The sequence below is a fragment of the Desmodus rotundus genome, chromosome 9 (genome assembly GCF_022682495.2).
Source record: "Desmodus rotundus isolate HL8 chromosome 9, HLdesRot8A.1, whole genome shotgun sequence".
NCBI lineage: Eukaryota > Metazoa > Chordata > Mammalia > Chiroptera > Phyllostomidae > Desmodus > Desmodus rotundus.
Window position 1 is genome coordinate 46,579,554 of NC_071395.1, and position 72,089 is coordinate 46,651,642.

At 41.0% G+C, this 72,089-nt stretch overlaps 3 protein-coding genes and 1 pseudogene across 3 annotated transcripts; 3 read left to right on the top strand and 1 right to left on the bottom strand.

Annotated features, from left to right (window-relative positions):
• Positions 1–4,060: 4,060 nt before the first annotated feature.
• LOC112317013 (olfactory receptor 7A10-like) lies at positions 4,061–14,190 on the top strand (annotated as a pseudogene).
• An 8,409-nt stretch (positions 14,191–22,599) lies between these two features.
• Positions 22,600–26,824, top strand: LOC112317012 (olfactory receptor 7A10). Its single transcript, XM_024573973.3, has 2 exons — positions 22,600–22,785; positions 25,648–26,824. The coding sequence occupies exon 2, from the start codon at positions 25,661–25,663 to the stop codon at positions 26,621–26,623; it is 963 nt and encodes a 320-aa protein (XP_024429741.1). The 5' UTR covers positions 22,600–22,785; positions 25,648–25,660; the 3' UTR covers positions 26,624–26,824.
• A 10,620-nt stretch (positions 26,825–37,444) lies between these two features.
• On the top strand, positions 37,445–38,293 carry LOC112317011 (olfactory receptor 7D4-like). The gene is made up of 2 exons (XM_053911239.1): positions 37,445–37,799; positions 38,085–38,293. Exons 1-2 carry the CDS (start codon positions 37,445–37,447, stop codon positions 38,291–38,293), a joined length of 564 nt encoding a protein of 187 aa, XP_053767214.1.
• Positions 38,294–45,454: 7,161 nt separating this feature from the next.
• LOC112317010 (putative olfactory receptor 7A2) lies at positions 45,455–59,261 on the bottom strand. Its single transcript, XM_053911240.2, has 4 exons — positions 59,071–59,261; positions 54,110–54,578; positions 53,660–53,824; positions 45,455–45,630 (listed from the first exon to the last, which is right to left on the bottom strand). Exons 1-4 carry the CDS (start codon positions 59,224–59,226, stop codon positions 45,455–45,457), a joined length of 966 nt encoding a protein of 321 aa, XP_053767215.2. The 5' UTR covers positions 59,227–59,261.
• Positions 59,262–72,089: the final 12,828 nt, after the last annotated feature.

Consider the following 72,089-nt stretch of genomic DNA (forward strand, 5'->3'; position numbering starts at 1 on the left):
TGCTTACAGGAGGGAAAGGAACTGTGGGAGGGAGAAGAAGTTAAAATAGGGATAAATGTGACAAGAGAGTTGACTTTGGGTGGTGAACACACACTACAATATACAGATGACATATTGTAGAATCATATACCTGATGCCTATAATATTTTATTAAACAATGTTACCCCACTAAGTCAATAAAAAATTTAAATGAATAAAGCTGTCCTAATATGTATATTTTTAAAATATGTGTATTTGACATTAAAAAAGAAAGTGCTCAAAACCTATTACTGCTTTCACCCTGACCTCCATTTCCTTGCTGCTGACCGTGATGTGGCAAGACAGACCTAATTCCCGTTGGTATCAGTAGAAATAAATGAAATGCTTAGGAAACACTCTGTTACATCCAAGAACTGTATTTACAAGTAAAGGTTGTATTTACGTATATGCATGTGTACACTTGTACATGATTTTCTTTCACATAAGCACACTAACACACATACATGAATACAGACTTGTTATAAACCCATCTTTTATATTGGAAGGAAATTTGTGACAAGTTTTGTCAGGATAGAAATTAAAAGAATGACTGCTTGTGTTAATCTGAAATTAAAGGAATGTAGGAATTCTGACACAAAGACACAATGGGGAGTTTAATATATCAGCTATGCCCTGGAATCTCCAAATTGGTGAGTTTTTGCATTTTTTATTTTTATTTTTCAATTAAAATTTACTTTTAATATTATTTTGTATTGATTTCAAGTGTACAATGTAGTGGTTAGACAGTGATATACTTTACAAAGTGTTCCCCTGATATTTCCAGTACCCACCTGGCACCATACTTAGTTATCATAATATTATCAACTATATTCCTTATGCTGTACTTTACATACCTGTGACTATTTTGTAACTACCAATATTTACTTTTTAATCCTTTCATTGCTTTTACTCAGAACCCCAACACTCATCCCCTCTGGCAACCACCATTTCTCTATCAATCTATTTTAATATTTCTTCCTTTATTTTGTTCTTTAGATGCCACCTATTAGTGAAATCATATGGTGTTTGTTTTTCTCTGACTACCTATTTTACTGAGCATAATACCCTGTAGTCTATCCATGCTGTCACAAATGGTAAGATTACATATTTTTTATGACTAATAGTCCATTTATGTATGTGCCACATGTTCTTTATCTGATTGTCTATTTATTGGCACTTGGGTTGCTTTCATGTCTCTGTTATTATAAATAATGCTGCAATGAACATTGGGGTGCACATATTCTTCCTTATTAATGTTTTGGGTTTCTTCAAGTAAATACCCACAGTAGAATCACTGGGTCATAAAACTTCTAGAAGAAAACATAAGCAGGAAAGTCTTTGACATTTCTCTTAACAGTATTTTTTATGAAATATCTCCTTAGGTAAGGGAAAAATAAAAAAATGGGGCTACATCAAACTAAATATTTTCCAGAGCAAAGAAATCATCAACAAAATGAAAAGATAACCTACTAAATAGAAGATATTGTCAATGATATATCCAATAAGGGGTTAATATCCAAAATTAGAAAGAACTCATACTACTCAACACCAAAAATATATATATAACCCCAAACAACCCAATTTAGGAATGAGCCAAGGATCTGATAGATACTTTTCCAAAGAGTACATACAGATGTCCAGTAGACGTATGAAAAGATGCTTGATGTCACTAATCGTTCAAGTTGATTTACTTTTTGTTTCTACTTAAGGTAAAATTCAACACAAAATGCCCTTACCCAAGGAAAGCTAAATGAATAAGTTGAAAAGCTAAAATTCCATTTCCCTGTCTAAAATTTAAAAAATAACATCTGTATTCCATTCCTGTTCCTGCTGTCACAAATTACAACAGTACAGTGTAAAAGAGACAAATTTAAGCCTTTTCTATTTTGGGCCTGAAACTAGTCTCAGTGGACTAAAATCAAGTTGTCTGCAGGACCATGTCCTTCTGGAGGTGCAGGGAAGTTCTTATTTCTGTCCTAACGCAGGTTCTTGTGGCCACATGCATTCCTTGGCTCATGGCCCTTTCTCCATCTTCAGAGCAACTGGTGTAGCATCTTCAAATCTCCCTTTGATTCCAACTATTCTTCCTTCCTCTCCCACATTCAGAGCACCATGGTGGCTTTGTTAGTAGCACCTGCATAATTATGCCAATCTCTTTCTCTTTTTCTAAATTAAAAAAAAATTTAATTACTGTTGACATTCAATGTTATGCTAGTTTGAGGTGTACAGCATAGTGGTTAGACATTTACACAACCTACAGTGTGATAGCCCAATAAGCCTTGCACCCACCTGACACTGAATGAAGTTACTATAATATTATTGACTATATTCCCTATGCTGTACTCTAATCCTCATGACTATACTGTAACCACCAATATGTACTTCTTAATCCCTTCACCTTTTTCACTCATTCCCCAGGACACCTTGCATCTGGCAACCATCCATTTGTTTCCTGTACCTATGAGTCTGTTTCTGTTTTGTTTGTTCATGTTTTTGTTTTTTAGATTCCACATATAAGTGTAATTATATGGTAATTTTTGTTCTCAGTCTGACTTATTCCCCTTAGCTTCATACCCACTAAGTCCATCCATGTTGTCACAATGGCAAGATCACATACTTTTGGGAGCTGAGTAATATTCTATAGTATATATTTATCATGTCTTTTTATCCATTTCTTATATCATTGGGACATTTAATCCATTTCTATTCAAAGTAATTGTTAATAGGTATGTAGTCATTGCCATTTAATTATTGGTTTTCAGGTTGTTTTGTAGTTCTCTATTCAAGAAACATCAAATGAATGCATCAAAAAGTGGAAAACCAGATCGGTATTTCTCTCTCTCTCTCACCACCCCCTCCTCTTGTTCTCTCTCTCCATCTTCCTCATTACATCTAAATTAATAAATAAATTTTTTAAAAGAAATATTTTAATCAAGACTTTGGCCTTTGGACTTGAACAGACACTTCTCCAAGGAAGACATACAGAGGGCCCAGAGACATATGAAAAGATGCTCAGCATCACTAGCCATCAGAGAGATGCAAATTAAAACCACAATGAGGTACCATCTCACACCAGTCAGAGTGGCCAACATAAACAAATCCACAAACAAATGTTGGAGAGGATGTGGAGAAAAGGGAACCCTAGTGCACTGTTGGTGGGAATGCAGACTGGTGAGGCCACTGTGGAAAACAATATGGAATTTCCTCAGAAAACTAAAAATGGAACTGCCCTTTGACCCAGCAATTCCGCTGCTGGGATTATACCCTAAGAACCCTGAAACACCAATCCAAAAGAACCTGTGCACCCCAATGTTCATAGCAGCACAATTTACAATAGACAAGTACTGGAAGCAACCTAAGTGCCCATCAGCAAACGAGTGGATCCAAAAACTATGGTATATTTACACAATGGAATTCTACGCAGCAGAGAGAAAGAAGGAGCTTATACCCTTTGCAACAGCATGGATGGAACTGGAGAGCATTATGCTAAGTGAAATAAGCCAGGCGGTGAGGGACAAATACCATATGATCTCACCTTTAACTGGAACATAATCAATAGAAGAAAAAAGCAAACAAAATATAACCAGAGACATTGAAGTTAAGAACAATCTAACAATAGCCAGGGCGGGGGGGCGTGGGGACAGTGGGAAGAGGGGATTACAGGAACTACTATAAAGGACACATGGACAAAACCAAGGGGGAGGGTGGAGGTGGGGGAGGGAGGTGGGTTCACCTGGGGTGGGGTGGAGGGATGGGGAGAAAAGGCATACAACTGTAATTGAGTAACAATAAAAATTAATAAAAAAAAAAAAAGACTTTGGCCTTTGGCTTTTCTCCCTGAACAACATGAGCTTCAGAACCTGTTTCAGATTCTCCAAAAACTACCAGACCCTGGGCTTCCTCAGTTGCACAGCCACCAGCCTGGCCAGCCAGCAGCTCAACCAGTGTCTGTTCAGGATCTGGGGACTCGGGATCCCAGATATCCATCTCCCACACCACCAGCGTGTGGGTCAACTGTGGACTAGGGGTCCTGGCTGCAGGGATGCCTGGGGGTCTGGCAGGCATAGAGGACATCCAGAGCCTGAAAGAGACTATGCAATATCTGTATGACCACCTGGCCTCCTACCTGGAGAGGGTGAGAAGCTTGGAGGCTGATAATTGGAGATGGGAGAGAAAATTCTACAAACACCTGGAGAGGAAGGGACCCCAGTACAGAGACTAGGGACATCATTTCAAGACCATCAAGGATCCGAGGGCTCAGGTCTTTGCAACTTCTGTGGACAATGCTTACATTGCTCTGCAGGTTGGTGCTGAAGACTTCAGAGTCAAGTACAAGACGGAGCTGGCCATGTGCCACTCTTGGAGAGGGACATCAATGGGCTCAGAAAGTTTAATATGTCTCTTATACATATTTACTAGAATTTCCACTTATTTGAATTCAACTTCTCTAAAAATAGAAGTACTTCAGTTTATCATGCTTTCTGCTCTAATATATAGACTTTGCCTCTTTTGTCTGTTATCTCACTTTCACAAAGTTTTTCCCAAATTTGAATTAAAAATATTTGGAGATTCTCATTTATTTCCTAAGGCCATATGGACTTCCTAAGAATAATTTCTTCTCAAATGGCACATAGGATCTCTGAAATTTTCTTTCCTGTTACTGAAAGAATATTCATAAGTTGTATTACCCACATGAAATAAACTCCATTTGTTAACTAAGTCCTTTTGTGTGATGTTTTCACAGAGAAATGTGAAATACAGTTTCCACTTTGGTCTGTCCTTCTAGTCTACTTCACTCCCTTAACTAATCTTCCTGATAACATGGGCTTTCACATTCTGCTGATTTTTTTCTTCTGGTGAAATAGATTTTTAAAATGATTTTCCTTTTTTGTTGTTGTTTTTCAAGTACAATTGTCTCCATTTTCCCCCCATCACTTTCTCCCACCCCACCTACCTCACCTCCCACCTCCAATTCTTTCCCCCTTTGGCTTTGTCCATGGGTCCTTTATACATGTTCCTTGATGACCCTCCCCATATTTCCCCCGTTCTCCTCCCACCTCCCCTCTGGTTACTGTCAGTTTTTTTTTTTTAATTTATTGTTGTTCAAATACAATTTTCTGCATTTACCCCCTCACCACTCCCTCCCCACCCCACCCCATCCTTACCTCCCTCCCCTGCCTCCACCCTACCTTAGTTTTGTCCATATGTCCTTTATAGTTGTTCCTGAAAACCCCTCCCCACTTACCTCCCATTATCCCCTCCAACCTCCCCTCTGGTTACTGTCAGATTGTTCTTAATTTCAATGTCTCAGGTTATATTTTGCTTGCTTATTTGTTTGTTGATTAGGTTCCACTTATAGGTGAGATCATATGGTATTTGTCTTTCACCACCTGCTTATTTTTAACTGGATGCCTGCTTCTATTCTCTCATTCAGTTTGGTGTCCTCGATGCCTGCCATTGTCCCTGGCAAACATTGATTATCAAATACGTATCTCCAAGCAGGGTCCACATGCAAAGGTAAATTTGTTAAACAGATTGACCTAATATGATCTTCAGACAAAATTAAACTTAAAGGTGGGTAAGCATTATTTATTTGATTACTCTGCAAAATATTTTTTTCATGCTGTAATCTACTCCAGTTGTGTATAAAATGGGTTCTATGTTTTCTTTGAGGCAAAGCCTGTTTTCTTTGGGGTAAAAGATGGTTAGTATATTTTAAATTTTATTACTTAGTTATTTTCCTGTTTGTTCTCCAAAATTATAGTGCTGTGTACAAATATGATTCCTCTATAGCTCTAAACAAAATATCTCTACTCTTCTAAAATTTGGCCTAATTATGAAATAGACAGTGAATGAACTACATCAATATCATTTATTCATATCTCCTCATGGTCTGGAATCTCTTCCATCTCCATCACCAGAAGGCGATTCACAAGAGAGCTTGAACTGCTACCCAGGCCTGTGATGTAGGGTCACCAGTTTTATGCTAAATATGCACATCCTTCCAACCTGTCCATGTTACCTGGAAGGGAACCTAAATAAAGTCATTTGTTAATCCAGTTATCCAAAATAAACTCCAATAATTGAATGATCACAAGTACTGTCTCCAAATCTCAGAACATATATCAAAAATTAAGAAATGAAGGGTTATAATAATTGCTCTCAGTTTTGTTTGCCTGGATTATTGTACCAATTAGCTAATGCTGTATAACAACCTGTCCTAAATGCTGTATTATTATAATGCCTATTTTCTCAAATTGGATTATGTGGTGGGAGTTGTTCTGATCTCTGCCCTGAATCTCCTGAGTCTGCATCAGCTGTGAGTCTCTGCACTGAACATCTATAGCTCATCCATGAAGTTATGTAAGGCTCACGTGCACCCTGCCTTGAACCAATTCACATCAGTTTACTCTCTTTATATATATAAACTAATCTTTTAGTTTACAAAAAAAAATGTGAGTTGCCTTAAATTAATGCTACTTTTTTGTATCTATTTAAGACACATTGCTCCCTACCCAGTGACATTTCTCCTTCCCCTGTTACAGTGTGACTCAGCCACCTGTGCTCTCCATCTTACCTTGAGCCATACATCACTAGATTTTTTCCTGCTCATATGTAAAGTGTACAGCTTGCTGAAATAAAGGGACCTTACAAAATTAAGAATACATATTGCATGGATCCATGTTTATATAATTCAAGGATATGTATGTACAAAGGTTTTAAGCACATTGTTATATTTTTCTGAAAAATTGAATCTCCCTGAGCCCATTTTCTTCTTTCTGATGGTAATGCAGGATAATAATAAATCTAATGAATGTAGTGCAGAATAAATGGAATGTGTGGAAATACTTTGTTGAGTCCAGGACTCTCTTATGGATTAGTAGTGTGTTTATGTGTACATGTATATGTGTGTGTGTGTATAATATTTATATATATAAATATAATGATTTAATAAATAAACATTCAATTGCACAAGTGGATATAAGTGGACTCAATAATCCCATCTTTGATGTTGAAAGGAAATTTGAGAGAAAACTGGAGAGGGTAGAAAAGAAAATTATGAGAGGTTGAAGTAAAATGAAGATTTAAAAATGGATGGAACTTGAGAGCATTATGCTAAGTGAAATAAGCCAGACAGTGAGGGACAAATACCTTATGATCTCACCTTTAACTGGAACATAATCAACAAAAGAAAAAAGCAAACAAAATATAACCAGAGACATTGAAATTAAGAACATTGTAACAATAGCCAGTGAGGAGGGGATAGTGGGGAGAGGGGTCTATAGGAGCTACTATAAAGGACACAAGGACCAAATCAAGGGGGAGGGTAGAGGTGGGGGAGGGAGGTGGGACTGGCTGGGGTGGGGTGGAGGGATGGGGAAAAATGCAGACAATTGTAACTGAATAAAAATAAATTAATTAATTTAAAAAAGCGAAAATCACTGTGAAATAAGAACTTCAAAAAATACAAATAAAAATGTGGAAACTTACATACAAAGATTTTAAGTAGTATGGTTGTCTGTAATTTTTTTTTCTCCTCACCTTGGGACATGTTTCCATTGATTTAAGAGAGAGAGGGAGGGGGAGAGAGAGAGAGAGAGAGAGAGAGACTCAAATGAGAAAGATTGATCCATTGCCACCCACACATGCCCCAACAGAGGATCAAACCCCCAATCCATGCAAGTGCCCTTACAGGAATCCAACCCACAACCTTTTGATACACAGAACGATGCTCCAACTAACTGAGCCTCATGGCCAGTTGTCTTTAATTATTTTCCTCTCTCAGTGTCCAAAGACTTCAAAGTCAGAACCACATTTTCTTTTATACAATGGGGTCTCTGTATCAGCTAATGGGGCAGAATCTCCAAATTGACTTTAGATTTGTTTCTTCTACTTATTGGGTGTTTCAACAGAAAGCGTCCTTACCCAAGGGATGCACGTAAATGAGCTGAGGTCCCTAAAGTCATTTTCCCCTAAAATGATTGAATAAATGTCTAACATTGATATTGCTGCTGTAACAAATCACCACACTAAGGGTTTAAAAGAAACAAGTTAATACACCTGTAGCTCTAGGGGTTAGAAGCCTGATGAGTGAATGGGCTGAAAGCAAGATATCTGCAGAGCCGGCTTCCTTCTGGAGGCTTCAGGGAGGGTCTCGTTTTCTGTCGTATCCCAGTTTCTCCTGCCACTAGGCCCCTCCTCCATCTTCAAAGCCAGCCATGTAGCATCTTCCAGTTTCCTTCTGATTCCACCTATTCCTCCCTCCTGTTCCAATGCTAGGACCACAGTGAGTACATTAGTCCCACCTACATGATCACTGCATCTTATCTTAAAATTAGCTGATTAGCCACACTATTCCATTTGCTACTATAATTCTCCCTTACAATGAAAAATAACATATTACACATTTCTAGAAATGATGGTGTGGATATCTTTGGAGGCTCTTCTTTTACTTACTGCAAATTTTTTTTCAATTATTTCCATGGTGTTACACAAGGACCCTTATGCAAACAAATCAAATTAGATACGTTTCAGAAGCATATCATATGATGTCATTCATGAATCCTTATATAAAATAATTGAACAATGAATTTATAACAGCTTCTGGAATGAGTGAGTGTACACTATCCATTAAAAGTTACGTACAAATGATTTTTGGTTCTGAAGACCTAAAAGTACCTACACCCAACTCTAACATAGACACAGCCATACTACTCAAAGTGTGGTCCAGAGACCAGCAGCACCAGCAGCATCGACATTGCCTGGGAACTCATTTGATTCTAAGAAACTTTGGGCCCACCAGGGCCTGCATTTGAACAGTAATCCTGGGTGACTTATATGCACCTTGAAGTTGGAGAAGTGCTGGTCTAGAGTAGGCTTTGTCACCTCCTCATGTTGACAATAGGGGTAGGATAATTATTTGTTATGGATACTGTAGGTGGTTAGTAGCCTCTCTCCACATGTTTCAGGGGCAAAATCATCTCAGGAGGAGAACCGTAGTCCCAGAGTTTGAAAACTGGAAGCAACCTGACAGATTTCTGATGCGGATCCTGGCCCACAGGATCCTGTCTTGTGGCAGCAATAGACAAATACACAAGGACTACAGAAATCCTGTGGAGAAAAAGGGACGGCATGGCCACTCTCTAAGTGAGAGAGGGCGAGAGGGCTAGATAGAGCCCAAGAGAGAGAGCCAACCCCTGCCTGGACAGGCTTTTATTGCTTTTCTGGGCACATTACATTGAGGATGGTCCTCATTTACTAAGCACAGGTTCACCACAGGTGATTACCTTTTAAGGACGACAAAGGACAGAACACTGCTAATTATTTCAAAGAGAAGGATGTTACAGCTCAAAGGGGAAACTAGTCACACTCCATACTTGGGTGGTTTAGCACAGACTTTAGGAAGTTAAAGATACTCAGTAAACATTTGCTGCCTCAAATCAGGGTGAGGGAGTTTTAGCAAAAGTAAGTCTCATAGCAGTCTAGGTACAATGCAGGCCTGATTCCCCACTGGTGAACCTATCTGTGGGTGTGGGTCCTGCCCTCCGACCTCACTCCCTACTAGCTTTTCTGAGTGGGGGCTGGGCCACATTTCCCACTCTTGGGATCGTTCCCCATAGATTTCAATCAAGGTCCATCCCTCACTTAGTTCATAACTTTGAGCAAATCACTAAAGCCCTTCCAGCTCCATTTCTGCAAAAGGAAATGCAGTTCATAATATTAATACCCAATAGAATGGACTTTTCAAAAATTATATCAGAAAAGTCTGTCAAGTACTAAGTTCAGATTATATAGCATAAAACTATCAGAGGGTATCTCTCATAATTAACACATATTTTATAATGAGGCACTAAATGACAGCTCATAACCTGTGTTATTATTAAGAAATTTATATTTATTTTGACAAATGCATCAGGAAGCCAAGCAGTGTGGTAGCCTGGATTGCATATCAAAGGAACACAGTTCTCCCCCCATTGAAGAGGGGGTAGCAATGCTCTGGAGACATCAGGGTGGTGTCACTACCACAAATAAGTTCTTGGGTATCAAAGGGACTACCTGGTTCTGATGGGTTTCATAGTCTCAGACTTTGGAGAAAATGTTAACTCAGTGTTGGAAAAAGGTACTAGGAGGTGAGAACTCTGGGAAGCAGATGATATCCAAGACAAGGAGCCATAAAATCTAAATTCACCTGACTTCTAAGATGGTCTTTTGAGATCTGAGAATCATTAGGAAAAATTTTCTTCCTGTTAATTACAGGGGCCCGGGGGGAAATCATATACTCAGATGTAGGAATAATAAGAGGGAAACGTGTCTGATGAGCCAATACACAGAGTTGTGAATATCTCCCCATGCAGTACCTGGGTGTACTGCACTGGGTGTACAATGATGGTGGACAGGACATGGTTGTTCCTGGTGATTCCTAAGTCTTGCTCAAGAACTGATGCTTCACTCCTTCCTACTGTCTTTGTAGGATAGAGCTTCAGTCTCCACCATTAACACTACAGGGAGCAATTCTGACTTACACATGAAAAACTTCCTTTCAGAAAACCCATCCAGGGAAGCCTGAGAGCCTGGTAGGTACATCAGGAAAGGGTCAGAGAGGCTGGAACCTGAGAACTGTTACTGAATCACTAGGACCCTAATCATCCCAGCCCTGAGACCAGATTTGTATTCTTGGTTAAGTAACTAATTTATACTTAATTTACTTAATATGTTAATACGGAAGTGTCTGTTTGAATCTGCACTCCAGGGCCATGTAATGGGCCTGGGAGCCCAGTCGGATGATGCTGTACAATGAGTGAGATGCATGAAATGGCTACAGGTAAGTGAAAACAATTGTGAGTGGATTTCCTGTTCAGGGAGAAGGAAATGGAGCATTGGGTGTGGAGAGCAGTGCAGTGAAGTGAGCATGTTTGTACTAAATTTTAAGATGGGGTGTATTTCAGCATGTTTTGTATTCATTGAAAGACCCAACCAGTAGAAGTAGACAGCACCTTGCAGTAGCAGTTAGCGAGGCAGACATTGCAGCATCTTCTCCCATGCTGCATATTCACATAAGAAAATATTTAATAAGTCTAAAATGGAATACTAAGTAGTTTTACTTCATTACTGTTGAGGCTCATATATTTTGGGATTTTGTGTCCTATTATTTCTATATTCAAATAGTTAGTAGAAATTCCTTTCCCACGCTCAGCCTTTCCACACAGTGCACATTTTTCTATGCATTGAATGAAACATTCTGTCATGCTCTTGGGAATATAAATTGAGGACTCACCCACTTCTAGCCAAAGAGTGTAGTGTGCTGAGAAACAATAGTTTTGAAAATTCAGGAATGAAAACATTAAGGTCACATATTGTACCTTCAATCATAACAACACTAAGACATCCTAGTTCACATTTATATTTATGCCATGATGACTTCACTGTCCCAGCTAACGCGGTGGAAATCTCCAAATATTTTAAAATTTCTGTTCCATTTCCCATGGATTTTCAAAGTAAAATGCCTACCCAAGGAAGCTAATGAATGCAGAAACTTAAGCTCAGTCCCTCCATCTCATGTCACTGGATGACTGACTGTATTAGACTGCCGAGACTGCTGGGAAGCACTCACACACCAGTCATTCACAGTGAGCACACATATGCGTGTACAGTTCTTGGTGTCAGAGCCTGACAAGAGTCTCACTGGCTAGTCTCAAGGTGTTTGCAGGGTTGGGTCCTCCTAGAGGCTCAGGGGAGAACCTGTTTTCTCCTTAATTGCAGTTTGTGTTCTGACCACCTGCATTCCTTGGCTCAGGGCCCTCCCTCCTTCATCAAATACAGCAGTGTTGCATTTTCTCCTGGTCTCCCTCTCTGCATCTAGGGGAGCACTGTGCTGACCTCAGTCCCCCTGGATGGTCCTGTTCAGCTTCTACCTTAAAGTCAGCCGATTAGCAGCCCTGTTCCTTCTGCTACCTCATCCTCTAGTTGATATAAAAAACATCATATTCAAAAGTACTGGGGACTAGGATGTGGACACCTTACAGAGGTCAGAATTCTGCCTGCTAAAAATAGTTTTTCAGAATACTATAATTATGTGTCACTCAAGGGCCCTTATACAAAGGATACAGATTTAACCATCGCCTCTGGAATGAATGAATACACTCTTCCCCCAAAACTGTACACAAAGATGATATATGGATCACAGGAACTGAAATGTCCCATAATTGAGTATAACAGAACCATAGCTTTTCTTCTCAGAGAGCAGTCCCCAGACCAGGACCTGCAGTGTCAACACCACCTGGGAGCTTGTCAGATACACAGCTTCTCTGAGCTGAAATATCTGCTGAGTCAGATTCTGCATTTGAACTAGAATCCTGGGTACATGCATTTGAAACTTAAGAAGTGCCAGTCTAAACTAGATTTTGTTACCTTTTACAATTTACATTTGAGGATGGATAATAAATACAGGGGTTTTTATTTGTGTGAGCATGAATTGTAGGTGTTTAGTGGTATCCCTTCAGATATTGCTAGGTATAAAATCATTTTGGGTTGAGACCCACTGACTGGATGAAACCAGAAAAAATCACAACCAAAGCCCACTCTACACTCTGATATTACCTTTGAGCAAATTGCTAAACCCCTTCAACTCCTCCGTAAAGCTTTGATACTGACTATCCCCACTGCCAGGTACACATTTGCTTATACAACCTTGATCTCCCTCCCTTTCTCTCTTGAGTTGAGCTCTCAAATGTCACTTGTTGGCAGGTCTTGCCTAAAAATCCATGAAATATAGAACGGCCTAGACACTTTCCCTTTTAGACCTGCTTTTGTTTTCTTCATAGGATTTGTCACCATGTGTAATGTTATATTTATTTCTATTTTTTGCTTCTATATTCTTTCCCCAATATTGGCTTGTAGGGACTTATGTTCTTCAGCACCATCTACTCACAGCTTAGCCAGTACCAATAACATGGTCAGCACTCAATTTCTATTCCTGAAATATGTGAATAATTTCTCCTAAATAGTGTAATTAGGCTAACACCTTAGGGAAAAAAAGATTGGGACAAAAATTTGTGCTCTGATTAACACAGAAAACTCCTAGAGGGAAACATATCCATCTCAAATTACTGAAATTAGTATCTTAACTACAACAAATAAATTGTAGCATTACAACTATGTGAGTAATACTGCTTTGTGTGAAAATTACTCCTCTTCTTTTTCTCCTTCCTGAAAGTCAGCTCCACCTCGTGGATTCAGGGAACCTCACGAGAGTGTCAGAATTTCTTCTCCTGGGACTATCAGAAAAACCAGAACTGCAGCCCCTCTTGTTTGGGCTGTTCCTCTCCACATACCTGATCACAGTGTTGGGAAACCTGCTCATCATCCTGGCTGTCAGCTCAGACTCCCACCTCCACACGCCCATGTACTTCTTCCTCTCCAACCTGTCCCTGGTAGACATCTGTTTCACCTCCACCACCATCCCAAAGATGCTGCTGAACATCCAGACACAGAGCAAAGCCATCACCTATGCAGGATGTATCACTTGCATGTGTTTTTCTTTATGTTTTGTATTCTTGGACAACTTCCTCCTGACTGTGTTGGCCTATGATTGGTTTGTGGCCATATGTCACCCCCTGCACTACATAGTTATCATGAACCCCCGGCTCTGTGGACTGCTGCTTCTGGTGTCCTGGATCATAAGTGCCCTGAATTCCCTGTTACAATGCTTGATGGTGTTGAAGGTGTCCTCCTGCCCAGACTTGGAAATCCCCCACTTTTCCTGTGAACTCAATCAGATGACCCAACTTGCCTGTTCTGACACATTTTCTAATAAAATTGTGATTTATTTTGTATCTGTGCTGCTGGCTGGTGGTCCCCTTACAGGGATCCTTTACTCTTACTCTAAGATCATGTCCTCCATACAAGCAATCCCATCAGCTAAGGGGAAGTATAAAGCATTTTCCACCTGTGTGTCTCACCTCTTGGTTGTCTCCTTATTTTATTATATGAGCCTAGGGGTGTATCTCAGCTCTGCAAATACCCACAGCTCAGTCAAGTGCAATTACCTCAGTGATGTACACCATGGTCACACCCATGCTGAACCCCTTCATCTACAGTCTCAGGAACAGAGACATAAAGGGGTCTCTGAAAAGATTCCTTCTGGTGGCAGATACACAAGGGACAATCACCTGAGGCCGAAAAATTATCTTGCCTTCTTTGCCCTAAGATACAAAACCAGAAATTTTGATTTTTTAATCAGATTTTGGGTTTTGAACTTCCTCGTTTCATTTCTGTACTGGAATTTCATTGGTTCGTTTCAAGTTCTCTATACAGTTTAAGCCACCATTTTATTAAACTTTTTACTTTGTGTATTACATATACAGAATTTCTCTTTCTCCTTTTTCCTAAAATCAAAAAGTTTTTTCCAACCTTTAAGATATTTTTTGGAAGTGTTTCTTTACTTCTGTGGCAACATTGATGTCTTTAGAATAATTTCTTCTCAAATGACATACAGATGACGGCAGAAGTAAGGCTTCCTTCAGTGTGGTTGGTAGGGTACGTGAATGCCTCACACGGAATTGACAGCAAATTCGACATTTCACCTAAAATGTTGTATGGTATGTTTGACTGTGATACTGTTATGTTACAGAATTACATGCTTATGACTTTGTAATAAAAATGGAGCTTTATTAGTGCCAGACCCTATATATCATTGTAAGTAACTTCTTCTTGTTTTGTAGATAGACTAGTAAAGGATTTTCAAAAAGGGAATTTTATAACATGTTAATTCTTGTACAAAATTTACAAAAATTTTATGTATATTCTTGTGTGTAATTCCAAATTAATTTTAATCCCTGGATATATCCATTGTCTAACTTACTCCTTTTGATCTTATTGAAATTGCTTCTAATTAAAAATAAAAATACATATCTTTCAAGTTCCAAAACAAAATGAATACATTAAATTATAAATGAAAAGGACCTCCATTGTTGGGGACAACACGAGTGTTTATGCAGCAACCATGACACATATCTGGCACTGTGATTACAAAAAAGATCAGGAACAGGAGAAGGTTGTCCACTTTCACCACTTCTATTCAACATAGTGTTGGAAGTCCTAGCCACAGCAATCAGACAAGAAGAAGAAATAAAAGGCATCCAAATTGGAAAGGAGGAATCAAAACTATCATTGTTTGCAGATGACATGATAGTGTACATAGAAAACCCTATAGACTCCACTGAAAAACCACTTGACCTAATCAGTGAATTTAGCAAAAGAGTAGGATACAAAGTCAATGTTCAGAAATCGAAGGCATTTTTGTACACCAGTAATGAAATATCAAAAACAGAAATCAGGAGGAAAAATCCCATTTGATATAGCAACAAGACAAAGTACCTAGAAATGAACCTTCCCAAGGAGATAAAAGACTTGTACTCAAAAAACTACACAACACTGAAGAAAGAAATTAAGGAAGACACAAACAAATGGAAGCATGTACCATGCTCATGGATTGGAAGAATTAACATTATCAAAATATCCATAGTACCCAAAGCAATTTATAGATTCAATGCAATCCTTATTAAAATACCAATGACATATTTCACAGATACAGAACAAACATTTCAAAAATTTATATGGAACCATAAATGACCCTGAATAGCTGCAGCAGTTTTGAGAAAGAAGAGCAAAGCAGGAGGGATCACAATACCTGATATCAAACTGTGTTACAAGGTCACTGCAATCAAAACAGCCTGGTACTGGCATAAAAACAGGCACATAGACAAATGGAACAGAACAGAGAGCCCACAAATAAACCCAAGTCTTTATGGTCAATTAATATTTGGCAAAGGGAGCAGAAGCATAAAATGGAGTAAAAATAGCCTCTTCAACAAATGGTTTTGGGAGATTTGGACAGTTATATGCAAAAAAAATGAAACTTGATTACCAACTTATACCATGTATAAAAATAATTCAAGGTGGATAAAAGACTTAAATATAAGTTTTGACACCATAAACATCCTAGAGGAAAACATAGGCAGGAAAATTCAGACATTCTACACACTCATATTTTTACTGATATGTCCCCTAGAGCAAGGGACATAAAGGAAAGAATAAACAAATGGAACCTCATCAAATTAAAAAGCTTCAGCATGGCTAAAGAAAACAGCATTAAGATGAAAAGTGAACCAACTACATGGGAAAACATATTTGCCAATGATACCTTGGACAAGGGATTGATCTCCCAAATATATAAAGACCTCACACGCCTCCACTCCAGGAAGAAAAAAAAAAAACCCATTAAAAAATGGGCAAAAGACTTGAACAGACACTTCTCTGAGGAGGACATAGAGAGGGCCCAGAGACACATGAAAAGATGCTCAGCATCACTAGCCATCAGAGAGATGCAAATTAAAACCACAATGAGGTGCTACTTCACACCAGTGAGAGTGGCCATCATAAACAAATCAACAAACAACAAGTGCTGGAGAGGATGTGGAGAAAAGGGAACCCTAGTGCACTGTTGGTGGGAATGCAGACTGTTGCAGCCACTGTGGAAAACAGTATGGAATTTCCTCAGAAAACAAAAAATGGAACTACCTTTTGACCCGGCAATTCCACTGGTGGGATTATATCCTAAGAATCCTGAAACACCAATCCAAAAGAACTTATGCATCCCAATGTTCATAGCAGCACAATTTACAATAGCCAAGTGCTGGAAGCAACCTAAGTGCCCATCAGTAAATGAATGGATCAAAACACCATGGTACATTTACACAATGGAATACTACACAGCAGAAAGAAAGAAGGAGCTCCTATCCTTTGTGACAGCATGGATGGAACTGGAGAGCATTATGCTAAGTGAAATAAGCCAGGCAGTGAGGGACAAATACCATTAATCTCACATTTAACTGGAACCTAATCAACAAAACAAACAAGAAAAATATAACCAGAAACATTGAAATTAAGAAGAATCTGACAGTACCAGAGGGGAGGTAGGAGGGGATAATGGTGGGAAAATGTGGAAGCGTTTTCAGGAACAACTATAAAGGACACAAGGACAAAACCAAGGGGGTGGGAATCAGGGGAAGGAGGCAGGGATGGCTGGATGGGAGGGAGTGGATGGGGGGAAACTACTGTACTTAAACAATAATAAAAACTGCATTATATATCAAAAATGTGTTAAATATCTAAATTCAGGGATGCTTGCATATTAAATAGAATTTTAAATAGCACTTACCAATGCTATATTATAAGATAATAGTCATTTGGATAATGAAATTCCCACTCAGCAAGCCATGAGAAAGCAGATAATACAATATTCTGGGTGATTTAAGAGCATTAATGTGATTGATTAAATAAAGTATTTTCATACAGACAATAAAAAAGAATATTGAAATCATATCAAGCATATTCTCTGACCATAATGCTATGAAATTAGAAATCAGAAGAGAACATGAAAAAACACACAAAGACATGGAAGCTTAATAACATGTTACTAGATAATTAATGAGTGATCAACAAGGTCCAAAAGAAATCAAAGATACCAGGAAACAAATGAAAATGAGGACACAAGAATTCAAAATTTGTGGGACACTGGGAAAGCAATACTAAGAAAGAAATTCATAGCATTGAGGCCTATCTCAAAAAACAGAAATAAACAATCTAACTTTACAATTAAAGGAACTGGGGGGGGGGAACACATCAAAGCCACCCCAAAGTGAGTAGAAGGAAGGAAATAATAAAGATCAGAGCAGAAATAAATGAAATAGAGTCTACAAAAATGATACAAAAGATTAATGAATCCAAGAGCTGATTCTCTGAAAAGATAAACAAGAATGACATTTAACCAGACTCATCAAGAAAAAAAGATAGAGAGCTCAAGTAAATAAAATCAGAAATGAAAGAGGAGAAATTACAATTGACACCAATAAATACAAAGGATTGTAGGAAAAGATTATGAATAACTACATGCCAACAAACTGGACAACCTGGGTGAAATGGACAAATGCCTAGAAACATACAATCTTCCAAAATTAAATCAGGAAGAGTAGAGAATCTGAATAGACAGATTACACCTAGTGAAACTGAAGTAGTTAAAAACTTCCAACAAACAAAGCCTTGGACCAGATGGCTTCATAGGTAAATTTTAACAAAAATTCTGAGGAACACTAATACCTCTCTTTCTCAAACTATTTGATAAAATGCAAGAGGAGGGAAGGCTCCCAAACTCCTTTTATGAGGCCCATATTATCCTAATCCCAAAACCACAAAAACATACTTACAAAGAAAGAAAATCATATACCAATATCCCTGATGAACATAGATGCTAAAATCCTCAAGAAAATATTAGCAAACAGAATACAGCAATGCATCTAAAAAGTCATACACTATGATCAAGTGGAATTTGTTGTGGGAATGCAAGGTTGGTACAACTTTCACAGATCAATAAATGTGATTCATCAAATAAAATGGAGGATAAAAACCACATGATCTTATTAATAGATGCAGAAAAAGCATTTGATGTAACTGAGCACTGATTTATGATAAAAAAAAAACTCTCAGTAAAGTGGGATTAGAGGTAATATACCTAAACAAAATGAAGGCCATATATGACAAACCCACTGCCAGCATCATACTCAATGGGCAAAAATTATAAGTGTTCCCCTTAAGAGCTGGAACAAGACAAGGATGTCTGCTCTCACCTCACTTATTCAACATAGTACTAGAAGTCCTAGCCACAGCAATCAGACAGGAAGAAGAAATAAAGGCATCCAAATTGGAAAGGAAGAGGTAAAGCTGTCATTATTTGCAGATGACATGATACTGTACATAGAGAATCCCCAAGATTCCACCAAGAAACAACTAGAACTGATTAATGAATTCAGCAAAGTAGCAGTATACAAAATTAATACCCAGAAATCAGTGGCATTTTTATATGCCAATAATGAACTAACTAGAAAAGGGAGTTAAGAAAAATTAATATCCAGTAATCAGTGGCATTTGATATATGCCAACAATGAACCAACTAGAGAGACAAATTAAGAAAAAATCCCATTCATAATTGCTATAAAAAATAAAATACCTAGGAATAGAGCTAACCAAATATGTAAGAAACATGTGCTTGGGAAATCATAAGACACTGAAGAAAGAAATTGAAGATACAAATAAGTGGAAGCACATACCATGTTCATGGATAGAAAGGATTAATATCATTAAAATATCCATATTACCCAAAGCAATCTAGACACAATACAATTCCTATCAAGATTCCAATGATGTAGTTCACAGAACTAGAACAAATATTTCAAAAATTTATATGGAACCATAAAAGGCTCCACAGAGCAACAGTGATCTTGAGAAAGAAGAATAGAGTTGGAAGTATCACACCACCTAATAGCAAACTATATTATAAGGCCATAATAATCAAAACTGCATGATACTAGCATAAAAACAGACACATAGATCAATGGAACAGAATACTGGGCCCAGAAGTAAACCTACAACTGTATAGTCAATGAATATTTGACAGAGGATTCAAGCACATACAAAGGGCAAGAGATAGTTTATTCAATAAATAGTGGTGGGAAAATTGGACAGATATGTGCATAAAAGTTAAACTAGGCCATGTTCTTACACCTCACACAACAACAAATTCAAAATAGACCAATAATTAAATGTTAGACCCCAAACCATAAAAATCCTAGAAGAAAACATAGGCAGCAAAATCTCAGATATTACTTATAGCACTATTTTATCAGATATATCTCCTGAAGCAAGGGAAACAAAAGAAAACATAAACAAATGGAACTACATCAAACTAAAGAGATTTTGTACAGCAGAGGAAGTCAACAAAATAAAAAGGCAACCCACAGAATGGGAGAACATATTCACCAATACATCTAATAAGTGATTAATGTCCAAAAGTTATAAAGAACTTACAAAACTCAACACCAAAAATAACAAACAACCCAATTAAAAAATGGGCAAAGAACCTGAATAGACACTTCTCCAAAGAGGACATACCGATGGCCAATAGACATATGAAAAGATGCTCAACATCACTAATCATCAGAGAAATGCAAATTAAAGCCACAATGAGGTATCACTTCACACCCGTTAGGATAGCTATCATCAATAAAACAGCAAACAATATGTGCTGGCAAGGATGTGAAAAAGGGGAACCCTTTTGTATTGTTGGTGGGAATGCAGATTGGTGCAGTCACTGTGGAAAGCAGTATGGAGATACCACAAAAAATTATAAATGGATCTGCATTTTGACCCAATGATTCCACTTCTGGGAATATATCCAAAGGAACATAAAACACTAATTTGAAAGAACATAGGAACCCCTATGTTCACTGCAGCATTATTTACAATCACCAAGATATGGAAGCAGCCCAAGTGTCCATCAACAGATGAGTGGATAAAAAAACTATGGGACATTTACACAATGGAATACTACTTGGCACTAAAAAGGAAGAAAATTTTACCCTGTGTGACAGTATAGATGGACTTAGAGAACATTATGGTAAGTGAAATAAGCCAGTGAGAAGAAGAGAAATACCATATGATTTCACTCATATGTGGAATCTGACGAAAAATGTGATCTAACAAGCAAAACAGATGCTGACTCAGACGGAGAGCAGAAGACAGCTGGTCGTGGTTGGAGGTTAGGGGGTGGAGGAATTGAGCAAAAAAGAAAAAGGACTCATGGACATGGACAAAGGTATAGCAATTGCTAGGGGGAGGAGGGTATAAGGGTACAAAAGGGTAATGGAAAACAATCCAATAAAGATTAAATGAAAAAATACAGGACTAAAGAAGAAAAATAAACATTAAAAAAAGAAACAAATTAATTTGCCTGTAGTTCTGGGAGTCAGAAGCCTGATGAATCAGTCGCTGAAAGCAAGATGTCTACAGGGCCAAGATCCTTCTGGAGGCTCCAGGGGAGAATCGGTTTCCCCTCCTTACCCAGGTTCTTTTGCTGTGTGGCCCTTTCTCCACCTTTAAAGCCAGAAGTGTAGCATCTTTCAGTCTCCCTCTGATTCCAACTATTCTTCCCTCATCTTTGAATATTAGGACCATGGTGAACACATTAGTCCCACCTACATGATCATGGCATCTTATCTTAAAGTTAGCTGATTAGCTGCACCATTCCATGTGCTAATTTCATTCTCCCTTGCAAAGAAAAGTAACACATTCCAAGTTTCTGGAAATTATGATGTAGACATGTTTATCAATGTAGAATAAAGGCTTTTATTCTGCCAACTAAAAAATGTTTACAACAATATATTCCATGGTGTCACATGAGGGCCCTTATATAAAAGAATCAAATAAGGTATTTTTCAGAAGTACATCATATGATGCCATTCATGAGTCCTTAGTTAAAATAATTGAACAATGATTTTATAACAGCTTCTGTAATGATTAAATGTGCATTATGCATTCAAAATTGCCTGGAAAATGATTTTTGGTTCTGAAGACCTAAATCTACCCAGACTTGAACACAGCCACAGCCTTACTACTACTTCAAGTGTGGTCCAGAGACCAGTACCCGCAGCATCAACACCTCCAGGAACTCATTTGATTCAAAGAACCTCTGGGCCCACCAGGACCTGCGTTTGAAATATAATCCTGGGTGACTCATATGCACCTTGAAGTTGGAGGAGTGCTGGTCTAGACTAGGCTTTGTCACCTTCTCATGTTGACAATAGGGATGGGATAATTATTTGTGATGGATACTGTAGGTGGTTAGCAGCCTCCCTTCATATATTGCCAAGTATCTCCAGGGGCAAAATCATGTCAGGAGGAGAACCACTGGTCCAGAGTATGAAAACTGGAAGCAACCTGACAGAGTCCAATCAAATCCCATCTCTCACTCAGTTCATAACTTTGAGCAAATCACCAAAGCCCTTCAAGACCCATTTCTGCAAAGGGGAATGGTGTTCATATCAAGTAATACCTTATGGAATGGACTTTTCAAAAAACTAAATCAGACAAAATCAATAAGGTACTAGGCTTAGATTACATGGATCAAAGGATCGAAGTGTATATCTCATAATTAACAAATATTTTATAATGAGGTACTAAGTGATAGCTCATAACATGTGATATATTAAGAAATTTCTAATTATTTTGACAAATGTGTCAGGAAGGAAAAGTGTGGTGGTCCGGACTATATATCAAAGGAACAGAACCTCCCTACACCCCCACTCTTTGAAGGGGGATAGCAGTGCTCTGGAGACATCAGGCTTGTGTCCCCACCACAATTCAGTGCTTTAAGGATCAAAGGGGCCTGGTCCTGATGGGTTCCATAGTCTCAGACTGTTAACTCAGTGTTGGAATAAGAAAGTAGATGGTGAGACCCCAGGGAAGCAGATGAGATCCAAGACAAGGAGTCATAAAATCTAAATCCATCTGGCTTCTAACCTGGTCTCTTGAGATCTGAGAATCATTACAAAAAAAAATTTCCATTTATTCCAGAGGCCCAGAGGGAAATTGTGTACTTCAATGTTGGAATAACATGAAGGAAATGTGCCTGATGAGCAGATATACAGAGAGCTGTAAATATCTCCCCCGCTGCCGCTGTCCCTCAGTTTATACAATGTTGTTGGACAAACATGGTTGTTGGTGTGATTCCTAGGTCTGGCTCAGGAACTGATGCTTTCCTCCTTCCTGCTGTCTTCTGCAGGACAGAGCTTCAGTCTCCATCATCCACCCTCCAGGGACCAATTCTGACTTCCAAACGGAGACCAGAAAACTTGTGCAGGGGAGTCTGAGAGCCTGGTAGGTACATCAGGAAAGGAAGGGTCAGAGAGGCTGGAACCTGAAAACTTTTACCTCAGGCACTGTAACCCTAATCAGCCCAGCTCTGAGACCAGTATCTCTGTTTGTATTCTTGGTTAAGTAACTAATTTATACTTAATTTACTTAATATATTAATATATTAATCAGGATGTGTCTGTTTGAATCTGCACTCCAGGGCCATGGCTGACAATTAGGTGATGGGACTGGCAGTCCAGGGGGAAGACGCTGCACGATGACTAAAATGCATGAAATGGTTGCAGGAAAATGAAAAGACTTCTGAGGAGTTTTGCTGTTTTCAGAGATGAAATGGAGCACTAGGTGTGGAGAGCAGTGCAGTAAAGTGAGAGTGTGTGTAATAAAATTCTAAGCCAGGGTGCTTTTGAGCATGTTGTGTATTCATTGAAAATATCCAGACCAGTGAGGTAGACAGCACCTTGCAGCAGCAGTTAGTGAGGCAGACATCGCAGTATCTTCTCTCATGCTGTGTACTCATGTGAGAGTATATTTAATAAGCCTAAAGGGGAATACTGAATAGTTTTATCTCATTACTGGTAAGGCTGCATATATTTTGGGATTTTGTGCCCTTTTACTTTCTCTATTAAACAATTAGTAGAAATTCCTATCCCACACTTTACTCTTTCCTGCAGTGGTCATATTTGTATGCTTTGAATGAGAGATTCTGTCATGCTCTTGGGGAATATAAATTGAGGACTGACCAACTTCTAGATGAAGAGTATAGTGTGCTGAGTAACAAGCTTTTAATTCAGTGATGAAAAAATTAAGGTCATACTTTGTACCTTAAATCTTAAATACACCAAGGCATCCTAGGTCAATGCGTTTGCATTTATGCTATGAAGACTTCGCTGTACCACCTAGTGGGATAGAATATTTCCAATCATTTCACTATTTCCTTTCTACTTTCCTTGGAGTTTCAAAGTAAAATGCCTATCCAAGGAAGCTAATGAATGCAGACACTTAAACTAGTCCCTCCAACATGTGTCACTGAAGGACTGACTCTATTAGACTGCCGAGAATGCTGGGAAGCGTTCTCACACCATTCGTTCTCAGTGAGCACAGATATGGACGTACAGGTCTAGGTGTCAGAGCCTGACAAGAGTCTCACTGGCTAATCTCAAGGTGCCTGCAGGGCTGGGTTACTCTTAGAGACTCAGAGGAGAATCCGTTTTCTCTCCAATTCCAGTTTGTGTTCTGACCACCTGCATTCCTTGGCTCTGGGACATTCCTCTTTCGTCAAAGGCAGCAGTGTTGCATTTTCTTCTGGTCTCCCTCTCTGCATCTAGGGGAGCACTGTGCTGACCTCTCAGTCCCCTGGATGATCCTGCTCACCTTCTACCTTAAAGTCAGCCGATTAGCAGCCCTGTTCCATCTGCTACCCTCATCCTTCCCTTGTTATAATAAATAACGAAATCCAAGGTGCTGGGGACTAGGATGTGGACATCTTACAGAGGTCCTTATTCTGCCTCCTAAAAATTGTTTTTCAGAAGTGCATTATTCTGTGTCACTCAAGATCCTTTATATAAGGTAAACACAGATTCAATCAGAGCCTCTGGAATGAGTGAATACACTCTTCACCAAAACTCCACACAAAGATGGTATTTGGATCACAGGAATTAAAACAACTGCAACTGAGCCTAATGCAGAACCACAGCCTTTCTTCCCAGAGAGTGGTCCACAGACCAGGACCTGCAGCATCAGCACCACCTGAGCGCTTGTCAAACACAACTTCTCTGAGCCTGAAGGACATGCTGAATCAGATTCTGCATTTGAACTAGAATCCTGGGGACTTCATCTTCATTGACTCTAGAGAAGTACAGGTCTAAGCTAGGCTCTGTTACCTTTTAGCACTGACATGTGGGGAGAGAAATAATTTGGGGTGGGTTGTGTGTGTGCATGAATTGTAGGTGTTTAGTGGTATCCCTTCAGGCATTGCTAGGGGCAAAATTATTTCTGGTTGACCCCACTACCTAGAAGAAACCTGAAAAAATTACAACCGAGGCCCATCACATGCTCTGATATTACCTTTGAGCAAATCACTAACCCCCTGCAGCTCCTCCTTAAGTTCTTGGTACAGGTTACTCCCTCTGCTGGGCACACACTTGCCCACATAACAGTGATCTCCCTCCTTTTCTCCCTTGAGTTCTGTGCTCAAATGTCACCTTGTTGGCAGGTCTTGCGTAAAAAAACTGTGAGAAATAGAATGGCCTAGTCACTTTCTCCTTTACACCTGCTTTTCTTTTCTCCAAAAAAATTGTCACCACCTGTAATACTACATTTATATCTTTTATTTGCTTCCATATTCTTTCCCAAATATTGCCTTGTAGGGACTTGTGCTCTTCAGCACCCTCCACTCAAAGCCCAGAAAGTGCCAAAAAACACAGTCAACACTCAACTTGTCTTCCTGAAATACATGAAATATTTCTAATTAACACTGTAGTATGCCAGACACCTTAGGAAAAGCAGGTCAGGACAAAAATTCTTACTCTGAGATGACAAAGAAAACTCCAAGAGAACAACAGATCCATCACAAAAGACAAATTAATTTCTTGATGGCAAAATATAAATGGTAGCATTAGAGCTATGCAAGTAATAGTGGTTTATATGAAAATTACTCCTGGTTTCTTTTTCTTTTTTTTTTCTGTTTCTCATCTTTTTAAAAATTTATTTTATTGTTGTTCAAGTACAGTTGTCTGCATATGCCACCCACCACTCCACCCCACAAATCCAGCCATCCCCACCTCCCTCCCCTGATTCCACCCACCTTGGTTTTGTCCATGTGTCCTTTATAGTTCTTCCTCCTGTTCTCTTTTTCATTTTTGAAAGACACCTCCACCTCATGGCAGCAGGGAACCTTACAAGAGTGTCAGAATTTCTTCTCCTGGGACTATCAGAGGAACCAGAACTGCAGCTTCTCCTATTTGGGCTTTTCCTCTCCATGTACCTGATCACTGTGTTGGGAAACCTGCTCATCATCCTAGCCGTCAGCTCAGACTCCCACCTCCACACCCCCATGTACTTCTTCCTCTACAACCTGTCCCTGGTGGACATCTGTTTCACCTCCACCACCATCCCAAAAATGCTGATGAACATCCAGACACAGAGCAAAGCCATCACGTATGCAGGCTGCATCACACAGATATATTTTCTTATACTCTTTGGTGTGTTGGACATATGTCTCCTGACTATGATGGCCTATGACCGGTTTGTGGCCATCTGCCACCCCCTGCACTACACAGTCATCATGAACCCCCGGCTCTGTGGACTGCTGGTTCTTGTGTCATGGATACTAAGTTCCCTGGATTCCTTGCTACAGTGCAAGATGGTATTGGATCTGTCCTTCTGCAGAGTCTTGGAAATCCCCCATTTTTTCTGTGAACTCAATCAGATGATCCAACTTGCCTGTTCTGACACATTTCTTAATAACATTGTGATGTATTTTTCAGCTGTACTACTGGGTGGTGGTCCCCTGGCTGGGATCCTTTACTCTTACTCTAAGATAGTGTCTTCCATCCGAGCAATCCCATCAGCTCAGGGGAAGTATAAAGCATTTTCCACCTGTGCATCTCACCTCTCAGTTGTCTCCTTGTTTTATGGTACTATCCTAGGTGTGTACCTCAGCTCTGCTGGTACCCACAGCTCACAGTCAAGTGCAGTCACCTCAGTGATGTACACTGTGGTCACACCCATGCTGAATCCCTTCATCTACAGTCTCAGGAACAGAGACATAAAGGGATCTCTGAAAAGATTCTTTGGGGTGTCAGGTAAATTAGGGACCATCATCCTGAATCAGAAAATATGACCATGGTTTCTTGGCTCTAAGAGGAAAACCAAAAGGTGTTTCTTTAATCAGATTGTGGTTTGCAAACTTGCTCCTTCTTTTTCTGTCCTGGAATTTTCATTTCTTTGGGTTCAACTGCTACATACAATTTAAGTTAATTTATGCCAGACACTTTTTCCCTTTCTCTTTATTCTAAGCTCAACATAGTTTTTTCCACCTCGATCAGACAGACCTCTTTGTAAATTACAGTTTATTTCAGAAAAACATGGATTTCTTAAGAATCATTTCTTCTGAAATGACATACATCATTGTAAGTAAGTCGTTCTTGTTTTATAGATAGAATAGTCATACATTGTATTATCATGTGGAATAATTTTACTTTGTTTCTCACACCATTTATGTAATATAATTCCAGGAATACATGAAACCTCAATTTTAACTTTTGTGTCCCTCATTCTTTGTACATCAGTACATTAGTGGCTGTTCCTGAGGATGTAGACTTGACCATTGTTCCCTGTAAGTCTCAGCCTGTTGACAGTGATGCTGCAGGATAGGAAGGCCGGGGCAGTGGCCTTGGGCTCTGCTACTCTTTCCTCAGACCACAGTCAATGTCATGGCTGGATGGGCCCTTGCAGTCCTTATAATAATTGCAACAACCATCATGGAACTATGAAAACGTAGTTTATTATTCCCTGTCCTGGAGGGTCAGAGCATCCTGAGGGCCACAGAACGTCTATAAATGGGGGATGAGGAGGAGGAGGGAGAGAGAGAGAGAGAACAGATTGAGTTGAGTGGGGAGTCTTGGATATTCTCTAGCAGATTTATCACACAACTGGCAGTAGGGTTATTTGAGATGGATGTCTTTGAAACAGGTGCCTCATACGTTAAAAGTGTAATGTCAGACCTTTGCATTAGCAACAAGCTACTGGGTTTTATAACCAATCTCCCAGTTGTATTGTCTTATTCAGCTCAGTGTCCAGGAAAAAACCTACCATAGTAGCTGGAAAAAAGTGTATGAGGTCTGTCAGAAGGTATTCAGCCATGTAATGTGAAAAATAGAGACATTAACTGAAAAAGATACAAGATACGAGAAACATTTTACATAGGACAATGATGGTAGACACTTTGGGACCTCACACAGTTCTTCCAATCACCATCAGCTGCCTTGTTTATTTTCCTGAATCTCATCAATAATCTGAAATCTCTTTCCTTTCAAAGGTGATTTGAGTTTTGGGAAAAGCCAGAAGTCACAGGGCACCAAATCTGGGTTGTAGGTAGGCTGAATCACCTGCATAATTTGACGTTTTGCCACAAAACTCTGCATGAGATGTGAGGCATGACTGGGTAGGTTGCCCTGCTGAAGCTGCCAATCACCAGTTGCCCATAGCTGTGGCCTCTGAATCATCCAAATAATTTCCATGGAGGAATGTTCAAGCTTAAGGCACATTTTGATGCAGATTTGTTGCTCTACTATCTCAGTCATTTTGAAAGTGATAGCCACACAGTACACATGCTCACTCCACAGAGTCTACCACCCCACTGACTAGTACAGTGAAGTCATCATTGTTCATGCATGTGCATTCCAGGCCAATTCCTTGGCTGCCAGGTTACATCAATGTTGCACAAACAGTTCTCATTATATTAACAAGGCTGGATGTTTTCAGGATAGACCTCATATATCTCCCAGTGGCTTCTATTTGGATATGAGCAGGATAGAAAGGAGTTAGGGGAAAACCCAACAAATGGCATGAAGAACTAGGAGCAGACATCCTGTTACCAGAGCCACCCCCCTGCCAGAATTCAGTCATAATCAAAGAGAAGTCAGTTTATGGCACGAAGACCACTCTGGTAGGTGTGGAAGTCAACAACAAGGACTGACTAGAACCAGATCATTTCAAAGTGGAAGAAAACTTGACTACATCCACCCCAAAGCTCATTACACCATCATTATAATGAAAACTGACACCACATGTAGAAGAGGAACATATGGATCAAAGGCCACGGAACTTCCAGAAGGACCATTTTAGGAACAAGGCCCATCCCAACCAGAAGTCAAGTCAGAATTTGGCACTGCAAAGCTTGGAGGAACCCCTCGCCCACCTTGGGCACACAAAAAAACCCAAGAACTAACAGACTGTGTGTGCAAACTCACTCTCCTGTCAGCCCTCATCCGCTCTGGTTTGTACTTTTCTCTTCTTTCCCAGGGGCCCCCTTGCCTGGGCCTCTTTCTTTTTCTCTACTGGAATAAAACCTGCTTTATTGTCACCCTGATTTGTCCTTGAAATCTTTCCCGGGACAGTCAAGGACCCAGAGGTTGCCTGACACACAGAAGTTCCCCAATTGCCCCGGGGCTGGTAAAGCCCCTTGTGCAGAGGCAATTTGGTTGGTAACAGATCCATATATGAGAGGGGCAGAGACAAAGGGACAACGAGGTATATGTGACATTCTGAGCTGAAGGTGAGGTAAGGCACCTGGAGCTTCAGAGGGGAGAAAGGTCATTAGCAGGACAGTAAGATGAGCAATGTTCAGTAATTGGAGTTTGTCCTGTCCTATATTTTGGTAATAAATAGTTAACTCTGATGATAGCTTTTACTATGGGCAAGGCTCTGAATTTAAAATGTTTCTTATATTGTAGTGGTGTTTACTTTTTTAATGTTTTATGGTTTATGCTTTTATAATTTTCCCAATTTTTCCCATTCTTGCCCCTCCACCCAGCCCGCCCCACACATCCATAGTCAATCCCCACATTTTTTCCATGTCCATGAGTCTTTCACATATATTGTTTGACTAATCCCCCCACCTTCTTTCCACCAGTCTCCACCTCCCCTCTCCCCTATACAGCTTTCAGCCCATTCCATGATTTTTGCCTGTGGTTCTTTTTTGCTCATTAGGTTATTTTGTTCATTAGATTCCTCTTAAGTGAGATTGTAGGATATTTGTCTTTCATCAATTGGCTTATTTCACTTAGCATAATAGCCTCTAGTTTCATTCCTACTGTCACGAAAGGTAGGAATTCCTTATTTTTTGTACTGTGTACTGTTCCATTGTATACAGGTAGCACAGTTTTTTTAATCCACGCAACTACTGATGGGCACTTAGTCTGTTCCCTGCACTTGACTATTATAAATAATGGTGCTATGAACATAGGAGTGCATAAATTCTTTTGAATTGGTGTGTCGAGATTCTTTGGATATATCCCAGCAGCAGAATCACTGGGTCAAAAGGCAGTTCCATTTATAATTTCTTGAGGAAATTCCATATTATTTTTCACAGTGGTTGTACCAGTCTGCATCCCCACCAATAGTGCACTAGAGTTCCCTTTTCTCTTCATCCTTTCCATCACTTGTTGTTTACTGATTTATTAATGATGGCCTTTTGGGAAGGCGTGAGATGATAATGCATTGTGGTTTTAATTTCCATCTCTCTGATGTCTAGTGAAGTTCAGCATTTTTTCATATGTCTATGGGCCATCAGTTATGTCGTCCTTTGAGAAATACCTATTCAGGTCATTTGCCTATTTTTTTTTAAGTTTATAAAAGTTCTATTTATTTTTAGTTTAATTCTGTTGTGGTGAGGGAAAATAATTTGTATTTCACTTGTTTTAATTTATTTAGTCCACTTTAAGGTTCAGAATATGCCTCTGTGAATTTTTTCTTTCTTTTTAAAAAATATATTTTATTCATTACGTTATTACAGTTGTCCCATTTCCCCCTTCTTATTCCCCTTCATCCTGCACTCCCACTCCCATGCCCACCTGCATTCCCCCCCTTTAGTTCATGTCCCTGGGTCATACATATAAGTTCTTTAGCTTCTACATTTCCTAAACTATTCTTAACCTCCCCTTGTCTATTTTCTACCTACCATTTATGCTACTTATTCTCTGTACCTTTTCCCTCCACTCCCCATCTCACTCCCCCACTGATAACACTCCATGTGATCTCCATTGCTGTGATTCTGTTCCTGTTCTTGTTGTTTGCTTAGTTTGTTTATTTTAGGTTTGGTTGTTAATAGCTGTGTTTGTTGTCATTTTATTGTTCATATTTTTTATCTTCTTCTTCTTAGATAAGTCCCTTTAACATTTCATATAATAAGGGCTTGGTGATGATGAACTCCTTTAATTTGACCTTATCTGGGAAGTACTTTATCTGCCCTTCCATTCTAAATGATAGCTTTGCTGAATACAGTAATCTTGGATGTAGGTCCTTGCCCCTCATAACTTTGAATATTTCTTTCCAGCCCCTTCTTGCCTTCAAGGTTTCTTTTGAGAAATCAGCTAATGGTCTAATGGGAACTCCTTTGTATGTAACTGTCTCCTTTTCTCTTGCTGCTTTTAAGATTCTCTCCTTATCTTTAATCTTGGGTAATGTAATTATGATGTGCCTTAGTGTGTTTCTCCTTGGGTCCAATTTCTTTGGGACTCTGAGCTTCCTGGAAGTCTATTTCCTTTGCCAGGTTGGGGTAGTTCTCCTTCATTATTAATTCAAATAAGTTTTCAATTTCTTGCTCTTCCTCTTTTCCTTTGGCACCCCTATGATTCAGATACTGGAATGTTTCAAGATGTCCTGGAGGTTCCTAAGCCTCTCCTCATTTTTTTGAATTCTTGTTTCTTCATTCTGTTCTGGTTGAATGTTTCTATCTACCTTCTGCTCCAAACCATTGATTTGAGTCCTGGTTTCCTTCCCATCACTGTTGGTTTCCTGTACATTTTCCTTTATTTCACATAGCATAGCTTTCATTTCTTCCTCTAATTTGCGACCATATTCAACTAATTCTGTGAGTATCCTGATTACCAGTGTTTTGAACTGTGCATCTGATAGGTTGGCTATCCCTTCGTGGCTTAGTTGTATTTTTTTCTGGAACTTTGATCTGTTCTTTCATTTGGGCAATTTTTTTTTTTGTCTCAGTGTGCCTGTTACATAGAAAGGGGCAGAGCCTTAGGTATTCACTGGGGTGGGGCAATCCACATGGCTGTGTTGTGACACTGTATGTGGGGGAGGAGTTTGAGAGAGGATAATGCCGCTGGCTCTGCCCTTTGACCATTTTCAGTCACATCCTCTGCTACCCACAATCAAATTGGGCCCTTCTGGTGCTGACTAAGCAAACAACTAGAAGAAGAACAGAACCAGAGAAATGGAGATCTGTTCTCCATTGGAGGATTTTCAGTGGGGAGGGGAAAATTAGGAGGGGAAGTTACAAGTAATAAGCAGATTAATTGGTAGGCATAAAACAGACAGGGGGATGTTTAGAATAGTATAGGAAACAGAGAAGCCAAAGAACTTACATGTACATCCCATGGACATGAACTAAGTGGGGGGATGTTTGAGGGAGGGGGATACATGGTGGAGGAGGGATAAAGAGGAGAAAAAAATTAGGAAAACCGTAATAGCATAATCAATAAAATACACTTAAAAAAAGAAAAGTAACATATTACAAGTTTCTGGGGATTATGATGTAGATATCTTTGGAGGCTCTTATTTTGCTTATCACAAAATTTTTTTCCAATAATAATTTTCATGGTGTCACACAGGGGCCCTTATGTAAATAAGTCAAATTAAGTATTTTTCAGAAGTATAAAGGACACATGCACTAAGCCAAAGGGGGTAGGTTCGAGGTTGGGAGGTAGGGATAGGTGGGGTGAGGGGACATGGTGGGGTAAAAATGGAGACAACTGGACTTGAACAACAATAAAAGAAGAAGTACATCATATGATGTTGTTCATGAATCCTTATATTCAATAATTGAACAATGAATTTATAACTGTCTAGAATGAGTGAATGCTCACTATCCATTCAAAATTACACGCAAATGATTTTTTGTTCTGAAGACCTAAAACTACCTACACACTCATTTGATTCAAAGAACCTCTGGGCCTGCACCATGGCCTGCATTTGAAATATAATCCTGAGTGACTTATATGCACATTGAACTTGGAGGTGTGGTGATCTAGATGAAGCTTCTTCACCTTCGCATGTTGACAATAGGGCTGGGATAATTATTTCTGTTGGATATTGTAGGTGCTGAGCAGCCTCCCTCCACACATTGCCAAGTGTCTCCAGGGGCAAAATCATCTCAGGTAGAGAACCACTGGCTCACAGTTTGAAAACTGGAAGCAACCTGACAGATTCCAATCAAGGCCCACCACTCACTTTCTCATACATTTTAGCAAATCACTAAAACCCTTCAAGCCCCATTTCTGCAAAGGGGAATGGAGTTCATAATAGTAATACCTCATAGAGTGGAGTTTTCAAAAAATTAAATCAGACACTGTGTGTAAGGAACTCAGATTATATGGCATAAAACAATCAAAACATATCTCTCATAATTAACAAATATTTTACAATGAGGCACTAAAATGACAGCTCTTAATTTGTGAAATAAGTACAAAATCCCTAACTATTTTGACAAATGTGTCAGGAAGGAAAAAAATGTGGTGCCCAGGACTGCATGTCAAAGGAACAGAGCTCTCCCCTCATTGAAGAGGGGGTAGCAATGCTCTGCAGACATCAGGGCTGTGGCCCCCCACAAGTCAGTGCTTTAAGGATCAAAGCAACCTGGTCCTGAAGGTTTTCTTAGTCTTTGACTTTGGAGAAAATATTAACTCAGGGCTGGGATAAGGTGGAGGAGGTGAGACCTCTGGGAAACAGGTGAGATCCAAGACAAGGAGTCATAAAATCTAAATTCACCTGGCTTCTACCATGGTCCTTTGGGATCAGAGAATCATTAGGAAAAATTTTCTTTCTGTTTAATTTAGAGGCCCAGAGGGAAACCAAGCAGGTAGGAATGACACAAGGAAAATGTGCCTGATGAGCAGATATACAGAGACAATAAATATCTCCCCATGCAGTCCCTGAGCTTGTACAGTGTTGGTGGACAGGATATGGTTGTTTGTGTTGATTCCTAAGTCTGGCTCAGGAACTGATGCTTCAGTCCTTCCTGCTGTCTTCTGTGGGACAGAGCTTCAATCTCCATCATCCACCATCCAGGGAGCAATTCTGACTGGCACACAGAGACCTTCCTTTCAGAAAACACATCCAGGGGAGTCTTACAGCCTGGTAGGTACATCAGGAAAGGGTCAGAGAGTATGGAACCTGAGAACTTTTACTAAGTTACTAGGACCTTAATCAGCACAGCCCCAAGACCAGATATCTCTGTTTGTATTCTTGGTTAAATAATTAATTTATACTTAGTTTACTTAATATGTTAACAAGGATGTGTCTGTTTGAATCTTCACTCCAGGGCCATAGCTGACAATTAAGTGATGAGACTGGGATTCAGTGGGATGATGCTGTACAATGAGTGAGGTGCCAGAAATGGTTGCAGGCAAATGGAAACACATGGGGTACTTTTGATGTTTGGAGAGGAAATGGAGCATTGGGTGTGGAGAACAGTGCAGTGAAGTGAGACTGTTTGTAATAAATTTCTTAGACAGGCTTATTTGAGTACATTTTGTATTCATTGAAAGATCCAGACCAGTGGAGGGGGACAGCATCTTGCAGCTGCTGATGGTGAGACATACATTGCAGTATCTTCTCTCATGCTGAATATTCACATGAAAAAATATTTAATAGGTCTGAAAGGAAATACTAAATAGTTTTATAAGAGGGTGCAGTCAGGGGGGCCCCCAAAGAAGGATTTGTAGTGATTAAGTCATTACTTTTAAGCATGTCTAGAACTCAGGATGTGCAGGAGATATTAAAAATATGGGATGTCCTCACCCCCACAAGTCTGAACTGGGTGAAGGGACTCATGGAGAGGGCCATTGAGAGTTGTTTTGCATAGCAACAGTTTTGGAAATAACTTCTAGAAGGGTCATTTAACATATCTATACTTTTTGACTTGTTTCATGGATATGTTAAATAGCTGTGGCCATGCTTTGAGCCAGGGAGATGGGAGTGACTTTCATGCAGGATGTAACTGGGAGGCAACTCCCCCCCACTGTGTAAGAGCTTGCAGATAAATGGCTCCATTCCACAAGGCCACACCTGCCCGGACTTATTATGGCAGCCCAGTAAAACTGGAAAAATATGGGAGTGCTGATGGGAGTAGCTGATTGTGGGAGGAGTCAGAAATGGGGCTACAAAGGAAAATTGGTGCTGGGCTTTAAACCCAGGCATGGCAACCATTCGAGGTTGGGACCACATGGCTTTCAGGTGCTCCCAATACCATGTGGCTTAGGAAGCAGGAGAGACCTTGCTGGGAAGAAAAGGGGTGAAACAACTCTTGCTGGTGGGCCATGAGAAGGTGCCACGTGGTTTTGCATTAACTGGAGATTGTGGTGGCTGATGGTGCTGGGAACCACAGGAGGCCAGCCAGCCAAGCACAGATTGCTGGGAACCAAGGGGCCACCTGAGCCAAGGACTTCTATTATTTTCCCTGAGATACAGTATCCCACCCTGGGCAGAGGGCAAAGGAAGGACTGTGTGTGTGTGTTTGTGGGTATTCTAAGGGACTTTGGGATCTCAATTAAGACATTAAGTCATTACTCTTAAGTTTGTATAACTTTTGAATAAATAATTCCTTTCCTATTCACCAGTCTCTGGCATTGAGAGCTGTAATTTCCTGGTGCGGGCAAGGTGAACCTAAAACAGGGGGACCCCTGGAGAAGGGGGAGTCCATTTGGTAATAGTATATAGTTCCCCCCCTCCACGGGTCCGTTTCTGTGGAGCACACATATGTGCATACATTTCTAGATGTCTAGATGGCACGAGTCTCACTGGCTAATCTCAAAGTGGCTGCAGGGCTGGGTCCTTCCTAGAGGCTCTTTCTAGAGGGGAGAATCTGTTTCCTCCCAATTCCAGTTTGTGTTCTGACCACCTGCATTCTTTGGCTCAGGACCCTCCCTCCTTTGTCAAAGGCAGCAGTGTTGCATTTTCTTCTGGTCTCCCTCTCTGCATCTAGGAGAGCACTGTGCTGACCTTAGTCCCCCTGGATGATCCTGCCCATCCTCTACCTTCAAGTCAGCTGATTAGCAGCCCTGTTTCATCTTCTACCCTCATCCTCCCCTTGGTAGGAAAAAATATTTTATTCCAAGGTACTGGGGATTAGGGACAACATCTTATAGAAGTGTTCCTGCTTGCTACAATTTGTTTTTCATAAGTGTATTATTCTGTGCCACTTAAGCACCCTTATGTTAATATAACACTGATTTAATCATAGCCTCTGGAATGAGTGAATACACTCTTCCTTCACAACTCCATGGAGAGATGATATTTGGATCATAGGAGCTAAAATGACCTGCAACTGAATCTAACACAGAACCACAGCCTTTCTTCCCAGAGAGTGGTCCACAGACCAGGACGTGCAGCATCAACACCACCTGGGCCCTAGTTAGAAACACAGCTTCTCAGAGCCTGAAGGACATGCTGAATCAGATCCTACATTTGAACTAGAATCCTGGAGACCTCATATGAATTTGAAAGTGAAAAAGTCTGGTGTAAAGTAGGTTTTGTCACTTTTTAACATTGACATTTAGGGAGGGATAATAATTGGGGTGGGTTGTATGTGTGTTTGTGAATTGTAGGTGTTTAGTGGTATCCCTTCAAGTATTGCTAGGGCCAAAATAATTTATGGTTGAGGCCAGCTGACTAGAAGCAACCTGAAAAAGTTATTATCAAGGCCTATCACATGCTCTGATATTAACTTTGAGTGAATCACTAAACCCCTGCAGATTCTCCCGAAGGCCTTGCTACTGGCCGTTCCCTCTGCTGGGCACACACTTGCCCACATAATTGTGATTTCCCTCCTTTTCTCCCTTGAGTTCTGTTCTCAAATGTCTCCTTGTTGGCAGGTCTTGCCTAAAAATACGTGAGACATAGAATGGCCTTGTCACTTTCTCCTTTAGACTTGCTTTCATTTTCTGCACAGGATTTGTTACCATCTGTAATGTTAAATTTATTTCTTTTATTTGTTTCTGTATTTGATAGGGGACTCAAGAGTTGGAAAATTTTAGTTTAAGGTAAATAGGTAATAAGCCTAGTAGGTGATGCATATGTTAAAGCTATTGTTTCAGGAACTGCAGATAAGGCCCACCACTCCCTGGAGAGACAGCTGACCTCCTGGGGCACAGCTGGAAACATCTAAGCCTTGCGTTCAAGGGAGAGACAGGCACCTGCCTCTCTGCCTGGGGACAGCTAACTGTTCTGGGCTAGAATATTGCACTTTTTAAATCTAATTTCCCCCGAATTTCAAAACCCCTCACTGCACTTAGTTCTCTGTTGTAAAAAGGCTGGCGTGGAAAGAAAATGTAAGATGGTCCAGTAGGGTATGAACCGCAGTCTTCTCAGATCACCAGTCATCTGAATAAAGTGCCCATAAAGATTCAATCCCTGTCTCTGCTTATTGGGTTTCTATGTGACAGGCAGCATGAACGCAGTTTTTTTCCAGTTTCATATTCTCTGCCAGTATTTACTGGTAAGGACTTGTGTTCTTCAGCACCTTCTACTCACAGCCTGGACAGTGTGTAAAACATATTCAGCACTCAATTTATATTCCTGAAATACATGAAATATTTCTAATGAACACTGTAGTATACCAGACATCTTGGGGAAAAAAGTAGGTTGGAACAAAAATTCCTACTCTGAGATGACACAGAAAACTCCTACAGGAAACAGATCCATCTGAAAACACTGAAATTAATTCCTTGACTACAAAATATAAACAGTAGCATAGAGCTATGCGAGTAATACTGGCTTATAAGAAAATTACTCCTGTCTCTTTCACCATCTTGAAAGTCAGCTCCACCTCATGGATCCAGGGAACCTTACTAGAGTGTCAGAATTTCTTCTCCTGGGACTATCAGAGGAACCAGAACTGCAGCCCCTCCTATTTGGGCTGTTCCTCTCCATGTACCTGATCACTGTGTTGGGAAACCTGCTCATCACCCTGGCTGTCAGCTCAGACTCCCACCTCCACACGCCCATGTACTTCTTCCTCTCCAACCTGTCCCTGGTAGACATCTGTTTCACCTCCACCACCATCCCAAAGATGCTGCTGAACATCCAGACACAGAGCAAAGCCATCTCCTATGCAGGCTGCATCACTCAGACATATTTTCTCATAATCTTTGCAGGGTTGGATAACTTCCTCCTGACTGTGATGGCCTATGACCGGTTTGTGGCCATCTGTCACCCCCTGCACTACACAGTCATCATGAACCCCCGGCTCTGTAGACTGCTGGTTCTGGTGTCCTGGACCATAAGTGCCCTGAATTCCCTGTTACAATGCTTAATGGTGTTGCGACTTTCTTTTTGTATAGACTTGGAAATCCCCCTTTTTTTCTGTGACTGCCAACAGGTAGTCCAACTTGCCTGTTCTGACACCTTTTTGAATGACACAATCATGTATTTTTCAGCTGTGCTACTGGGTGGTGGTCCCCTGGCTGGGATCCTTTACTCTTACTTTAAGATAGTGTCCTCCATACAAGCAATCCCATCAGCTCTGGGGAAGTATAAAGCATTTTCCACCTGTGCATCTCACCTCTCAGTTGTCTCCTTATTTTATGGTGCAGGCCTCGGAGTGTATCTCAGCTCTGCTGGTACCCACAGCTCACAGTCCAGTGCAACAGCCTCAGTGATGTACACGGTGGTCACACCCATGCTGAATCCCTTCATCTACAGTCTCAGGAACAGAGACATAAAGAGAGCTCTCAAAAGATTCTTTGGGATGCAGGTACAAAGGGCACAATCACCCTGAGTCTGAAAAAGTGATCTTGCTTCAATACCAGAAATTATGGTTTTTTAATAAAATTGTGGGTTTTGAACTTGCTCCTTTTATTTCTGTCCTGGAATTTCCTTTCTTCATTTCAACTTCTCTATACAGTTCAAGTCACCATTTTATTAAGCTTTCTACTTTGTCTGTTGTCTAGATAGTTATTTCCTTTGTCCTTTTTCTTTCTCAAAGATTTTTCTAACTTTGAATAGGAATATTTGGATGTTTTTATTTACTTCTGTGGCAACAAAAATCTTAAGAATAATTTCTTCTCAAATGACATATCATTGTAAGTAATTTGTTTTTGTTCTGTAGATAGAAAAATAGTAAGTGGTATTACTGATGTGGAAATAACCTCTAAAAATGGAACTGCCCTTTGACCCAGCAATTCTGCTGCTGGGATTATACCCTAAGGACCCTGAAACACCAATCCAAAAGAACCTATGCACCCCAATGTTCATAGAAGCACAATTTACAATAGCCAAGTACTGGAAGCAACCTAAGTGCCCATCAGCTAATGAGTGGATCCAAAAACTATGATATATTTACACAATGGAATTCTATGCAGCAGAAAGAAAGAAGGAGCTTATATCCTTTGCAACAGCATGGATAGAACTGGAGAGCATTATGCTAAGTGAAATAAACCAGATGGTGAGGGACAAATACCATATGATGTCACCTTTAACTTAAACGTAATCAACAGAAGGAAAAATCAAACAAAATATAACCAGAGACACTGAAGTGAAGAACAGTGTAACAATAGACAGGGGTGAGTGGGGAGGGGACAGTGAGGAGAGGGGATTACAGGAACTACTATAAAGGACACATGGACAAAATCAAGAGGGAGGGTAGAGGGTGGGGGCGGGAGGGGGGTTTGGCTGGGGTGGGGTGGAGGGATGGGGAGAAAAGGCATACAACTGTAATTGAATAACAATAAAAATGAAAAAAAAGAAAAAACGTCACTTGGCTTCTAAGTCTGTTATATTATTTCATTCTATAAAAATAAAAATTATGACTCTTTGATCAGGGTATGGAAGTAGAAATTACTCTCTCATTTATTTTCTGGAGTTTCTGTTTCTATGATTTCAACCTCTGTATACAATTGTATAGAGAGGTTGAAATCATAGAAACAGAATTAGTTTATTAACTTTAAAGTGAATCATTTTAATAACTTTTCAAAACTGTGATCTCCAGCAGCTTTTCTTTGTCATATTTCTCCTCTCCCAAATTGATTCCCAACCTTGGATGAAACATTTGGATATTGCCATTTACCTCCTGACTTAGAGGGATTTGTTAAGAACAATTTCTTTTGAAATGAAATATACTGAGTCATTTTTCTTTTGTTTCACTAAAAGAAACATCTTGAGATGTAGTACTCCTACGGAATTATACTGCACTTGGTAACCAAAACCATTTATATCATTTCATAGGAGAGGAAACTAGAAGAGCACAGTTTAACACTTCTTGTACATCATTTCTTCATATCTCACTACCGTAACTGCTCTTACTGAAAATGTAGACTTCAACATATAGTGTGTTTAGTAACAGGCCATTGAGTTGTCTTCCCTCATTAGGATCCTGATTCTCATTGAGCTTTGTGTCCACATTCTTAGAATAGTCACAGGCAAAACTGACCATCAAATCACTTCTCCAGTTCTAGTTGATGTGGAAACACAAACTTCAATACTTAGTTTAACATATATGTCCTGAGAGTCAAAGATGACCTTATGTATGAAGAAGCAAAATTTTAAGCCCTACATGTATTACTATGTAAACTAGTTTTTATGGTGTATGTTTACTTATTGATGTGTATAAGATCAGTACGAAGTGTGAAGGAATTTATGCTTAGGGTGAAGTATTGCTTGGTGTAATTATGTTTTCTATTGAATGATCTTCCTGCCTCCACTTGAAAAGTTTCATTGCTGCTTAAAAATATGATTCCCTCTATTGCTCTAAATGAAGCATTTCCTTCTGCTGTAAATATTGTGTAACCACTGAGGGGTATGGAAAGAACTATACTAATCTCTTCTATTATATATTATACATGTGATCTATAGGCATGTCATACATATACATAAATGACCAAACGATGACTCACTAGAGAGTTTGCATTCCTGTCCATTTCTGTGACTCGGAGTTGTACGTGCTGCACAAACATACATGTTCTTTCAACCTCTTCTACCTTAATGGATTCACTTTTTAATGCAGTTATCTGAAACAAACTTCTTTTTGTTTGGGGGGGGCTGTTTTTTTTATTGATTATGCTATTACAGTTGTCCCATTTCCGCCCCTTCACTCAACTCCATCCTGCCTACCCTCTCCCTCCCACATTTCCCCCCTATAGTTCATGTCCATGGGTCATACTTATAAGTTCTTTGGCTTCTACATTTCCTACACTATTCTTACCCTCCCCCTGTCTATTTTCCACCTATCATTTATGCTATTTATTCTCTGTACCTTTCCCCCCCTCTCCCCCTCCCAATCCCCTATTGATAATCCTCCATGTGATCTCCATTTCTGTGGTTCTGTTTCTATTCTAGTTGTTTGCTTAGTTTTCTTTTGTTTTCGTTTTAGGTATGGTTGTTCATAACTGTGAGTTTGCTGTCATTTTTACTGTTCATATTTTTTATCTTTTTTTTCTTAGGTAACTCTCTTTAACATTTCATATAATAAGGGCTTGGTGATGATGAACTCCTTGAACTTGACCTTATCTAAGAAGCACTTTATCTTCTCTTCCATTCTAAATGATAGCTTTGCTGGATAGAGCAATCTTGGATGTAGGTCCTTGCCTTTCATGACTTGGAATACTTCTTGCCAGCCTCTTCTTGCCTGTAAGGTCTCTTTGGAGAAATAGGCTGACAGTCTTATGGGAACTCCTTTGTAGGTAACTGTGTCCTTTTCTCTTGCTGCTTCTAAGATTTCCTCCTTATCTTTAATCTTGGGTAATGTAATTATGATGTGCCTTGGTGTGTTCCTCCTTGGGTCCAGCTTCTTTGGGACTCTCTGAGCTTCCTGGACTTCCTGGAAGTCTATTTCCTTTGCCAGACTGGGGAATTTCTCCTTCTTTATTTGTTCAAATAAGTTTTCAATTTTTTGTTCTTCCTCTTCTCCTTCTGGAACCCCTATAATTCGGATGTTGGAATGTTTCAAGATGTCCTGGAGGTTCCTAAACCTCTCCTCATTTTTCCAAATTCTTGTTTCTTCATTCTTTTCTGGTTGGATGTTTCTTTCTTCCTTCTGGTCCACTCCATTGATTTGAGACCCAGTTTCCTTTGCATCACTATTGGTTCCCTGTATGTTTTCCTTTGTTTCTCTTGGTATAAACTTCATTTTTTCATCTAGTTTTTGAACAAATGCAACCAATTCTGTGAGCGTCTTAATAGCCAGTGTTTTGAACTGTGCATCCGATAGGTTGGCTATCTCTTCCTCGCTTAGTTGTATTTTTTCTAGAGCTTTGAAGTGTTCTGTCATTTGGGCCATTTTTTTTTTTTGTCTTGGCGCATCTGTTAATTAAAGGGGCGGAGCCTTAGGTGTTCATGGGGCAGGGTAAGGCTGGTCGCTGCGCTGTGACATCGTACGTGGGGGAGGGGCCAAGAGGGAGCAATGGCGCCTGCTCCACTCTGCTGGATGTCAGTCACTCCCTATGCTACCCACAATCAAATTGGGCCCCTCTGGTGCTGGTTCCTGAGCGGGTGGGCTTGTGCACACTCTAAGCCACTGTGGGTCTCTCCAACAACCTCTCCTGTGAGGCTGGGAGTCTCTCCTGCTGCCACCCCAACCCCCATGGGTGCTTTCAATCAGAGGTCTGAGGCTTTATTTCCCTGTGCTGGAGCCCTGGGTTACGTGGTCTGCTTCGCTCCCCGCTGCTCTACCTGCCCCGTTCTCCACCACTCTGAGTCCGGCCCTCTCGGTTTATCTGTGCGCGAATGGGGGGCCACAGGGTCTGCTAGTGGTCAGACTGCCTTCCCCTTTCGTCACCAGTCTGGGTCCCACCATGGCCACGCGAGTCCTCTCTGCCCCGGTGCCATCTCCGCCCCTCCTACAGGTCTGGATGTATGTTTCTTTTTTATCTACTTGGTGTCGGACTTTCCTGCCATTCGATTTTCTGTTAGTTCTGGTTGTTCGAGGAGGCGCAGTGTGTCTACCTATGCCGCCATCTTGGTTCTCCCAATCTGAAACAAACTTCAATAACAGAATAATCATGAACTATAGGGAACCTGTCTGCTTAGCAATGGCAAATGTAGCCCAGTGCTATCGGAAACGGAGAGGTGAGAGTTGGCACACAGGAGCCAAACCCAGGGATGGGCTTTCCTGTGGGAAACCAGGCCTGCATTATACCTAGGCTCGTCTGAGACTTGCTCTTGCTAAAACTCCCTCACCCTGAGTTGAAGCAGCAAATGTTTATCTTGTAACTTCCTGAAGTCTGTGTTAATTCTCCCAAGGATGGAGTGAAACCAGACCAATCACTCATATCGTTCCCTTTTATTTGAAACATTTTTCCCTTGTTAATCTGTAAAAAGTAATCAGTAACATCATTTCCTTTGTTATCTGTAAAAAGTAATCACCTAAAGCAAACCTGAGCATAATGAATGAAAACCTTCTTTGACGTATGCTATTAGAAAGCAAAAAAATCCTGTCCAGGCAAGGTTTGAGGTGCTCTCTCTCTCAGAGAGTGTCCGTGCCATCCCTTTTTCTCTACAGGACTTCTGTAATCTGTGTGAATTTGTTCTTTGCATCCACAACCTATGGACCCCACTGGACGGTGTCCTTATCAATGAACACTATCTTCAAATATTACAATACAGACCTACAATGACAAGCAACAGATTACAATAATTTTCTTCCTTTCTGTTCACTTTCATTATTGTTGTCAGTTAGCTGTTGCTGCACACCAAGTGATCCTAGAGGCAGATGGTTTATTATGATGAATTTATTACCAATAGGATTGCATGGTAAGATGTTGTTCTGACTTCTGACTGTCTCCTCATGGGTCTGTAGTCCGCTGTCAGTCTCTCTATTGTGTCTCTAAGGCTCATCCATGATGCTGTGTGTGGCTTAGTGCTCTTCTCTGCTGAACCGATTCACATCAGTTTATTCCCTTTATATATGAAGATGAATATTTAATTTATGGCAAAATTGATTTATTAAATAACAATTGCTTTATTTTATTTTTTAAAACTGTTTCCTTTTTTAATTGTTCTAGTACAACTATTTCAATATTCCTCCATAGCTGTCTCTAGCCCAGCCCACCCCTGGCTCCCACAGTCAATTACCACCCTGGTGTCTATGTGCATGGGTCATTTATACCTTTTTGTTGACTAGACCCTTTCTTTTCCCCTATTATCCCTCTTCCCCACGCCCTTTAGACACTGTCAGACTGTTCCTCCTTTCCATGTCTCTGGTTCTATTTTTCTCGCTTTTTCTTTTTTTCATTAGTTTTCTCTTGTAGGTGAGATCATATGGTATTTGTCTTTTGCCACCTGGCTTATTTCACTTAGCATAATATTCTCCATTCTATACATGCTGTCATGAAGAGTAGGAGTTCCTTCTTTTTTTGTTCTGCAGAGTATTCTGTTGTGTAAATGTACCATGGTATTTTGATCCACTCATTTACTGATGGGCACATAGGTTGCTTCCAGCACTTACCTATTGTAAATAGTCCTGCTATGAACATAGAGGTGCATAGGTTCTTTAGAACTGGTGTCTCAGGATTCTAAGGTATAATCCTAGCAGTGGAATTGCCGGATCAAAAGGCAGTTTCATTTTTAGTTTTCTGAGGAAATTCCATACTGTTTTCCATAGTGGCTGGACCAGTCTGCATTCCCACCAAAAGTGCACTAGGGTTCCCTTTTCTCTGCATCATTGCCAGCACTTGTTATTTGTTGATTTATTAATGATGACCATTCTGATTGGTGTGAGGTGTTATCTTTAAATGGATAAAATGCTTAAACTTAAGTTGTGACACCATAAAAGTCCTAGAGGAAAACATAAGCAATAAATTTTCATATATCCCATGCACCAATATTTTTTACTGATATGTATCCTCTAGGGGAAGAGAAATAAAGGAAATAATAAACAAATGGGACTATATGAAATTAAAAAGCTTATGTCTGGCTAAAGAAAACATCAAAATCAAAAGTAACTGACTGTACGGGAAAACATATTTGCCAATGTTACCTCACACAAGCATTTGATCTCCAAAGTATATAAAGAACTAATATGACTCAACACCAGGAAGACAAAAATTCAGTTAAGAAATGGGCAAAAGACCTGAACAGCACTTTTCCAAAGAGGACATACAGATGGCCCAAAGAATATGAAAGGATGATCAGCATCACTAGCCATCAGAGAGATGCTAGTTGCTTTATTTTAATTCCTATGTTGATATATAACATTTTCTCTCTTCTTGGTTAGAAGAGATTCTCCCAGCCATTCTGGGGGTGACTCAACTACTTGTGCTCTAGACATGACCCTGAGCCACTCACTAGTAGAAAATATTAATTCCTAGGAACAAAATTATAAAATGATACTGCAAATACAACATGATGAATTAAATAAGCCATATGAAAATCAAGAATTTATACTACATGATCTCATTTGCATATAATTTGAAAAGGTGTAAAGTTTAACCTCCTTTGTTATGTTATCATTAAAAATGTAATCACCGGAGTGGAAGATGGTGGCAAGATAGGTGGGAGCAGAGTCCACTTCCCCTCAGCACCAGTGGAACACCTAGCTGATCTGAGGAACAGAGTGAACAGCAAACGGTATTACAGCATATATGAAGATCAGAGACCAAAGATAGAGGACATTGAAAGATCTGACGGTAACAAGAGTGCTTAAGGACAATAAGGTCCCTTGGACCAGTGCAGGGACCAGGGCGGCTGAAGCCCCGGCCGGGGCGCAGGGTCAGCTGCAGGGTTCTTGGGAGAGAGCCAGGCTGGGCTGTGTGGGCAGCCAGGTGCTTGTTTGGACCAGGGGGGGCTTGAATAGGAAGAAGTTCTCAAAAATAGGCACTCAGCAGCTGGTTAGAGAACTCTATGCAGCAGCCGTGGCCTCTGGCGCCCCTCCCCCCTCAGCCCCTGGACGGTGAACGCAGAAAAGCAGCCCCAGCGCTCACCTGAAGCCCTGTTGCGTGCACCCAGGTTAGCGGACTGGGTGCCCACAACTGAAACCCTGGCTTGGAGCCCACACCTGAAACCTCTGGTAGGTGCGCACTGGGATCAGTGGCTGGCTGCCCCGCACAGGCCCAAAGCAGTAGATCAGCCAGCCGTGCAGCCCAGGCCCAAAGCCGCTGAATGGCTGATCAACGGCCTGGCTGCCTGCGAGTGACCACAACTAAAAGCACTGGTTCTGAACAACTCCTACCTAGCCCCAGCACACAGAGCCCTGCAGGGCCTATGGGAGGCTCTCTAGGAGGAAAGCAGAATGCCCAGCAGAGCAGAGCTGCCGGGCTAGAGGAGACTGCATTCCCGGGAAAGACTCAACCCAGTAGGGGGCTGAACTAACCCATAGCAGCACCGAGAGCCCCTAGCATCTAAGACAGCAAAGAGAAAGAAGGTAAAATGTGAGTTGCCCCTAATTGCAGCAACTCAAGGAAAGTACAGCTGGTGAACTAAAGGCCTAGGGGGTAGCAGAAGGACCCTGAGGAAATGGACTGGAGGCTGAACAACAGCCAAGAGTGTGGCTCAGGAAGCGAGAAAAGTGAGACCAATCCCTCCAACCACCCCCTCCCGTTTCACAGACAGGAAGACCAGCAGAACTAACCTGACCAGTTTAAAGACAGCAGAAGACTTTTTTTTTTCCCTTAATTTCCCCTTACTTCCTTCTTCCTTTCTGTCCTTCTTTTTTTTTATTTCTTCTTCCTTCCTTCCTTTCCTTTCCTATTCTTTTTTTCCCTCCTTCCCTTCTCCTCTCCCCCCCTCCCCTTTCTCTTTTTCCCACAGGTGAGACAAGAAAACCTGGAGTGCTGAAAAGACCAGAGTTAGACCATGTTAGATCGATAAATGTCAGCTCAAGACCAGCGAGCACAGGAGATTAAGGAGATAGCACCACTGAATCCCACTGGCATTCTACCATAGAAGTTCATACCACGAAAACAGGGAGTCAGAACAAATCAATTTAAGAAGCAGAGGTTAACAAGAAGAGTCTCACAAACAATGGGAAGACAAAGAAACAATCCCCAAATGAAAGGAAAGGAGGAAGCCTCAGAAAAAATGCTAACTGTAAAAGAGGAAAGTCAACTATCAGATATTGAGTTCAAACTAATGGTTATCAGGAAGCTCAATGAACTCACAGAGAAATACGAGAAACTACAGGGAAACTACAATGAACTCACTGAAAACTGTATCAACATGAAAAACGAAATAGAAACTATCAACAAGGGCCAAGAGGAAATGAAGAATAAAATTTCTGGACTGAAGAACACAGTAGAAGGAATGAAAAGCAGACTTGATGAAGCGGAGGATTGGATCAGCGAGCTGGAGGACAAAGTAGAAAAAAACACCCAGAAAGAATAAGAAAAGGAAAAGAGGCTCAGAAAGAATGAAGAGGGATTAAGGGAAAGGCAGGACAACATGAAACATACTAATATCCATATAATAGCGTTACCAGAAGGCGACGAAATAGAGCGAGGGATAGAAAACCTGTTTGAAAAAGTAATGATGAAAATTTCCCTAATCTGATGAGAGAAAAAGTCACCCAAATCCAGGAAACACAGAGAGTCCCAAACAAGAGGAACCCAAAGAGGCCCACTACAAGACACATTATAATTAAAATGGCAAAAGTCCAAGACACAGAGGACCCTAAAGGCAGCAAGGGAGAAAAAGGAAGTAACATACAAGGGAGCCCCAATAAGGTTAGCAACTGACTTCTCAATGGAAACGCTCCAAGCCAGAAGAGAATGGCAAAAAATATTCCAAATAATGAGAACCAGAGGCCTGCAACCAAGACTACTTTACCCAGCAAGGCTCTCAATCAAGATAGAAGGCTAAATAAAGAGTTTCCGAGACAAAATAAGTCTAAAAGAATACACTTCCACCAAACCAGCTCTGCAAGAGATGCTAAAGGGACTGCTTTAAGGAAAGGAAGGAAAAGAGAAAGAGAGAGGAACACAGGTAGGAAAATATGGCAATAATAACTACCTATTGATAATAACCTTAAACGTAAATGGATTAAATGCTCCAATAAAAAGATATAGAATAGCTGAATGGATAAGAAAACATGACCCACACATATGCTGCCTACAAGAGACCATCTCAGGACAAAAGACTTAAACAGACTGAAAGTGAAGGGCTGGAAACAAATTTTCCAAGCAAACGGACAGGGAAAAAAAAGGAGGGGTAGCAATATTCGTATCATACAAAATAGACTTCCAAAAAGGTCCATAAAGAGAGACCCAGAAGGTCACTTCATATTACTCAAAGGAAGAATCCACCAAGAAGACATAAACATTGTAAATATATATGCACCCAACATAGGAGCAACCAAATACATAAAGAAAATGTTGGAGGACTTCAAGTAGTAAGGGACTTTAACACCCCACTGTCAAAAATGGAAAGGTTTTCCAAACAAAATATCAAGAAGGATATTGTGTCACTTAACAACAACCTAGAGGAAATGGACTTAACTGATATATATAGAGCTTTTCATCCCAAAGAAGCAAAATACACATTCTTTTGAAGTGTACATGGAACATTTTCAAAGATAGACCACATGATAGGACACAAAGCAAGCCTCAACAAATTCAAGAAAATTGAAATCATATCAAGCATTTTCTCTGACCACAAGAGATTGAACCTAGAAACCAACCCCAAAGGAAAAAACCAAAAACACTCAAAATCATGGAGACTGAAGAGCATAGTATTAAACAATGAATCGGTCAAGGAGAATGGCATAAAATTTTCAAGTAATGAGAAACAGAGGCCTGCAACCAAAGCTACTTTACCCAGCAAGGCTGTCAATCAAGATAGAAGACCAAATAAAGAGTTTCCCAGACAAAAGAAGTCTAAAAGAATACACTTCCACCAAACCAGCTCTGCAAGAGATGCTAAAGGGACTGCTCTAAGGAAAGGAAGGAAAAGAGAAAGAGAGAGGAACACAGGTAAGATTAAAGGCAATGAATAACTTCCTATCGATAATAACCATAAACGTAAATGGATTAAATGATCCAATCAAAAGACATAGAATAGCTGAATGGATAAGAAAACATGACCCACACATATGCTGCCTACAAGAGACCCATCTCAGGACAAAAGACTTATACAGACTGAAAGTGAAGGGCTGCAAACAAATATTCCAAGCAAACGGACAGGAAAAAAAAGTAGGGGTAGCAATACTCATATCAGACAAAATAGACTTCCAAAGAAGGGCCATAAAGAGAGACCCAGAAGGTCACTTCATAATACTCAAAGGAAGAATACACCAAGAAGCCATAAACATTGTAAATATATATGCACCCAACATAGGAGCACCCAAATACATTAAGAAAATCTTGGAGAACTTCAAGAAAGATATTGACAGCAACACAATTATAGTAGGGGACTTTCACACCCTACTATCAAAAATGGACAGGTCTTCCAGAAAAAATATCAACAAGGATATTGTGTCACTTAACAATACCCTAGAGGAAATGGACTTAACTGATATATATAGAGGTTGTCATCCCAAAGAAGCAAAATACACATTCTTTTCAAGTGTACATGGAACTGTTTCGAAGATAGACCACATGATAGGACACAAAGCAAGCCTCAACAAATTCAAGAAAATTGAAATCATATCAAGCATTTTCTCTGACCACAAGGGGCTGAAACTAGAAACCAACCTCAAAGGACAAAACCCCAAACACTCAAAATCATGGAGACTGAATAGCATGCTATTAAACAATGAATGGGTCAAGAACAAGATTAGGGAAGAAATCAAAAACTTTCTGGAAACAAATGAAAATGAACTCACAACAACCCAAAACCTGTGGGACACAGCAAAGGCAGTCCTGAGGGGGAAGTTCATAGCAATACAGGCCTACCTTAAAGATAGAAACATTTCAAACAAATAACCTAACACTACACCTACAAGAACTGGAGGAACAATGACAAAGACAGCCCAGAGCAAGCAGAAGGAAGGAAATAACTAAGATCAGAGCAGAGTTTTAACTGACATAGAGACTAAAAGCACAATTCTAAGGATCAATGAATCCAGGAGCTGGTTCCTGGGAAAGATAAACAAAATCAACAAGCCTTTAAGTAGGTTCATCAAGAAGAAAAGAGAGAGGATCCAAATAAACACAATTAGAAATGAAAGAGGAGAGATTACAACTGATACCACAGAAATACAAAGGATTGTAAGAAATTACTAGGAAGAACTGTATGCCAAGAAATTTGAAAACCTAGATGAAATGGACACATTTCTAGAAAAATATAATCTTCCAAAACTGAATGAAGAAGAAGCAGAAAACCTGAACAGGCCAATAACAGCAGACGAAATTGAAGCAGTCATCAAAAAACTCCCATCACACCAAAGCCCTGGACCAGATGGTTTCACAGGAGAATTCTACAAAGCATTTAAGGAAGAGCTAACCCCTATACTTCACAGACTGTTGAAAAAAATCCAAACTGATGGAAGACTCCCAAACTCTCTTTATGAAGCCAGCATCATCCTAATCCCAAAACCAGATAAAGACACAACAAAGAAAGAAAACTTTAGAACAATATCGCTGATGAACATAGATGCTAAAATTCTCAACAAAATATTGGCAAACTGCATGCAGCAATACATTAAAAAGATCATACACCATGACCAAATGGGATTCATCCCAGGGATGCAAGGGTGGTACAATATTCGCAAATCAATAAACATAATACATCACATCAACAACAGCAAAGACAAAAATCACATGATCATATCAATAGCTGCAGAAAAAGCATTTGATAAGGTACAGCACCCATTTATGATAAAAACACTCAGCAAAGTGGGAATAGAGGGAGCATTCCTCAACATAATAAAGGCCATATATGAGAGACCTACAGCCAACATCATACTCAATGGACACAAACTTAGAGCTTTCCCACTAAGATCAGGAACAAGACAAGGATGCCCTCTCTCACCACTCCTATTCAACATAGTATTGGAAGTCCTAGCCACCGCAATCAGACAAGAGAAAGAAATAAAAGGCATCCAAATTGCAAAGGAGGAAATGAAACTGTCACTGTTTGCAGACGACATGATCGTGTACATGGAAAACCCTATAGACTCCACTCAAAAACTACTCGACCTAATAAATGAATTTGGCAAAATAGCTGGATACAGAGTCAATACCCAGAAATCAAAGGCATTCCTGTACATCAACAACGAAACTGCAGAAACAGAAATCAGGAAAAAAATCCCATTCGATATAGCAACAAGAAAAATCAAGTAACTAGGAATAAACCTAACCAAGGAGGTAAAAGACCTGTACTCAGAAAACTACACAACACTGAAGAAAGAAATTAAGGAAGTCACAAACAAATGGAAGCATGTACCATGCTCATGGATTGGAAGAATTAACATCATCAAAATGGCCATACTACCCAAAGCAACTTATAGATTCAATGCAATCCCTATTAGAGTACCCATGACATATTTCACAGATATAGAACAAACATTGCAGAAATTCATATGGAACCATAAACGACCTCGAATAGCAGCAGCAATTTTGAGAAAGAAGAACAAAGCAGGAGGGATCCCAATACCTGATATCAAACTGTATTACAAGGCCACTGTAATCAAAACAGCCTGGTACTGGCATAAAAACAGGCACATAGACCAATGGAACAGAATAGAGAGCCCAGAAATAAACTCAAATCCATACGATCAATTAATATTTGACAATGGAGGCAGGAGCATAAAATGGAGCAAAACAGTCTCTTCAACAGATGGTGTTGGGAGATCTGGACAGCTACGTGCAAAAAAATGAAACTCGATCACCAACTTACGCCATACACGAAAATAAACTCAAGATGGACAAAAGACTTAAACATAAGCCGTAACACCATAAAAGTCCTTGAGGAAAACATTGGCAGGAAAATCTCAGACATTCCATGCAGCAACATCCTCACAGACACATCCCCTAAAGCAAGGGACATAAAGGAAAGAATAAACAAATGGCACCTCATCAAAATAAAAAGCTTCTGCAGGGCTAAAGAAAACAGCATTAAAATACAAAGAGAACCAACAGTATGGGAAAACATATTTGCCAATGATACCTCAGACAAGGGCCTGATCTCCAAAATATATAAAGAACTCACACAACTCCACTCCAGGAACACAAACAACCCAATTAAAAAATGGGCAAAGGACTTGAACAGACACTTCCTCAAGGAAGACATACAGAGGGCCCAGAGACATATGAAAAGATGCTCAGCATCACTAGCCATCAGAGAGATGCAAATTAAAACCACAATGAGGTATCATCTCACACCAGTCAGAATGGCCAACATAAACAAATCCACAAACAAATGTTGGAGAGGATGTGGAGAAAAGGGAACCCTCATGCACTGTTGGTGGGAATGCAGACTGGTGAGGCCACTGTGGAAAACAGTATGGAATTTCCTCAGAAAACTAAAAATGGAACTGCCCTTTGACCCAGTAATTCCGCTGCTGGGATTATACCCTAAGAACACTGAAACACCAATCCAAAAGAATCTGTGCACCCCAATGTTCACAGCAGCACAATTTACAATAGCCAAATACTGGAAGCAACCTAAGTGCCCATCAGCAAACGAGTGGATCCAAAAACTAGGGTATATTTACACAATGGAATTCTACGCAGCAGAGAGAAAGAAGGAGCTTATACCCTTTGCAACAGCATGGATGAAACAGGAGAGCATTATGCTAAGTGAAATAAGCCAGGCGGTGAGGGACAAATACCATATGATCTCACCTTTAACTGGAACATGAGCAATAGAAGGAAAAAGCAAACAAAATATAACCAGAGTCATTGAAGTTAAGAACAATCTAACAATAGCCAGGGCGGGGGTGGGGGGTGGGGGCGGGGACAGTGGGTAGAGGGGATTACAGGAACTACTATAAAGGACACATGGACAAAACCAAGGGGGAGGGTGGAGAGGGGGGAGGGAGGTGGGTTCAGCTGGGGTGGGGTGGAGGGATGGGGAGAAAAGGCATACAACTGTAATTGAATAACAATAGAAAATATATATATGTACAAACTACTCAAAAACAAAAACATAAATAAATAAATAAATAAATGAAATTGATGAGGAAAAAAAAAAACAGAGGAGCATGTTTACAATGTAAGGGATTGACATTAAGCTTTTCAATTATGAGGCATCATTTGAAAGATAACCATGTCGAATCCACCTGTTGCTGGTTGGATGTCACAGCTACTGGACAAGCACCCTGGTTGCCCCCACTGTGAAATTCCCTTTAGGAAACCCTGAGTAGCTTAGAAAACTACCTCCTGAGTGATCCCGCTTTTCTACCCCTGCTCGAATTCCTGCTCTTATGTTTAAATTCACCGATAAATGTTGAATCTGGAAAACACTAGCCAGCTGCCTTTGGACCCCAGCAAAGGCAGAGCTCCAGCCCATTCTCTCTCTGTCTCTCTCTTTCTCCCCATGACCTACTGTGTGGTCCCTGAGAGCTGTGTGAGTAATGGCCCTTGTGTTTTCCTAGTGTCCTGATGGTTGTAGCAATAATTAACAGGACCACAAGGGCCAGTCCAGCCACTACTGTAGTCTCAATAGTGAGCAGTAGGACCCAGCCAGTGCCCCAGGCCTTCCTAGCCTGTAGCACCACCATCATCAATAGGCTGAGACTTAAACAAAAAATGCTCAAGTCTGCATCCTCAGGAAAAGCACTTAAGAGGGACACAAAAATGGTTCTAGATTTCCTGGAATGATGTTATGTAAATGGTGTGCACAGCCAAGCACAGTTTTGTCCACCTGAGTAATACCATTTGAGACTATTCGATCTATAAAATAAGAACAAATTACATGCAGTGATGTATGTCATTGGAGAAGAAGTTATTCTTGCATCCCTATTGCCCATGAAATAAACTGGCATTTTAGGTATTTCTGATTAAGGTTAGAAAACTGTAAAGGCAGAAACAAAACACAGGAGGAAACTGTCCTTATGACAGAGCAGAAAGCTCAATTACGTGGTCACTTAAACTGTGTGGAAAAGTTGAAACAAACAAATGGGAATTTAGCAAATAAATAAAAGGAACAACTTTTAAAACTACAACCTGATTGAAGAGTCACAATATCTGGCTCTGAGGCTTTGAGCCTTGTTATTGTGGGCATTTGTTCAGACCAAGGACAATGTGTCCTTTTATATCTGTCACCCCAACTAATCTACTCAAAGCCCCCTTTATGTCTCTGTTCCTGAGACTATAGATGAAGGGGTTCAGCATGGGTGTGACCACTGTGTACATCACTGAGGCTGTTGCACTTGACTGTGAGCTGTGAGTACTGGCAGAGCTGAGATACACACCTAGGCTCGTACCATAAAACAAGGAAACAACTGAGAGGTGAGATGCACAGGTGGAAAATGCTTTATACTTGCCCTGAGCTGATGGGATTGCTTGTACAGAGGACATGATCTTAGAGTAAGAGTAAAGGATCCCAGCCAGGGGACCACCACCTAGCATTCCAACTCCAAAATACATCACGATGTTTTCAAGAAAAGTGTCAGAACAGGCAAGTTGGACCATCTGACTGAGTTCACAGAAAAAGTGAGGGATTTCCAAGTCTGGACAGAAGGATAGTTGTAATACCATTAAGCTTTGCAACAAGGAATACAGGGAACTCGTGATCCAGGACACCAGGACCAGCAGTCCACAGAGCCAGGGGTTCATGATAACCATGTAGTGCAGTGGGTGACAGATGGCCACAAATCGGTCATAGGCCATCACAGTCAGGAGAAGTATGTCCAACACAGCAAAGAGTATGAAAAAATACAGCTGTGTGAAACAGCCTGCATAGGTGATGGCTTTGCTCTGTGTCTGGATGTTCAGCAGCATCTTTGGGATGGTGGTGGAGGTGAAACAGATGTCTACCAAGGACAGGTTGGAGAGGAAGAAGTACATGGGGGTGTGGAGGTGGGAGTCTGAGCTGACAGCCAGGATGATGAGCAGGTTTCCCAACACAGTGATCAGGTACATGGAGAGGAAGAGCCCAAATAGGATGGGCTGCAGTTCTGGTTTGTCTGAAAATCCCAGAAGAAGAAATTCTGAAATTTGGGTACCATTGCCTGGTTCCATATGGTGGAGGTGATACTAGGAAAGAGGAAAATAACATGGCTAATTCACAAAAACTTGGAAATGCTACAATGTATATTGTCAGTCAAAAATTTAATTTTAGTATATTGTCTATAGGTATGGCCCAATTTCAGGAAATCCCCCATGACATCTTGATATGAAACTTTTGTGTTGATCATCTTTTTCCCTAAGGCATCAGGTACTCTACAGCTTTAATGAGAAGTTTTTCATGTACAATGTCAACCCACTAACCCCCTGGATTTATTTATAAAATATTGTGCATTTATTTTTATATGTTCAAATTTCAGTCACCTTCAAAGTACTCTCCATTAGTTGCAGCACACCTACTTAGATGTTCCCGACTGCTCAAAACAGTGTCTGAGGTCATGCATTTTGATGCTTTTTAGTGCTTCTGCCATTTTTGTTTCACTTCTTTTAGATCGCCAACATGTTTCTTTTTGAGTGCTTTTTTCATCCGGGGAAACAAACAAAAAAAAGTAGCACAGGGTTAGATTGGGTGAATAGGGAGGGTGGGGCAAGGGGGTCATGCTGTTTTTGGTCAAAAACTGCTGAACACTCAGTGTAGTGTGGGCAGGTGAGCTCATCACATGCATTGGAAGAGTCTTCGAAAATGATTCACAGAAGCCAAGCGCAGACTCCCACAACGCCAGCAGGTACACTGATACAGATGGGGTCCTAGAACACTTACTTAACCAGGGAAGGCTGCACTACAAGGTGCCCATCCTAAAAAAGATAATTCTGGGTTTTTGGGTCTCCCCTCATATTTTAGGAATGCAAATTGAGTGCTGACCATGTTTTCTGCACTGTCCAGGCTGTGAGTATTGCGTGCTGAAGAACAAGATTTCCTACAAGGCAATAATGGAGAAAGAACATAGAAGCAAATAATAAAAATATATAACATTTTGGATGGTGACAGGTGGTATGATGAAAGGAAAGCAGGTATAAAGAAATGAATTGGGTATTTAACTTTTTGTGGTTATTTATGCAAGACCCCAAACAAAATGACATTTGCACAGAGAGCTCCAGTAAGAGAGGAAGGAAATTCAAGGTTATGTGGGAATGTGTGTGCCTGGCAGAGGGATTGGTCCATGCATTTATTTTAACGTTCAACCTGAGAAAGGGAGCCGGTGTTGGCGGTGAATGAGCATGAGGAAGAGGAGGAGACAAGGTGGCAGACACACTGGAGTGATGTGGCCTTGCTGCTCCTGCTGAAACCTCAGACACAGGGACTTCCTCGTCCACACTCCTCTTGCCCCTGATTAATCTTGTTGCAAATGTGTCCCATGAAGGACACAGATCCCCTCATCAGTGCCTTCTCTTGACCGAGTTCTGGCCCCTGTTTGTAAGAGTTACCTTGGAGTATGTGATCCCTAGTCCCCCTGTTTGGTGGACTGTCACATGCACAAGTCACACACATGCTCACACACATACTATGACCATTGCTGTGTTATTTCTATGTTTTTCTCAGCCCCAGCCTCACTGATTCAGCTAGGAGTGTCTACAACCCAGGTTGGCCAGATTGTTGCCCTACACACCGTAGAAATGGTTCTCAGCAATTCCTGTCCTATACCTCCTGTGGACAAAAAACCTTGGGCTCTATATTGGGATGGCCAAGTTCTGTTGTGTATTTAAACAACCACTAAAGAAATCTGACTCTTCCCGCTCCACTGCCTGCCTCATCAGAGCCTCCCTTTGGCTCCTGATCAAATTGTTATTCCTGCACCTAAACCTTGTTCATTGGTCATCCTTGGTTTTCTATGGCCCAACAGTGGATGAGGCGGTCCTTTTGGGGTTTTTTCTTTGTTATTCTTGGGCTTTGGGATTTGATCTCTTTTTTGACACATTCAACGGGCACACTCCAGTTCTGGTTTCGTTCCTTGAGCAACATGCAAAGACCCCAGGTCTCCAGACCATTTGCTATACAGTCCTCCTCAGGTCACATAATCTGTCCCCTTTCTTCACATGTTGTACCTCCAACGACTTTGTGTCATACACACACTTCCTCCTCATTTAATGTAAGATCAAATGAGAAGAAACCCCATCTGCTTCATCCACTTCTGTCTTTTGACAAAGGTGTGCATTTATATAGAAACCAATTCTTAGAAAATGGAATTTTAAAAAATATGTAAATAGGATATAAAAAGAATACAGGGAAAATATAACCAGATTAAATAGAGTGGATTCAGAGGATAGCAGCAGAGTAGGTGGAAGCTTCACTCACCTCCTCCCAGGACCAAACTGGAATTACAACTAAAACAGAGCAATCAGACTGAATAACCAATCAAAGGCTAGCTTAACAGGAGTCTTATACCGAGGATTCATAGGAAAAGCCACATTGAGACAGGTAATAAGGCAAAGACATAGAAAGGGCTGTCCCCATTCCCACGGGCCATGGCTGAGATTCCAGAGGATTATCTCAGCTGCAAAGGTTCCCCCTTAGAAGAGTGGGTTCTCAACCCCAAGATGGGCTCCCCAGCCCAGAGCACCAGAGCTAGGAAGAGATGCCCATGTAAGGCCTGGCTATGAAAATCTGTGGGGATTCTGTCTGCCAGGGAGAAATGGCAGGGAGTGATGGGAGCCTGCGAGAGACCCAGGTGCCCTGTTAAAGTGTCAACACACAAAATCTCATTCGCAGCCACTCACCTGGGGCTCTGGCAAAGGAGGGGAGGAGAGGACTAAAGTCATGTGAGGAGAGAGAGGTTTGGGGCTCTGAGGAGAGAGTTGAGGTGACAGCACCTGAGCCCCTGTCCTGTCTCTCTCCTGCACTGCAGACACCATCTTTCATGGGTGGAGCAGGTATTTCCATGGGCTCAGCCTGATGAAGGCAATAGCCCCACCCTCTCAACTCCCTGTCTCCTCACCCTGTGGAGCTTGCACCCTGCTGAGGAGTAAGCTGTCTGAGTCAGGGTATAGAGGTATGGACAGACTTGGGGGTGTCAAGACTGAGTTGTGTGGCTTTGGGATGGGCTCAATCTCCCCACTTTCTCGAGAACCTGACTGGTGCAGAGCCCTCCCATCACACGACCACTCTTGGTCTGTTTGGGACTGATGAACGCTGCTGGTCTCACTTTGATGACTCTGTGAGACCCCACCTCACCACAAAGGTGTACGAGAATGCCCAGTCGATGGCAGCTAGACTTGATACACCCTGGACATTTGCTGAGTGGCTACAGACCTGGCACTGGCAGCAAGTTTTGACCTGTATTAATCTGGTGAACACCACTCGCCTCTGTCTTGTGAGTCACTGAGAACCGACCTTGTGCAACTCGAACACCATCAGAGGCTCTTTCAGTGACTGAGCCTACTAGGCAGCCAGCAGACACAGGCAGACCTTGGGATGCCTTAGGACTTCACCTTACTGCCCTGGACTTGGTGCTGGTAAAAGGGAGCCTCGGTGCACACTGAAGCCCAGAAGAAGCACCCACAAACTGTGTGTTACTTTATAGCTCCAAACACATTGCTCGGGGTGAGTCATAGGCAGCAGCTGTCATTAATTCACACCAGAGTCCCTCCAGGAGGCCCCAAACCAGCACACCCAGTGACCAGCTTCAAACAACATCAGTGCAAGATTCAGTGAGCTTCCTAAGCAGCATATCCAAAGGGAGACCTCAGCGGGCACCAGACCCAGCTGAGATGGATTCTGCTTGATGTGGTCAGCACCTGCACAGCAGCTCATGCCCTGTGGTCAGGGTTGATCCTCACAGTCAGCCAGCTTGTTGGTCGAACCCATGTACGAATGGGCCAATAACAATCAATCAATTGCTCCCAGAGGGCGCACATAACCCATACAAATGGCATTGCTGGTGCGCCCAGCTCTGGTGATCAAGGAGACTGCACCACGGGGTTCCACATGACACCTACTACATAACACCACCCTGCCAACTGGGAGTCATAGCAGGTCTACCTAATATGCAGAAACAAACACAGAGAGGCAGCCAAAATGGGGAGAGAAAGAAACAGGCCCAAAGGAAAAATTGGAGAAATCTCCAGAAAACAGCTAAATGAAATGGAGGCAAGTGATTTATTTATCTGGTGTAGAGTTTAATTAAAATTATTTTTTTTATTTTAGAGAGATGGGAAGGGAGAGAAACATCAATGCAAGAGAGAAATACCCATCAGTTGCCTCTCACATGCACCCTGACTGGGGACCCAGCCTGCATCCCAGGCATGTGACCTGACTGGAATCACACTGGCTTTGCAGAACAATGCCTGACCAAATGAGCCACGCTGGTCAGGGCCAACTGAACTTTTATTCCATCAGTTCATTGTCAACAATGATTCTTGTATAACTGAGTTCAAGAAACACTTCTCTTTTTTAACATATTAAATAAAGTGCTTATAAATTAATTAGTTTACCAAGCAAACAAACGCTGTGATCCCTCAGCTCTTGGATAAGGTGGTTAGGTTCTCAGGTGACCTCAGGTGGAAGTTCTCAGCTTTCAGTCTCTCTGACTCTTTCCTTCAGTACCTGCTGAGCTCAGAGACTCACCTGGATGAGGCTCTGAGAAGGAATCCGTGTGCAAGTGTGAACTGCTTCGTGGATGGCTGATGATGGAGACTGGAGCTCTGTCTCCAGGCAGGACAGCAGGAAGGAGTGAAGCAGTAGTCTCTGAGCCAAACGTAGGTCTCCAAATGCAAAAATCATTCCTCCCACCTGATTAGCTCAAGGTTGAACATACTCAGGAATTGTGGCAGAGGAGATACTCACAGCTTGGTATATTTGCTCTATGTGCTCTTTGTGTCTAATTATTAGACACATTTCCCACATGGTTACTCTAAACCCTGAGTGCATTTCCCCATGAGAACTTGTCTGGACAGAATGGATATTTCCCTGCTGATTCACAGCTCCCAAGAGATCGTTTAGAAGTCGGGAGCATCCATTTTTTATTATTCCTCCATGAACTCTCCTGGCTTGCAGAGTTCAACATTGAAAGTTTTCACAACCCTGAGTTAAAGTCTCCTCCAAATCTAAGACTGAGAACTTGTCTTGTTTTGTTTTGTTTCTTTGGGCCTTGAAAGCATTGATTTTGAGGGAACACAGCTCCTGATATCTCTAGAAAATTCTGTTCCATTTTCTACTATGAAAAGAGCAACATTCCTTTGCTATAAAACCATGGGTACCATAATCCTTGGCTGCATAATGCTTTTGATAAATCAATTAGGAATTTTATGTTCTTAACACAAGTTAGAAGCTATCATCATTTTCCTTCATCTCAAAAAGATTAAATAATTATAAGAGATTTATTTAGAAGTTGTAATGCACCATAGGCTGAGCTTAGAATCTTGTGCAAATCATCTCACCTATTTTTGTAAAAGCCCATGCTATGATCACCATATGATTAGAAGCCTCATTCTACATTTGCAGAATGTGTCTTTAAGAACAATTTTTTTTACTTATTTATGTTTTAGAGAGAGGGGAAGGGAGGGAGAAAGAGAGGGAGAGAAACATCAATGTATGGTTGCCTCTTGCCTGCCCCCCTACTGGGGACCTGGCCCCCAGCCCAGGCTTGTGCCCTGACTGGGAATGGAAACAGTGACCTTTTAGTTTGCAGAATGATGCCCAGCCCACTGAACCACACCAGCCAGGGCAGAAATGTGATTCTTAAGGATTATGTGGTTGACCTCAAATTATGAACTAAGTAAGGGATGTGCTTTGATGAGAAAGCAAGAAGATATTTGTAGTTCTCATGCTCTAGGCTAGTGGCTCTCAATCACAAATGATTCTGCATGCATAGAAAATTTACAAATATCTGGAGAAATTTTTGATTGTCATATCTGGGGAAGTGCCACTGGCACCTAGGTAATTAAGGCCAGGGATGCAGTTCAACATCTTACCATGCTCGGGATGACACCGCCCCTGCCCCCCAAAGAATGACTCAGCGAATATATCAGCAGTAGGGAGGTTGAGAAACACTATTTTAAACCAGAACTTCTTCAACGTTAATGTGCATATGAGTCACTTGGGGACCTTGTTGAAATGTGGATTCTGATCAGGCAGGTCTGGGGTGGCCCAGAGATTCTGCATTTGTAACTAGCTCCCAGTTATTGATGTTGCCCATCTTGGTCTGTGAACAACTCTGCTTTTTGAAGGCTGTGGTCAGTGTCAGAGTCAGGTGCAGGTATTTTGAGGCCTTCTCCTCCAAGAATCCTTTCACCCACCTCAGGTCTGACCTTAGGGGGTCAAATGTTCAGCTCCTGTGTACACAAGTTTCCAGATGTTTTCTGAATATGTCTCTCTTGACAGAAAATAAACTTCTATTCTGAAGCCCTTCTTCACTTATAAACTAGACAAATTCCATCTGAGGGTTTGGTGTGAGAAGTTAGTAATTTTCTAGAGCCCATGGGAACTTACCTGGCACAGAGCAGCTGCTCAGTCTATAGCAGCTATTGTGACCATGTCCCAGTTCTGCATTTACTAAGCTCATTGTGACACCAGAGTATCTGTAGGGACAGGAAGTGAGTCCAGGATGACCCTATTCCCAGAAGACAGAAAGTTGTGATCTTGAAGGAGGATCTCTTCCCAGCACCCCTCACAGGAATCAGAGTGAATGAGAGAGGCCACCACCTGTGCTGTGTTGTGTTCCTGGGCATAACCTCTAAATCCCTCACATTGGCCCCAGATGGCCACAGTAAGAATTTGTGGACTCTTCAAGCTATTTTACTATGTCCTATGTTCCACTCTTGGGAATATGTGCAAATCTGCCATTTCTTGGTGAATCAGATTATTCAATCATCTCTTCTTATCTTCCTTGTTGCAAGTCTAAAGCATAGAAGGTAGGGCAAAAGGAGGTTTACAGTTGTGAGTGTGCAAAACACAGAGTTTATTCTTGTGTTATGATCTATTAATTATTGTATTATTTTCCATATGAACAACTGTAAACCTACTTTTGCCCCACCCTGTATAGTTTATAAATGCTTGTTTTCAAAAGGCATATGAAATGTTGTGTGTATTTGCTTCAGATAGAATGTAATTTATTTTTTCACAACTAAATTTTTACTCCCAAATTGTCTTAGGTGGACTGTACATTCTCACCCATGCCTGAGATAAATAATTTTTTGTGTCTTTATTGAAATGTAAGTGTAATTTTAAGGCATATAACATGATTACTTGCTATATGTATATAGCGCAAAGTTGTACCACTTAGTTTAGTTAACAGAAAAAAGCACCTTATTTCCTTTTTGTGTCAAGAACATTTAAGATGTACTTTCTTAGCAATTTCAAGTATATAATACAGCATTTTTAACTGGAGTCACCTTGCTATATATTCAATCCCCTATACATTTAAACATCTTTTACCTGAAAGATTGTGCATTTTAAAAAATATATTTATTGATTATGCTATTACAGTTGTCCCATTCCCCACCCCCCTCACTCCACTCCTTCCTGCATACCCCCTCCCTACCGCATTTCCCCCTATAGTTCATGTCCATGGGTCATAATTATAAGTTCTTTGGCTTCTACATTTCTTACACTATTCTTACCCTCCCCTGTCTATTTTCCACCTATCATTTATGCTACTTATTCTCTGTACCTTTCCCCCCCTCTCCCCCTCCCACTCCCCTGTTCATAACCCTCCATGTGAGCTCCATGTCTGTGGTTCTGTTCCTGTTCTAGTTGTTTGCCTAGTTTGCTTTTGTTTTTGTTTTAGGTGTGGTTGTTAATAACTGTGAGTTTGCTGTCATTCTTACTGTTCATATTTTTGATCTTCTTTTTCTTAGATAAGTCCCTTTAACATTTCCTACAATAAGGGCTTGGTGATGATGAACTTCTTTAACTTGACCTTATCTGAGAAGCACTTTATCTTCCCTTCCATTCTAAATGATAGCTTTGCTGGATACAGTAATCTTGGATGTAGGTCCTTGCCTTCCATGACTTGGAATACTTCTTTCCAGCCCCTTCTTGCCTGTAAGGTCTCTTTGGAGAAATAGGCTGACAGTCTTATGGGAACTCCTTTGTAGGTAACTGTGTCCTTTTCTCTTGCTGCTTCTAAGATTCTCTCCCTACCTTTAATCTTGAGTTAATGTAATGATGATGTGCCTTGGTGTGTTCCTCCTTGGGTCCAGCTTCTTTGGGACTCTCTGAGCTTCCTCGACTTCCTGGAAGTCTATTTCCTTTGCCAGATTAGGCAAGTTCTCCTTCATTATTTGTTCCAATAAGTTTTCAATTTTTTGTTCTTCCTCTTCTCCTTCTGGCACCCCTATAATTTGGACGTTGGAACATTTCAAGATGCCCTGGAGGTTCCCAAGCCTCTCCTCATTTTTCTGAATTCTTGTTTCTTCATTCTTTTCTGGTTGGATGTTTCTTTCTTTCTTCTGGTCCACACCGTTGATTTGAGTCCCAGTTTCCTTCACCTCACTATTGGTTCCCTGTACATTTTCCTTTGTCTCTCTTAGCATAGCCTTTATTTTTTCATCTAGTTTTCAACCAAATTCCACCAATTCTGTGAGCTTCTTGATTACCAGTGTTTTGAACTGTGCATCTGATAGGTTGGCTATCTGTTCGCTGTTTAGTTGAATTATTTCTGGAGCTTTGAAGTGTTCTGTCATTTGGGCCATTTTTCTTTTGTCTTGGTGCTTCTGTTACTTAAAGGGGTGGAGCTTTCGCTTTTCCCCAGGGCGGGGTAATGCTGGTCGCTGTGCTGAGACGCTGAGTTGTGACGCTGTATGTGGGGGAGGGGCCGAGAGGGAGCAGTGGCGCCCACTCCAGTCTCTGTCAGATTTCAGTCACTCCCTGTGGTACCCATAATCAAACTGGGCCCTTCTGGTGCTGGTTCCCGAGTGGGTGGGCTTGCGCATGCCCCAGGCCCCTGTGGGTCTGTCCAAGGACCTCTCCTGTGAGTCTGGGAGTTTCTCCTGCTGCCGCCCCAACCCCCATGGGTGTTTTCACTGCGAAGTTTGAGGCTTTATTTCCCCGAGCTGGAGCCCTGGGTTACACGGTCCGCTTCGCTCCCAGCAGTTTGTCCGGTTTATTTATGCACGAATGTGGGGTCGGGGGGTGCTACCCGCCACTCTGCCTGCCCCATTCCCTACCACTCTGAGTCCAGCTCTCTCGGTTTATCTGCACAAATGTGGGGCTGCAGGGTCTGCTAGTGGTCAAACTGCCTGCCCCGTTTGTCCCACACTCCTCCAGTCTCCGTCCCGCCATGGCAATGCGAGTCCTCTCTGCCCCTGCTGCCCGTCTCCACCCCTCCTACCGGTCTGGATGAATGTTTATTTTTTATCTACTTGGTGTCGGACTTCCTTGTTGTTCGATTTTCTGTCAGTCTGGTTATGCGAGGAGGTGCAGTGTGTCTACCTACGCCGCCATCTTGGTTCTCCAAGTTTGTGCATTTTGAGCTATGCCTACCCACTTCCCCCTCGTCAGCCCTGGGCAACCACCTTTTTATTCTTTATTTCTGTGACTTTGGATTTTTTATCGACATATAAGAAATCATATACTTTTCTTTTTTTCTGTCTGACATTTCAGTTATTGTAATGCCTCCAACATCCATCCATGTAGTAGTTACAAATACCAGTTTTTACTTCTTTTTATCACTGAATAATATTCATATGTATATCACATCTTCTTTATCTATTTATCCATTGGTGGATATTTATGATTTATCCATATCTTCTTGGCTATTGTGAATAATTGTGCAATGGAGTTGAAAGTGCCAGTGTCTTTTTGATATATTAATTTTATTTCCTTTGGATATATAATCAGAAGTGAGATTGCTGCATCATACACTTTCATATTTGAGAAGGCTCTACACTGTTTTCCATAGCGACTCTACCCATTTTTATTCCCACCAATGAGTGTACAACAAAACGGTTCTCTTTTCTTCCCACTCACATGAACAATTATCTCTTACTCACTGATAAGAGACATTCTAAACGGTGTGAGGTGATATCCCATTGTAGTTTTGATTTGCTTTCCCCTAATGATTAGTGATGTTGAGCATCTTTCCCTGTATTGAATACTTGTTGCTCATTTGTATGTGTTCTTTGGGAAAATGTCCACTAAAATCATCTGTGTATTTTCAAATGGATTATTTGTTATTTAGTTGCATAAGTTTCTAAAATATTTTTGGTATTAACGTTTTACCAGATATAAGGTTTGCAAATATTTTGTCCCATTCTATAGGTTGGCTTAAAAAAAAAAACTTTGTGGGGCAGAAGCATAAAATGGCATAAAAATAGCCTCTTTAACAAATAGTGTTGGGAGATCTGGACATCTACATGTCAAAAAATGAAACTCAATCACCGACTTACACCATACACAATAAATTCAATGTGGATAAAAGACTTAAATATAAGTTGTGACACCATAAAAGTCCTAGAGGAAAACATAGGCAGGAAAATCTCAGACATTCCATGCAGTAATATTTTCATGGATATGTCCCCTAGAGCAAGGGACATAGAGGAAAGAACAAACAAATGGGACCTCATCAAACTAAAAAGCTTCTGCATGGCTAAAGAAAACAGCATTAAAATGAAAAGAGAACCAACTATATGGGAAAACACATTTGCCAATGATACCTTGGACAGTATTTGATCTCCCAAATATATAAAGACCTCACACGACTCCATTCCAGGAAGACAAAAAACCCATTAGAAGAGTTCTAAAGATGGCAGCAAGATAGGTGGGAATGGAGTCCACTTCCCCTCAACGCCAGGGAAATACCTAGCTGATCTGAGCAGCAGAATGAACAGCCAATAGAATTGAAGCATATATGAAGATCGGAGACCAAAGATAGAGGACATTGAAAGATCTGACGGTAAGAAGAGTGCTTAAGGACAAGAAGGTCCCTAGGACCAGTGCAGGGACCAGGGCGGCTGAAGCCCCAGCCCAGGCGCAAGGTCTGCTGCAGGATTCTTGGGAGAGAGCCAGGCTGGGCTGTGTGAGCAGCCAGCTGCTTGTTTGGACCAGGGGGGCTTGAATAGGAAGAATTTCCCAAAAAGGAAAAGAAAATAGAGGCACGTAGTAGCTAGTTAGAGAACTCTCCGCAGCAGCCTCGGCCTCTGGCACCCCTCCCCCCTCAGCCCTGGACTGTGAGCACGGAAAAGCAGCCCCAGCACTCACCTGCAGCCCGGCTGGCGTGCACCCAAATTAGCGGACTGGGGGCCCACAACTTAAACGCCAGGTGAACATGCGCCCTGATGAGCAGCCCGGCTGCCTGGGCACAAGACCCAAACTGCCCCAGTGGGCGTGTACCCCAATCAGTGGCCTGGGGCCCACACCTCAAACCCCGGGTGGGTTCACAACCGGATCAGTGGCTGGCTGCCCCCCCCCCCCCCCCCGCAGAGAGACCCAAAGCTGGGGATCAGCAGCCAACCCAGGCCCAAAGCCGAGATCCGCCACACAACTTGATCAACGGCCTGGCTGCCTGCAGGCGACCACACCCAAAAGCACCGGTTGTGAAAAACTACTACCTACCCCCTGCACACAGACCCCTGCAGGGCCTACTGGCTCTCTAGGAGGAAGGCAGAACGCCCAGCAAAGGGGAGCTGCAGGGCTAGGGGAGACTGCATTCCCCAGAAAGACTCAACCCAGTAGGGGGCTGAACTACCCCATAGCAGCACCGAGAGCCCCTAGCATCTAAGACAGCAAAGAGCAAGAAGGTGGAATGTGAGTTGCCCCTAATTGGTGCACCTCAAGGGCAGCACAGCTGGTGAACTAAAGGCCTAGTGGGGAGCAGAAGGACCCTGAGGAACTGGACTGGAGGCTGAACAACAGCAAAGAGTGTGGCTCAGGAAGGGAGAAAAGTGAAACCAATCCTTCCAACCAGCCCCTCCCATTCCACAGACAGGAAGACCAGCGGAACTAACCTGACCGGTTTAAAGCCAGCAGAAGACTTTCTTTTTCGTTTTATTTCCTTTCCTCCTTTCCCCCTGAAATCCTTCTTCTTTTCTGTCCTTCTTCCTTTTTTTTTATTCCTTCTTCCTTCCATCCTTTACCTTTTTTATTCCTTCTTCCTGCCTTCTTTAATTTATTCTGTTGTTTTAATTTTTATTTGCCTCTCATCTTTCTTTATTCCTTCTTCCTTCCTTCCTTTCCTCTTCTATTCCCTTCTTCCCTCCTTCCCTTTTTTTTTTTTTTTGCCCCCCTTCCTCTTTTTCCCACAGGTGAGACAACAAAACCTGGAGTGCTGAAAAGATCAGAGTTAGACTGTGTGACACCCATAAACGTCAGCTCAAGACCAGTGAGCACAGGACATTAAGGAGACAGCACCACTGAATCCCATTGGCATTCTACCATAGAAGTTCATACCACGAAAACAGGGAGTCAGAACACATCAACCTAAGAGCAGGGGCTAACAAGAAGAGTCTCACAAACAATGGGAAGACAAAGAAACAATCCCCAAATGAAAGGAAAGGAGGAAGCCTCAAAAAGAATGCTAACTGAAAAAGAGGTAAGTCAACTATCAGATATTGAGTTCAAAGCAATGGTCCTCAGGAAGCTCACTGAGCTCTCTGAGCTCACGGGAACTACCACAAACTACAGGGAAACTGCAATGAACTCACTACAAACTATATCAACATGAAAAAGGAAATAGAAACTATCAACAAGGCCCGAGAGGAAATGAAGAGTACAATTTCTGAACTGAAGAACACAGTAGAAGGAATGAAAAGCAGACGTGATGAGAAGAGCATTGGATCAGCGAGCTGGAGGACAAAGTAGAAAAAAAAACACCCAGAAAGAGCAAGAAAAGGAAAAGAGGCTCAGAAAGAATGAAGAGGGAATAAGGGAAATGCAGGACAACATGAAACGTAACAATATCCATATAATAGGGATACCACAAGGAGAAGAAGAAGGGCAAGGGATAGAAAACCTGTTTGAAAAAATTAAGGATGGAAAATTTCCCTAGTCTGGGGAGAGAAAAAGTCACCCAAATCCAGGAATCACAGAGAGTCCCAAGCAAGAGGAGACCAAAGAGACCCACTGCAAGACACATCATAATTAAAATGGCAAATTTCCAAGACAAAGAGGATCCTAAAGGCAGCAAGGGAGAAAAAGGAAGTAACATACAAGGGAGCCCCAATAAGGTTAGCAACTGACTTCTCAATGGAAACGCTCCAAGCCAGAGGAGAATGGCAAAAAATATTTCAAGTAATGAGAACCAGAGGCCTGCAACCAAGACTACTTTACCCAGCAAGGCTCTCAATCAAGATAGAAGGCCAAATAAAGAGTTTCCCAGACAAAAGAAGTCTAAAAGAACACACTTCCACCAAACCAGCTATGCAAGAGATGCTAAAGGGACTACTCTAAGGAAAGGAAGGAAAAGAGAAAGAGAGAGGAACACAGGTAGGAATATATGGCCATGAATAACTACCTATCGATAATAACCTTAAATGTAAATGGATTAAAAGCTCCAATCAAAAGACATAGAATAGCTGAATGGATAAGAAAACATGACCCACACATATGCTGCCTACAAGAGACCCATCTCAGGACAAAAGACTTACACAGACTGAAAGTGAAGGGCTGGAAACAAATTTTCCAAGCAAACGGACAGGAAAAAAAAGTAGGGGTAGCAATACTCATATCAGACAAAATAGACTTCCAAAGAAGGGCCATAAAGAGAGACCCAGAAGGTCACTTCATAATACTCAAAGGAAGAATCCACCAAGAAAACATAAACATTGTAAATATATATGCACCCAACATAGGAGCAACCAAATACATAAAGAAAATGTTGGAGGACTTCAAGTAGTAAGGGACTTTAACACCCCAAGGTCAAAAATGGACAGGTTTCCCAAACAAAATATCAACAAGGATATTGTGTCACTTAACAACAACCTAGAGGAAATGGACTTAACTGATATATATAGAGCTTTTCATCCCAAAGAAGCAAAATACTCATTCTTTTGAAGTGTACATGGAACATTTTCAAAGATAGACCACATGATAGGACACAAAGCAAGCCTCAACAAATTTAAGAAAATTGAAATCATATCAAGCATTTTCTCTGACCACAAGAGACTGAACCTAGAAACCAACCCCAAAGGAAAAAACCAAAAACACTCAAAATCATGGAGACTGAAGAGCATGCTATTAAACAATGAATGGGTCAAGAACAAGATTAAGGAAGAAATCAAAAACTTTCTGGAAACAAATGAAAATGAACTCACAACAACCCAAAACCTATGGGACACAGCAAAGGCAGTCCTGAGAGGGAAGCTCATAGCAATACAGGCCTACCTTAAGAAGATAGAAACATTTCAAACAAACAACCTAACCCTACTCCTACAAGAAATGGAGGAACAACAACAAAGACAGCCCAGAGCAAGCAGAAGGAAGGAAATAACCAAGATCAGAGTAGAGTTAAATGACATAGAGACTAAAAGCACAATTCTAAGGATCAATGAATCCAGGAGCTGGTTCTTGGAAAAGATAAACAAAATCAACAAGCCTTTAAGTAGGTTCATCAAGAAGAAAAGAGAGAGGATCCAAATAAACACAATTAGAAATGAAAGTGGAGAGATTACAACTGATACCACAGAAATACAAAGGATTGTAAGAAATTAGTATGAAGAACTGTATGCCAAGAAATTTGAAAACCTAGGTGAAATGGACACATTTCTAGAAAAATATAATCTTCCAAAACTGACTGAAGAAGAAGCAGAAAACCTGAACAGGCCAATAACAGCAGACGAAATTGAAGCAGTCATCAAAAAACTCCCAACACACAAAAGCCCTGGACCAGATGGTTTCACAGGAGAATTCTACAAAGCATTTAAGGAAGAGCTAACCCCTATACTTCACAGACTGTTGAAAAAAATCCAAACTGATGGAAGACTCCCAAACTCTTTTTATGAAGCCAGCATCATCCTAATCCCAAAACCAGATCAAGACACAACAAAGAAAGAAAACTTCAGGCCAATATCGCTGATAAACATAGATGCAAAAATTCTCAACAAAATATTGGCAAACTGCATGCAGCAATACATTAAAAAGATCATACACCATGACCAAGTGGGATTCATCCCAGGGATGCAAGGATGGTACAATATTCGCAAGCCAATAAACATAATACATCACATCAACAACAGCAAAGACAAAAATCATATAATCATATCAATAGATGCGGAAAAAGTGTTTGATAAGATACAGCACCCATTTCTGATAAAAAACACTCAGCAAAGTGGGAATAGAGGGAGCATTCCTCAACATAATAAAGGCCATATATGAGAGACCTACAGCCAACATCATACTCAATGGACACAAACTTAGAGCTTTCCCACTAAGATCAGGAACAAGACAAGGATGCCCTCTCTCACCACTCCTATTCAACATAGTATTGGAAGTTCTAGCCACAGCAATCAGACAAGAGAAAGAAATAAAAGGCGTCCATATCGGAAAGGAGGAAATGAAACTGCCACTGTTTGCAGATGACATGATAGTGTACATGGAAAATCCAATAGACTCCACCAGAAAACTACTTGACCTAATAAACGAATTTGGCAAAACAGCTGGATACAAAGTCAATACTCAGAAATCAAAGGAATTCCTGTACACCAACAATGAAACTGCAGAAAGAGAAATCAGGAAAACAATCCCATTTGATACAGAAACAAGAAAAATAAAGTACCTAGGAATAAACCTAACCAAGGAGGTAAAAGACCTGTACTCAGAAAACTACACAACACTGAAGAAAGAAATTAAGGAAGTCACAAACAAATGGAAGCATGTACCATGCTCATGGATTGGAAGAATTAACATCATCAAAATGGCCATACTACCCAAAGCAATTTATAGATTCAATGCAATCCCTACTAGAGTACCCATGACATATTTCACAGATATAGAACAAACATTTCAGAAATTCATATGAAACCATAAATGACCCCGAATAGCTGCAGCAATTTTGAGAAAGAAGAACAAAGCAGGAGGGATCACAATACCGGATATCAAACTGTATTACAAGGCGATGGTAATCAAAACAGCCTAGTACTGGCATAAACTCAGGCACATAGACCAATGGAACAGAACAGAGAGCCCAGAAATAAACTCAAGTCTTTACGGTCAATTAATATTTGACAAAGGAGGCAGGAGCATAAAATGGAGCAAAAACAGCCTCTTCAACATATGGTGTTGGGAGATCTGGACAGCTATGTGCAAAAAAATGAAACTCGATCACCAACTTACACCATACACAAAAATAAACTCAAGATGGATAAAAGACTTAAATATAAGTTGTAACACCATGAAAGTCCTCGAGGAAAACATTGGCAGGAAGATCTCAGACATTCCATGCAGCAAAATCCCCACAGATATGACCCCTAAAGCAAGGGACATAAAAGAAAGAATAAAGAAATGGGACCTCATCAAAATAAAAAGCTTCTACATGGCTAAAGAAAACAGCACCAAATTACAAAGAGAACCAACAGTATGGGAAAACATATTTGCCAATGATACCTCAGACAAGGGCCTGATCTCCAAAATATATAAAGAACTCACACGACTCCACTCCAGGAAGACAAACAGCCCAATGAAAAAATGGGCAAAGGACTTGAACAGACACTTCTCCAAGGAAGACATACTAGGGCCCAGAGACATATGAAAAGATGCTCAGCATCACTAGCCATCAGAGAGATGCAAATTAAAACCACATTGAGGTACCATCTCACACCAGTCAGAGTGGCCAACAGAAACAAATCCACAAACGAATGTTGGAGAGGATGCAGAGAAAAGAGAACCCTAGTGCACTGTTGGTGGGAATTAAGACCTGTACAGCCACTGTGGAAAACAGTATGGAATTTCCTCAGAAAACTAAAAATGGAACTGCCCTTTGACCCAGCAATTCCACTGCTGTGTCTATACCCTAAGAACCCTGAAACACCAATCCAAAAGAACCTGTGCACCCCAATGTTCATAGCAGCACAATTTACAATAGCCAAGTACTGGAAGCAACCTAAGTGCCCATCAGCAAACGAGTGGATCCAAAAACTAGGGTATATTTACACAATGGAATTCTACGCAGCAGAGAGAAAGAAGGAGCTTATACCCTTAGCAACGGCATGGATGGAACTGGAGAGCATTATGCTAAGTGAAATAAGCCAGGCGGTGAGGGACAAATACCATATGATCTCACCTTTAACTGGAACATAATCAATAGAGGAAAAAAGGAAACAAATTATAACAAGAGACATTGAAGTTAAGAACAATCTAACAATAGCCAGGGGGGAGTTGGTTGGGGAAAGTGGGAAGAGGGGATTACAGGAACTACTATAAAGGACACATGGACAAAATCAAGGGGGAGGGTGGAGGTGGGGGAGGGGGGTGGGTTCAGCTGGGGTGGGGTGGAGGGATACGGAGAAAAGACATACAACTGTAATTGAATAACAATAGAAAATTTTTAAAAACCATTAGAAAATGTGCAAAAGACTTGAACAGACACTTCTCTCAGGAGGACATACAGAGGGTCCAGAGACATATGAAAAGATGCTCCGCATCACGAGCCATCAGAGAGATGCGAATTAAAACCACAATGACATAGCATTGCACACTGGTCAGAATTGCCAGCA

Coding starts and splice junctions, on each gene's coding strand:
- LOC112317011 (XM_053911239.1), top strand. CDS start 37,445: ATGTACCTGATCACTGTGTTGGGAAACCTGCTCATCACCCTGGCTGTC. Junction 37,800..38,084: donor TCTGGTGTCCTGGACCATAA/GTGCCCTGAATT, acceptor CTCACCTCTCAG/TTGTCTCCTTATTTTATGGT.
- LOC112317010 (XM_053911240.2), bottom strand. CDS start 59,226: ATGATTTTTGCATTTGGAGACCTACGTTTGGCTCAGAGACTACTGCTT. Junction 53,825..54,109: donor CCTGGTGTCCTGGATCACGA/GTTCCCTGTATT, acceptor CTCACCTCTCAG/TTGTTTCCTTGTTTTATGGT. Junction 45,631..53,659: donor AGACATAAAGGGGGCTTTGA/GTAGATTAGTTG, acceptor GGTCACTCGCAG/GCAGCCAGGCCGTTGATCAG.
- LOC112317012 (XM_024573973.3), top strand. CDS start 25,661: ATGGCAGCAGGGAACCTTACAAGAGTGTCAGAATTTCTTCTCCTGGGA.